We start from the raw sequence: 72,089 nt of genomic DNA, 5'->3' as shown, positions 1-72,089 counted from the left end.
TACTCATAGAATAAATAACAAATAATTCATTTTAACTGGTTCCTACTAAAAATCCCCTACAAATTTTAAATAAAAATTCTTCAAATTTGACTATTTTTTTACTTCGCTTGAATTTTTAGGATATAAATTTAATTCTCAAAATTTTGCTTGTGTGATAACTGCTCTTATAACGCGTGTACTTGTGTATTAACTGCTCTTATAACATATGTGCTTGCGTGATAACTGCTTTTACATATTATTATAATGCGTGTGGTTGTGTGATAATTACTTTTACAACACGTGCTTGTGTGATAATTGCTTTTACAACATGTGTGCTTTGTGTGGTAATTGCTCATATATAGAGCGAAGATATAGTCGTTGGAAAGCTATTTAAAAAATAACCGTTAGAATATAGCCGTTGGAATAAAGCCGTTGCAAGAAACAATGTTTATGAATAAAATATAGTATATGAGATATGGAGAGGTAGATTTGACTAGTTTGCTTGAGTATGCAGAAATATATAGGAAATTTTTTAGAGTGGATAGATAAATAAAGATATTATCAATTAAATTGGGCTAGTATGCTCGAGTTGCTTTAATATAAAGTGCTATCTTCACATATACTGTTCATGACTTCACTCACTTCAGCACAACATGTACATGTTTTAGCTCTGGACTGAACTGGCAGAAGCTAGCCCTGGTTGGACAGGGGAGAAATCAAGTTGAAGGGATCTAGCAAGAGATCGAGGACGCACGCACGGACCGCTGTCTGTGCTTGCATTACTGGGCGGCTGCTGCTGTTGCTGCTGCTGATCAGAAGCACTCACAAGTCACAACAGGTGACAGGAACCACCTGCTGCTGCTGATCACAGTATCACACGCATTCACAAGTCACTGCTGCTGATCACTTCATGAGACGTTAGATCTCAAATGAATGAATAAGATTTGATATTATAATGATGCTATAGTATTTTGCAAACAGTAATGCTGCTACGGTATTTGATGCTACAATACATTTTATATAGTAATCGGCGTCTTTTACTGGGATTTAGATCCTCAGATCACAGTATCACACGCATTCACAAGTCACAACAGGTGACAGGAACCAGCTGCTGCTGGTTTTCACACACACGGACTCCCGGCCGCAAGTTGAACTGCAGGTCAATACTGACTCCACGCTAGGCGTGGAAATGGATGGCAGGAAATTCGAATTATTCGATTCTGTATCTGTTAAAATACGAATATGGATATCCGTATCTGTATTCGTTTCTGAAATGGATACTAAAATGGATATATCCGAATTCGTTTTCAAGATTCAGATTCAAATGTGGATATCCGAATTCGAGATATATCTGATTCGTATCCGTATCTGCCAATCAGGGAACCAAATTTTGCTAAAGTTTTAGAAATTTCAGATATGAACGAAATTCCAAACCAATCAAATTGGAACAAATTTCAGTCAAATTTCAGTTAAACTTGATCAAAAATTTAAATTTCCAACATGAATTTTGAACAAATTTCTAAAATTCCGGCACAATCAAATTAGAACAAATTTCAGTCGAATTTTATCAAATTTTAGTCAATTTGTTTCAAAAATTTAAATTTCCGACCTGAATTTCGAAGATCGAGTAGATATACGAATACGGATTCGTATTTGAATTGTCCGATTCGTATTCGTATTCAAAGATATCCAAATCCGTATTCGTATTTAGATTAAAATATAATAAATCATACTATCCAAATTCGATTTCATACGTATTTGATCCGTTTCCATTCCTACTCCACGCACTGCAAGTGCATGCGTACGAGCTAGCTGATGCGCCTCAATCGGTGCCTCGATATCTCCTGAGCCATGCATATTGGACAGTACCGTGCAGCATGTGCACGTGCACATCTCGGCCGTACGTGCGTGCGCAGCTGATACCAGATGCCCCCCCGTGCGTTCATGTCAGCTTATACAGTTAGAGTGCGTACGTCTCTTCCCGCGAAAAAAAAAAGGAAGAGTAGGTACGTCTCTTATGATCGATCGGTCGACATTGTGATTGTAGTATACGGCTGTCAACGTAGCCTCTTTTGAGAAAGATAAGTTCTCCATTTTCATTTACTTGTCAATTTTAACTATTTTACATGTTTGCACATACTTTTCAATTCATTTTTTTCGAGATTGAGTTTCCAATTTTACCGGTACTTAAATATCGTCTTTCTGTCACACTATGGTGAATTCTAGAATATTCATATTAGCTATTAAGGATATTTTAATCATTATCTATTAAAAGTTGAGGCTACCTAGGTATTGTTGTTTTAAACGTTTATTTAGTAACTTTTTAATTACATTAATTCTAGACTGTCATGACATAAAATAGTAAACTTGATCATGAGTATTTTATTAGAATGTAAAGCATGAATAATGCTACTCATATTCATTAACATATCAAATAGTGCAATAAGCATAACATGACAGAATAACATATGAAACATATAGTCAATTGTAAGGTATATTAGTGGGCTCTCAGTGCGGATTATCTATTTAACAACCATCCAATGCTATACCAAGATCACTGACTAGTGTGACCATCTCAAAACAAATCCTAGATTGTGATCAACCAGCTTAATGTCTTGTCTACTAAACAATCAACCTATAAAGCACCAAATATATTGAAATCAATATAACAAAATAGAATTTAATAGGATCAATTGCTCAACATTCCAACAAGTATAACAAAACTATTAGCTAGAATTTATTCTACACTGTCACACTAATCTATGCTAGTTGGCTATCATCATCGAGCATATAAATCCATTGATAGAGCATGCAATTCCTCCTAATATTAGCACACAAGATTAACCAGAACACGATATAGAAAATTGCACACTTAAAGTAAAGGAAATTGGAATGAGCTTATTACTTTCCAACGAAGAAGGCGAAGGCAAGGCATGTGAAAGAGCTTTTCCAGAAAACAAAGACTCCCCTCTATGCCGAGGTCAAGGGGTGAATGTTTTCGGAGATACGATGCCAACGTGGTGACATCAGGGCACACTGCTATCAGCACTGGAGGAGCAGCACGACAGTAGCAACCGTACAGAAGCTCCAACACATTGGGCCAGGGAGGAAGTAGCCGAACAATAGAATGCCTAGCGCAACAAGGGTAGAACCCGAGCCACACCAAGCGTGCAATAGTAGAAGGTGTAGCGGCAGCACAGTGCAAGCACAAGGCCAATGCCGCACACAAAGTCGTAACCCAACGTGGTGCACAGAATGGCAGGCGACAAGAACCACCAGTTGGGACCACAGATGACCTGGATAGAGGAGCTACCGGATGATGCGTGTGCACCACTACCACCACCACCTGCAAATCGAGCATGAAGGTGCGACAACACAGACCAAATTCCTAGCTTTTTGCTACAAATCCATAAGGCTGCTGCATATATATCTCCTCTTCCAGCTCGGTTAAGGGAAGTGGTATATCCATTTGATGGACAAGAAGTTTACATGCAATAGCTAGTGCTAGAAGCACTCGGATGGTAGGTAATCGAGCAACATGTGAATAAGTGTCGAAATAATCCTCTCCTTCTTTTTGAGTAAAACCCTTTGCCACCAAGCGAGCCCGATACTTTTTAATAGTACCATCGGGTCTTCTCTTTCTCTTAAAAATCCATTTACATCCTACTGGCTTGCACCCAGCTGGGAGATTGGTAATTTCGCATGTTTTATTAGCTATGATAGAATCCATTTCGCTACGCATTGCTTTCCTCTAGTACTCTGCATCTGATGATACATATGCCTCTACGAGGGTTTGTGGTTCCTCATTCACTAAATAACTGACATAATCATCACTAAGTGACTCTTTAGTTCGTTGTCTCTTACCCCTTCTCAACTCCAAATCAGGAGCAGGATCATACACACTAGAAGGAATAGAGTATAGTTCTTGCAAACCCTCTGGAGTGACATCTCAATTCCTCTCATTGGAAAGATGCCTTCAAAGAATATCGCTTCTCAAGACCCCATAATGACATCAGTAGCGACTTCGTCCGTCTCAGATTTGACCACTAGAAATTTATAGGCTACGTTATTAGTAGCGTAACCTAGGAAGACACAGTTGATGGTCTTTGGTCCTAGCTTTCTTTTCTTCAGTAAAGACAGATAAACTTTTGCAAGACAGCCCCAAGTCTGAAGATGAGAAAGGTTCAGCTTATTTCCTCTAAATCCTTCATACAACGTCTCCTCGCGGTTGCGGGGAGGTACCCTGTTAAGGACATACATCCGACATGCATGAACTTTGCAACAAAAGAATTAACTAAGTTGCATATAGTTCGATTCTTTCGCTCGGCTACCCTATTTGACTAGGGTGAGTATGGGGTAGTGGTCGCATGAATGAACCCACCTTCTACACAATATTCAAAAAATAGGTTGGAGAGGTATCCTTGTCCTCTATCAGACCTTAAGCACTTGATCTTCCCGTCTAATTGGTTTCTACTTCAGCCTTATAGATTTTAAAATATTCTAGTGCTTCATCTTTTGTTCTCATTAAATAGGTGTAGCAATACCTAGTTGCATCATTTATTAGAGTGAGGAAATATCGTTTATCGCCCTTAAAAATCATGCTATTCATTTCACATATGTCAGAGTGGAAAAGGTCTAGAGGTGAGCTATCTTTCTCTTTTGCTAATTTAAAAGGTAGATGAGGTTTGCTTAGCTTGCACACATATCTCACTTCTAGAGGCATCAAATTTATAATCAAAAATCAAATTCATGTTGCTTAAATGTTTAATGGCCCTTGAATTAATGTGACATAATTGGGAATGCCACAAATCATGTTTCTTATTATAGATCTCATGAATGACAAAATAAGAATAATTGTTTATTACAGATATGTGGAACAAACCGCCAGAATCATATGTTTTCAATATGAAATTACCAAATTTTGACAAAATGACTTTGAACTTGACCACTAACTTAAGACCCTAGCGAAGCAACTGTGACACTGAGATGAGGTTCCAATTCATGGTCGGCATGAACAACATGTCCTTCAAGATGTCGTCTTGCCTGAAATCATCTTCAAGCAGACCTGTTCAATCCCACATACTGTTGTTGGTACACCGTTACCCATCAAGGCAGGGCCACTAGCTGCACCCTGAAAAGAAGAGAATGCAAAGCGATTAGCAAATATATGAGCGGTAAGACCAGAATCAATCCACCAATTATTTGATGGACTTGACATGAAGTCCTGTAGTACATACCCACTAAAGCTGGAGAGACCCAGTGCCACATGTGCTTCTGTGCACTGTGGTGGAGCAAGACCTTTGTCCTCCTTGTCTCGTCACCTATGGGCAGTGTGCCTAGGCGTGCTATAGACATAGCAAATGAAGTTCTACTTCATCTTCATCTTCTTGCCTTTGGGCTTCTTCTCGTTCTGAGGAGGTAGAGCATGATTCTTCTTTTGCTTCTGGTTTTAGGATTTTGAGGTCAAGCCTTTCACCACTAGGTGAGCCTGGACTTGTGGAGGTGGTTTTGTGTCTGGCCCTTGCATGTTCCTCAACATTGATAGCAGTAGATATCTCATAGAGTGTCATTTACTTCTTTATGTGTTAGTGAGCGGTCACAAAGTCGTGCCAGGAGGACGACAACTTGGCTAGAATTGGGTTCACCAAAAAACTCTCTGGAAGGATGCAGTTGTACTGGACTAATTCCTTGACAATGAGCTGAAGGTCCTGCAACTCCTCCATCACATACCTTCCCCCAAACATTTTAAAGTTGTGGAAGTTTTCAGTGGTGAATGACTCATTGCTATTATCCACTTCCAAGAACTTGTTCTCCAGCTCTTCCCAGAGGTCCTTGGCTAAGATAAAACCCTAGTACACATCAAACAAATGGTTTGACAGAACGTTCAGTGGACGAGATAGGCAGGCTTGATTTGCTTCTTCCTTTTGGCCCTTTTCGCATCAGGGGTGGCCTTTGTTGTCGCATCAGCATTAGCTGGCGTAGCCTCATGGAGAGCACTCTCAACGACCCAAAATTATTTTAGGTCAGACAACCACATCATAATCTTAATCTACCAACGTCTAAAGCATGCGTCATCGAACGCGTCAATTTTAATAATATATGAGTTAGTGGCAATTACTCTCTGTTTTCTAGATTGTTGTTTCAAACCTTTGTTTAGCAACTTTTCGATTACAATGATTCTAAATTTAAACATAACTAGATTGCCATGATATAAAATATCAAACTTGAACATGATCATTTTATGAAAATGTAAAGCATGAATAATGCTACTCATATTTATTAACATATCAAATAGTGCAATAAGCATAACATGGCAGAATAACACATGAAATATATCATCAAGTGTGAGGTATATTAGTGGGCTCTCAGTGCGGGTTACCAATTTAACGGCCATCCAACCATATACTAAGATCACTTACTAGTGTGACATGTCTCAAAACAAGTCCTAGATTATGACCAACAAGCTTAATGTCTTGTGTACTAAGCAATCAACCTATTAAGCACCAAATATATTAAAATCAATATAACTGAATAGAATTTAACATGATCTGTAGGATCGAGAATGACGACTAGAGGGGGGAGGGGGGTGAATAGGTGCCTCAACAATTTCTTTTGAAACATATGACCTTCTCCTATTTTGTCACCCATCGCACCTCAAAAATGGATCACAATAAAGTGCAATGCAAGATACAAAAACCACGAGGGAAACATAAGAACCCGGATGTTCCGAGTTGAATCCGGAAGTTCCAACCTATCGGAAGTTTCGGGTTGAACCGGAAGTTCCGAGTTGAATCTAGAAGTTCCGACCTATCAGAAGTTCCAGGTTGAACGAGAAGTTCCAAGTTGAACAGAACTACGATTCAAAAATTTGAAATCCAAACATGAAAATCTAATCAATGGTGGGTATCATGATTGGAATCAAACACTAAGTTCCACAATGTACCAATCCATGACTCATCCCCACACAAGGCTTAGATCTTGAGAAGAAACACCTAAATATCAAAAGGATGAACAAAGTAAAGATAGTCTCCAAATTGATAGATAAGAGGCATGTGAATTTAATACCTAATTGTGTACATTTGTGCGCGAATTTTATTCACTTGTCACGTCTCAAATCCGTAATCACGTAATTAAGCATAATCATGCTTCTTAAGCATTATATTTAATTTTGTGTAATTTTATTTTAGAGTGCTAGTGCAATTCGTTTAAAGTCAATCGGACGAGAGAAAGAAATTCGAGAGAGAAAAGAATGGAATTCACAGTTAAAAAAGACCCTTTTCTGTAACACATGGGCCCCACATGTGGCCTCACCATACATCTCTCCCTCTCTATGGGCAGCAGCCCAACCACTCCTTTAGCTCCCTCGCCCCACTCCTGTGCTCCCTCTCTCCCTCAACTGGCCAAGCCAAGGAGAGCAAGAGCTCTCCCTCCCTCTTAAGCTCCCTCTCTCATTCTCCCCAAAATCCCACCTCAAGAGAAGGAATCAATGTATGCATGTGCTACTCATGCTTTCACTAGCTCCTAAGCTATCCATCCATCCAATTCATTTTCGTTTTCCTGAAGGATTCGAGCCGGATTTGATGTCTTTTGATGTTCTTAGTTGAAGCACGAGGAGCATCGGCATTCTTCCTCTTTCCGAGTATTTCCTCCATCTCTCGATGGTCACCCACCTCCACAAGCACCGTGGGTAAGTCCCTTAGGCTTCCCCCGGCGTGAATGGGAGATTTGGTTGGTCGATTTTGAGTTGGAGCAGAGTTCTTGAGTTCTTGAGCTTTGGAGCTAAAATGATGATCTGGGTAAGATTTGAGTTAGGAATCGTGTTGCTAGGTTGGTGAGTGAGTTTTAAACTCTATGAATTATCTCAAACATGTCCCTTTTTGGTTTAGAGAGACTTACAAATCAAAGCGGCCGATATTTCCCCCTTGAAGCAGCCTCTCTGGATAAATCCGGATAATCGAATTGACTCAGATAGTCTAGGTAAACCTAGAGAAACCCCATTAAATTGTCCTTAGAAATCGTTAGGGTTTAAGGTGCAATTTAAGTCTAGAACCCTTTAGATAAGGCATATGCATGTTGATGTAGTGTAGATTTAGCATGCAAGTTGAATCGGCCAGGGAAAACACTTTAGAATTCAAATCGGCCGAAACCAGGATAGCCCCGATTAACCTAGAGTGTCCGGCCCAATCTAGAGTATCCGAACTCGACCCGGAGGGTCCTGGTAAATTCAATTAAGATTTAGCTGAGAGCCCCATTCGGAGCCTCGTCTGGAGTGTCCAGTCCGATCCGGGGTATCCGGACTCGACCCGAAGGGTCTGAGTAAATTCAATTTAGATTTAGCCAAGAGCCCTACTCGGAGCCTTGCCTGGAGTGTCCGGCCCAATCCGGAGTATCCGGACTCGACCCGAGGTTCTGAGTTATTTCAAAAATGGCTAACCGAGAGCCTTCACTCGAAGGTTCCGGAACTCGGGTACTCCGAGTTCAACCCGGAGTCTCCTGCCTCCTGTTACTTTTCCGGTGTTGTTTAGATCACAAGTTTTATTATTCCTCTGTATGTCTTACACCTTTAGCTTGTTGTTATGCATATTGTAGCATACATTGTGCATTTCATTCATGCTCATCATTGCACACCATTCTTCTCTTCAATCAACTACTACTTGCACCGTTCAAGAGATGTGCCAACTCGCCTACCGTTCTTCAGAAATGTAGTTAAAAGGTTAGCATGTGAATGGGATAAAAATAATGAGATAGTTGAATTTTGTTTAAATTCAAATTGGATTAGAAGAAGAATATCACATAAAATGATAAAATGCATATAAATGGAGCATTACAAAGAAACTCATTTTTTTCACCATATAACCTAGGGTTGAAAATAATTTTAGAAATTAGTCCATCACATAAGAAGAATATTAGTGATTTTTTCTAGATTTTTGGGAATTTATTTGAGGCACTAACAATTGTTAGAAGTTATAAAAGTAGCTTTCATGAAAATTTTTAGTTTAAAATATAAAAGGATTTTTGGGTGAATCCAATTAAAATGGGTTTCACATGGATTATGGAACACGTACAAAAAATTTTAAATTTTTTGGAGTAGCAGAAGACCACCATTTTGATGTAGAGTGGAAAAAATTTAATCAACATAGTATTTGGCACATGAGGTGTTAAATATGATATTGTTCACTATTTTTGGTAAATAAAGTACCGAATATGAATGTTAAATTTATAAATATGATGATATATTGTGTATTTCAACAAATATGATCGAATATATTATCTAATTTTAGATTTTTACCGTAAACCTTCAGATACATTAACTACAACTTAAAAATGTGGCACGCACGCTATTGTGCAACTTTGCTATCTGCTATTCACACTTGTCCCGTTTGGAACGGGAAATTAGGCTACATATATCTCTTATGAAAGCTTTACAAATTAGTTGCTACGAAATTCCTATGTTCCAAGTAGGCCCTAACCAGTGATCTAAGGTCCCATTTCCAAAACGTGAAAATCAGCAGCTACGTCAAACGTCGAGCTACCTCCTCGATCTCTCGTACGGAGTAGCTATTTAGACGTACGAGATCAATCTAGAGGCGGACGACGCGATATAACGCATTTAGTAACAAACTCTACTCTCGCGCTTCATCATCCATTGCTAGAATATAAGTTTTGTATTTTGTAGATCACTGTATCAATCAAAAATTAAAAAGAAAAAATAACTAATGATTCAATCCACTAATTAAGAAAAAAATAAACTAAATACTGATGCAGAACTACTAATTAAATATCCACTTACATTTCTATCCACTGTCGCATCACAGGGATCAAGGGCTAGGTATGCATGAATGGTGCATATAGCTATCGATGTCCCAAAGGTCCCAACCGATTTTGATTGTGTGAGCCAGCCATGACGACAACCAGTTATCCAGCCGTCTATGCATCCTCTCTCTCTCTCTCTCTCTTCGCATTGCATGACGCGTTGAGCTGAAACTGAAAGCCCGTTCCCAAGGGAGTAGAGCATGCAGGCTATTGTACTCTTCTTGCAGCTATTGATGTACTAACACGTACTTGCGTATATGACCATATGTATACGGGTGAGTACGTACATATATACGGATCGTACGTATATGTATAAAGGCCATCCTTTTTGGATGTGATGACGCTCGATCAGGTAACAGAAAGCGATCGAGGTGATCTCTTTTTCGACTGCCCAGAGGGACCAGGTCTCTCACAAGTGTACATGCACAGTTGCACACACACATGGGTAGCAAAATGAGTTTTTTGCTTGGGTCACATCAAGCTCCAACCAACAGAAAATGATTGCTGCCGGTGGATCGAGAGACCAAAAGAGAAAAAATGACACTAGGACAGGAATGGAATATAATGGATTTCATAACGCCCATTCCATCCGTCACGAAAGGGCGCTATATGCGCATGGTGTGCTGTGATGCCATTCCAAAATGAGTCTTTTTTGGAAAGGTTGCAAAGATAACATTGAAAGTCACTCGATTTTCATCTTTGGTACAACTCATTCTATTTGATGGAATTAGATGATGTGATACAAAGTAGGATATAAAGAGATCGCTGCGTGTAGCGATTCTTGCAATTTTCAGTGCGAGGCCAGGATGCATATATGCTGGCGTTGATATGTACCTAGCTATTTGCCACTAAAGGCCATCCGGGCCGGGGTTGCGTCGTCGCGCAGCACGGCCGGAGAAGGATGGAGGCAGGCATATGGATGCCTGGCGTCCGGGGGCACTGCGCTAGAGCTGCACCTGCACACGCACATCTCATGCGATGCGATGCGTATCTCCTGTGATGTGTGAGCTCGCTCACGCGGCCGGCCGGGAGCAACTAAAGACGCTGCACGCATGCAGCCATCGATCTTTGCTGGCCTGGCCCCTCTTCCTCATCAGCAGCAGCTACTGCCAGTTCAGATTCACATGGCCTGCCTGCATCATTGTATGTGCGGCCGTCCGTCTCGAGAAGACCATGTGTACGAACTAGCCTGCAGTGAGCAGGATGCATGCATGTCTAGTGTTGGAGGAACACGCACGTATAACCATCAAGGTGGGCATGCAGTTGCTTGCATGCTTCGTTAGAGCTGTTGGATAAGTATGGCCGGGTTGTTGCTGCTTCCGTCGGGGACGCGCGTTCAGGCGGCCGGCCGTTGCGCCACGCAGTCCTCGTGCGCCTCCGCGCCGTTGCCTTGCGTTGCGTCACGTCAATTAGGACTCTAACTAATAAGTGAGTACCGTATTTACTCACTAATAAGTGGGTACATGTTTACTTAATTGGTTATAGGATGCATCTAAGTAGGGTAAAAAAGGACGAATATAAGAAAAAGTTGCATTTGAGTGGTTTATGGACTTATATTCTAGAATTAGAAGAGAGATAGAGAGAGGATGAGAGAGAGAGAGAGAGAGAGAGCCGTGAGAGAGGATGAGAGAGAGGGGATGGCACATTCAGTAGTGGCTTATCAGTGTCCACGTCAGCGACTGGAAGGGTCATGAGAGTTTTGGGCCTTGTACATGTGGTATAATTAGGAAATTTGGGCATCAAACTGCATTTTGAGAATTGGAGAACATAGGTGACTGTAATGCCCAGGGTTTAGTTTTCCCTAGAGCGTGATAGTGGCCGTTCATGCGGTGCTATGCATGCACTGAACATGCCGCGATGCCGGCGATAGCCTAGTCTAGCTTGTGTTTGTGTTCGTTGCGCTATCGATGGTCCAGAGCTCATCGTAGCTTAATTATTAGCTTATTAGAATTGGACATGGACCTTTCCGACTCTTAACTCATGCCCATGTCATTCATACGTACACTTATATATTCATTCATAAATATACATATACAAGTCTTTTTACATTTCCAATTATAAGAATATTACAAAGTCCTTACTTACGTGAATTGCATTTACATGTGTTTGTCATACATACATACATACATACATACATACATACATACATACATACATACATACATACATACATACATACATACATACATACATACATGCATGCATGTAGATTACAAGAGGAGTGGTATTTCTAAAAGAAATGCCTGCTTCTCCTAAGAGAACATTTTTAGGAGGCTAAGCATGGTAAATTCCCAAGCCAAATAATTTTCAAAATTCCCTATGGATATTTATTTGTGACTATTATTTTAGCTCACAGGTAAATTATCATGGCATTTTAGGAAATTACAAAAATCCAATAAATAAGCCAAAAATCTGGAAAATCAACCTTTGACTATTCCAAGCCATGATCTTTTTCAGAAAAGCCCTTGAAATTCTAGAAATAGTAAAACCGAGCCTAGATGCCATGCCAACCACACCAAGGACCCCAATGCAAAACCATAACCTTTGCAAAGGGTCCAAAATCCAAAAGAACCACATTTACAATTCAAGAATAATTTATTCATGAATTATCTATCTCATACCTAGCCTCCATTTTTCTAAAAATTACTATAATGCCATCAACAAAATTACCAATTTACCCTCACCAACACCTAACCACCTTAGGTGTTGAAACCATATTTAGCATAAAGATGTCAAGTGCCATCACCACCAAAACTATCATGCCATGCAAGCTAGAGAAAAATGACTAATATGATAGAAACCATGTAATATAAATAGAAAAAGGGAGATCACCATGAAACCCTAATGCCATTTCGGCTAAGGGGGTCAAGTGAGCTCATCCCTCTCATTCTCTTTTTCTTGTTCTTGCTCGAGTTCATGGCTAACATGAATGCATGTTTATACCATAAAAGGGAGCAAGATGAAGATTGAGAAGGAGTCATCAAGAGCACCAAGATCAAGCATACTATCTCATCATCTAGCATCAACTTCCTATGATCAAGGTATGTTCTAGATAAGGGTAGTTGCTCTATTTCCTTTATGTTCCTAGATGAAAAAAAAAAAGAGTTGCATAGGACTTGTTTGAGCAAGATATTCTTGCTACTAGAAATATGTAGAAATTGATTGAGCATGTCAACATGAACATATTAGCTAGCACTCAGATCTAAACATGCTTAAGCAACATATAATGTGAGAGCATAAAAATATGCCAAAGGACAGAACCACCATAAGGATCAAGAACTAGCTGCATTGCAAGATTAACAAGTGTTGCAACTAGATAGTATGCTCAGTTCTTGGCTAATCATCACTACATGTTTAACTCTTAGCTAATTATAGTTTAATCATATAAATTCATGTCATTTAACCCTAACCATCAAGAACCAGCTCATCATGGCATCAACTAGCATCCATAAGCATCAAAGAGACATCACAAGCATCACAGAGCATGCATCATCAAGCATTTCAGTGTAATTAAGCCAAAATTGAGGGCTATTAGCATAGTGATTAGGGTCAACAAAGATGAAGAGATTGGCAAACCGGGTGAACCAAGCTCCAGGGAGGTCGCGATGGCCGGAGTAGCCATGGGCTTAGCCCACTGCCATCTCATGGCCACCAGAAGGATGGCACACAACTGCTAGTGGCCACTGCCACAAGGCATGATGGCAACATCTAGGCCTACAATCGGCACTACCGACAAGCCACAACAGAAGGAGAAGAAATCGAGGAAGAGGAAGCTGACCGCCGTAACCATCGGAGCACCAGCACTATGTACGGTGCCACCATGGATCACCACGGCCGGTGAGCAGGGGCAGCTAGGGTTTACCCTTAGCTCCCCAATTGGCCGAGCCCAGCAAAGAGAAGGTGCTAGCCGAGGAAGGAGAAGGCATTAGAGAAACCGAGGAGGAGGGCCAGTGCGACGGTTGGCTAGCGAGATCACCAAGGCTGTCGGATTGGACGGGCTAGGGTTAAACCTTAGCTCCCCAATCAATCAATGAAACCACCAAAGGCGTAGTGGGGAGGAATTGGCCGAGGAGGAGGAGTTCAAGTCACCGGAGGTGGACCATAGCAGTGGAAGGCAGAAGAATGACCAGCGGAGTAGCTGAGGAGGCATACGATGGAGGAGCCAAGATGGGTGAGCGTGACAGATGAAGGAGAAGGGGAAAGGAATTAAGTGTCATTGACTTTGCCAATTTGGACCAAGGGTGGTCTAGGCAGGGCCACCTGGGCCCCTTGAGTTGAGGTTGGACCAAGCTATGCCAAGCCGAGCCAGCTTGGGCTAGGCCTGGGCTGATCCCGTATGGGCTTGGGCCATTCTTTGCCCTAATATCCCATTTGACCTAGTTTTTCCCTAGAATGTTTTATTTTGGAAAATAAATTAAACATGATTAATAATTCTAGAAAATATTTTGTAACTTAAGAAAAATGTTAGAATTTTGAAAACAATTTGATTAACCAGAAGCCTCCCACAGTCCAAGGAGATCCATTATTTGTCTTTGACAGGTTTCAGGTTAATGTTTTCTTGCCATACGCTCGTATGCGTTAGGTCCTTAAGAGTCTCCATTGGTGAGCATTGTTCTGATTGAACCTTCCGATTCGATTCTTGCAGGCATTAAACTAGCCCCAGAGTATAAGAACTAAACAAATATCCAATATTCTAACAGCTTTACTATTGCAAGCATGTTCCAACCCTTGTTCATGTTGATAAAATATTTTCGATGTGATGTTTTGAATTTATTATATGATTATCACCTACATGGTCCACAATACTCTAGCAAAACCATATTAGAACACCATGTTAATCCTGACTAATGAATATGGAATAAGAGACCATGAACTTGAGCAGTACTAGTGAGGAGATGCTTGTCATGCTTGTCTTGAATGCCTCACTAGAACTTTTGTCTTGCTTGACTAAGTTAATAACACTTGTGTTGAACATCTAGTGCCATAAAATGTGCATTAACCACAAACTCGTTGAGCCGGGCTTAGCCAAGTATCACCTATTTGCGTGCCTCTAGAAAGCTAACACCCATCTCATGTAAAAGATGATTTGGTTAGATGGGTAGTGCAAAAAAGATGATCTTATCGCTTTATGTTATGTGGGATGGTAGATAAGGACTTGTGTGCCCTCCATCTACAAACGACGAGGGACTTAGTCACTATATATACCCTAGTCTTGGTTTCAACCAATCCTATCCTGGAGATACTAACCAATAGTATGGAGAAAGGTCATGTTGGATGTGATCATGTCAAGCACAACTCAGAATTGTGAGACATAGAGATCAACTTGTCGTTCTATGAGAAAAGTTATGCACATCTAGTTAGAGTTCTAAATGTGATTTTACTCCCTATTTTTGGGCTAGAGTTGGAAACTATCTTCACAGTAGGAAAGTAATCCGCCACTTGGTCATACTATATGATGTTCATCCAGTAGATAAACATGGCTAAAACTTGATATTTTCATAACCACACTATTTCAAACTATGCATCATGTTATCCCTTAGATAACATTGAGAATTTAATGATAACACTAAAAACATCCCTTGTTCATGTTGATTGGTGATTGCTATGTTGTTCTTGTTGAGTACTATTGAACTCATATTTGTAATCTCCTTGTTATTGAGGCACAAGATGTAGACCTAAACCACACATAATAGATGGTTCAAAATGAAGAATACACCAAGATGGAGGCCATAAGATATGAAGGTGATGTCTAGTACCAAGGGAGTATCTAGAGAATACAGTTTGAAGACTAAGGAATAGACTGGGGTAGAAAGGCTAGACATTTGACCCACCCAAGTGGCATGAAACTTATATCTTTTGGATTTTGTTGTAATTAAGGACAACTCCCAGGTTTGGAGAATCAAGTGTTTGGTGACTTTTGTCTACAGATCCACTATGCACTTCTGCTAGCTACTCTGATGTGTCAATCTTTGATGATTTCTGCTTACAGAAGAAATGATCATAGACAATGACGTTGCACCTTGGTAGTGGAAATGTCAGGTCACCACAGTGACAACCCAACCGTGGATATATTTTAGTCTTTAATTTACATTTGTTTTAATGTTTTTTTCCTTAGGCCATGCATGACTAGAAGACACTACTATAGAAAGGGTCAGTTCAAAAATAACAAGTAGTGATAAGATATCACTGATGATTCATAAGTTGAACTGGCAGATCTAACTGTGAGCCCTTAAGAACCGTCAGTGATATTAACTATCATTACCGGTTCAAAAGCTCACCGATAGAGCAATGATTGAGCTAATACGATCTGGCAATGATAATCCTTATCCTTGCCGTCTCGTGTTCCAAACTGGCCATTATAAGGATTATCACTGCAGGTTCATATGCACATTGATAGAGCAATACTTGAGAGAATACAAATCGGCAGTGTTAATTTTATCTTTGCTAGTTTGTATTCCAAATTGACAGTGATAACGCTTCTATAAATCCAGAGCTCATCTCCCTCAGTTCGCGCCCAATCTCACTTTGCTCTCAATCTCCAGAATATGCTCCTGAGGGTTAGTGGCGGACCAAGTGGAGCGATGGTCACCATCACCACTACGGCCGCCTCCACCCCTTGTGCCCAGCTTCCACGTTCTCTGAGCTCGTCACTGTCTCCCGAGCCTGAGCCACCTCACGATAACACTCATTTCCCTAAGCCACCTCACGACTGCCGTGTACCGAGCCTGCCATGGTTCCAATCTCTAGAAGCCGCTCTCGAGGGGTAGTGGCTATTGAAGTGGTGCAATGGTCATCATCACCACTACGGCTACCTCTACCCCTAACCTCGTCGTCCCTCGTCTCTAGAGCTCGTCACCCCATCTCCCCATCTCCCATGCCCGTCGCCCACTCCTAAGCATGTAGCCCTATCTCCCCATCTCTCGAGCATGTCTCCCCATCTCCCCAACTAAATGAGTGACAAGTTGAGTGGCAACATGAATAGCTAGATTGTGGCAATAGGTAGATCTAAATGAGTGACATAAAATACATTGGCTTCAAGATGATTATGTTTTCACCATTTATTTAGATGTACTATTGTCACTCGAATAGCACAAAATGTAAAATGGATGGTGCAAGGCGGTTGTACCAAGAGTTCTTCGATGTATGGTGCAATACTACAAGCCTAGATCCCAAGCCAAAGAGCTCCTAGTACAACATATTTGCAAAATCCATTCCTATTTGTCATTGTGGTTTCAATAAGATTGTAATTTCAAATTAGGATCAAGCTTGAGCAGAAACATTTGGCCAGTCAATAGATATAAAATATTGTACCATGAACATTTTGATATGGGGTCTATGTTTAAGTTTGACATCAGACTTAAGCAAATCCACATAGTGAAGAGTTTGTGATATAGTATTTTTGCACATGGATAGATTATTACTGTTGATTCTTGGCTTGAACCAGCGGTGATACTTACTATTATTACTGGTTCCAAAACCGACAGTGATGTCAGTTTTGGACCAGCAGTAATATCATGTTCTGTAGTAGTGAGATTTTATTAAACCAAAATTAATTATGTAGAATAATTGTTATTTCTTCATAAAGTAGCTAGTCAAGTGTAATCATATGTTGCTAGCTATGTATAGCTAGCTATATATGCAGCATCATGCATGCATATAACTTAGCTCCAAGACTTACCAATATATTTATGCAGGTCACAAGCGAATAATGGCATCGATCACCCATTTTGTTTATGAACTAAGAAATTATCACTAACCTTTTAGTTAATTCACAGTCTTGTAGAAAAGTCATTGATGGAGACAATTGGTCGTGATCGCTGACTTCAAAGAATAAAGGAGATGCTATTGTTTGCCATAACACACAATCAAATCAGGATTGTATTTGATATATATAGCAAGTGCTTGAGTCATGCCGCTGCAGATCCACAAGTACATGCACAACTCAACGCCTTGACTGTTCATCGTCAACTGTAGTTTTGGGTACCATACAGAACTGGATCACAGAGATCCTAACAACACGATCTATTTGTTGCACTAAACTACAATTACAGTGAACACAATCAACATTCTAATTCTAACACACCTTTTCAATCATAACCTGACTCTCTCAGGTTGAGGTTGTGACATATATAACTAAAGGGAGCTCTTGACAATGGCTTAATGAAAACATCAGCAATCTAATCCTTTGATGAGATGAACCTGACCTCCATAGCCTTGCACGCCACTTGTTTTCTAACAAAATGAAACTCCACTTCAATATGTTTTGTACAGGCATGGAATATTGGATTTATCGTGAGGTACGTGGCTCTGAGATTATCACACTAGAGCAATGGTGCTTTGTACTGAATAGCACCAAGCTCCTTCAAAAGAAACTGAAGCCAAATGATTTATGCAGTTGCATTCGCTATGGCCTTGTATTCAGGTTTGGTACTAGACCTTGAGATGGTAGGCTATTTGCGTGAACTCTAGGATATCATATTAGAACCTAGGAACATGGCAAATCCACTAGTTGAACGCCTATCATCAGGACACCCAGCCCAATCAGCGTCAAAGAAGGCGCTGATAATGAGTGAAGTAGATCTTTGAATCTTGAGTCCTTGACCAAGTGTTCCCTTGATGTATCGGAGTACTCGTTTCACTGCTGACCAATGGAGATCAATAGGTGAGTGAATAAACTAACATACCCGATTAATAGCAAAAGCCAAATCAGGTATGGTTATAGTTAGATATTGCAGGCTTCCAACTATGCTTCTGTATCAAAATTGATCACCCCCGTGCAGTGGTGTTCCTTAACCTTTTGTCAACTTTTCACTAGAAGTCATGGGATTGGAGATAGACATGTACTTCTCCATGTTAGCCCTCTTTAGTAGATCAAGAGCATATCTTCTCTGTGACAACAAAACTCTATTTTCTTTAGGCTTTACTTCATTACCCAGAAAGTACTCCAACTGTCCATGGTCTTTGTTGACATCAAACTTATTCTTGAGTTGTTGATTAGCCTTGTTGTTGCCACTGATGAGGAGTAGATAATAATGATATCATCTACATATTTCAAAATATAGATAGTTATTACTTTTTGACTGAACACAAACAATGAGGTATCAACCTTAGAAGCACTGAACCCAAGTTCTTGCAATTTACTTATCAGTTTGAAATGCCAAACTCGAGGAGCCTATTTCAATCCATATAAGGCTTTCTTGAGATGACAAATATAGTTGGATGGCAAGTTTGGATCTTCATAACCTGGTGGCTATTTCATATAAACCTCCTCTTTAAGTACTCCATGCAAGAATGCATTTTGGATATCAATATGGTGCATAGCCCAACCTTTGGATACTGCTAGAGAAAGTGCAACTTGAACAGTGGCAGGTTTAACAACTGGAGAGAAAGTGTTAAGATAATCCACTCCATACCTTTGTTTAAACCCTTTTGCTACCACTCGACCTTTAAACCTATCAATGGAGCCATCTGATTTTCTTTTCATCTTGAACACCCATTTGTTGTCAATGAGATTAACCCCCTTCTATGGTGGCACTAAATCCCAGATGTGATTCTTCAGTAGAGCCAAGTATTCATGATTCATTGCTTCCTTCCACTATGGAGTCTCCAATGACTGCTAAAGGTTATTGGGTTTATAGACTACAGTAGAAGCAGATAGTGTCATTGTTGAGAGAAATTCAGACTATAAGCTGACAGTTCCTGCAAAACTATGCATCTGGTCTAAGTATCCCATTGTTCCATCTGTGAATTCCCTAAGATTGATGATGTTATCATGTAGCCTTGTTTTCATTGGATGTTGTCTCATTATGTCAGGTGGATTGGAGGTGCCAGATTCGATAGGATCAGTATGAGTCGTCTGATGATCAGCTGCTTAACCTGAAAGGTGAATTAATACTCATAGGAGAATTCTGTTCTACTGGATCATTAGGAGAATTGTTGCAGGTGTGTATGAGCTCATGTTCATGATAAAGAGGCAGTCTACCAGGTGTAGGAAGAATTGTAGGATGATGTGAGTTGTTTGGAGGTTGAGTGTTTGTAATGGGATGAAGAGCAAAGAGGAACATATTTTCATCAAACACCACATCACGATCACTACATAAAAAACTAGCAAAGGAGATACCACATTAGTGATGGATGCTCAACACGCGTCACTAATGCCCTATTAGTGATGGGTCTAATAAGGATGCGTCACTAATGTCCCTTCTGATAGGGAAGGGATATAGACCCGTCACTAATGAGTGGTCATTAGTGACGGGTCGTAACATAACTCGTTACTGATGATAATAATGATAAGTCAAGTTGTGACCCGTCACTAAAGACTAGGTCATTAGTGACGGGTCGTAACATAACTCGTCGCTGATGATAATAGTGACGAGTCAAGTTGTGATCCGTCACTAAAGACTAGGTCATTAGTGAACAGGTCGTCCTAGACCAATCATTAGTGACAGGTCAAGACCTATCACTAATGATAAGGTCATTAGTGATGGATCGTCCTAGGTCAGTCATTAGTGACGGGTCAAGTTGTGAACCCAACAATGTGGGGGGGGGGGAATGGATGTAACTTTTTTTAGATAACTGTAGAGTAAAAAAGGTCAAAATCGGAGTCTGTATGCAAAAGTTATGCCCGTTTTACCGAATGCACTCCGGATCACCTATCAAATAATAACCCTCGACGAAATTTAAATAAATTAGTCATTAGTGACGGGTCATGATTATGACGCGTCACTAATAACCTTCGATAAATAAGGTTAAAAGGATAAAATATCTGATTTCTATCACAACTATGTGATAGCAGAGGTGGTAAGGTGGTTACACACGTGAGGAGGAGGTCGCGGGTTCGATTCCCATAGAACGCAAACTTGAAAACAATTTTAAAAAAGTGTGGCTTGTGAGGCATATGGGATGTGCCTGTGTTGGGATGGCTCGGGTGAAAAATATTTTTTGACTTTTTTCATGTCTAAAAAATACGAAAAATGTTCATCGATCATTAGTGACGGATCAAATTACAACCCGTCACTAATGTTCAGTCAATAGTGACAGGTCATGGTTACGACCCATCACTAATGACTGAACAATAGTGACGGATCACGGTTATGACCCGTCACTAATGACCTCATTAGTGACAGGTCATCACCCATCAGTAATGACCTATCATTAGTGATACGATAAGAGTGACGGGTACGGGACCCGTCACTAATACCGATTATCACCCGTCACTAATAACTTTTTTTAACATAGTAGATAGATATATATTCAAACTGTAGTCCTATCAAAACACTTATAACCCTTGTGAGAAGAGATACAACCCAAAATCACACACTATTTGGTCCTAAAGTTGAGCTTTCTGGAATTATAAGCACGCAAGTTAGGCCAACAAGCACAACCAAAAGCATGAAGGAGGGAATAATCTGGTTGGATGTCAAGAAGCCTTTTTCTTAATGGTATAGCTGGGCATCCTATTAATTAGATAATAGGCTATGTGAAAAGCCTCGTCCTAAAATCTAAGAGGCATATGTGCTTGAGCCAAAAGTGAGAGACCTATTTGTACAATGTGTCGGTGTTTTCGCTCAACGACCCCATTTTATTGGTGAGTGTGTAGGCAGGAAACATGGTCAGTGACTCTTGTTTGATTGAAGTAATTGTCCAGTCTAGTGTACTCATCCCCCAATCAGACTGAACCACATGAATTTTAGAATTCAAGAGAGTTTCTACATGTTTCTGAAACTGAAGAAAAGTGGCATAAACTTCATTCTTTTATTTCAAGAAAAAAGATCCACACATATTTGCTATAGTCATCCACAAAAGAAACATAATACTTTGAATTATGCCTGATGGGAGAGCAGGTCCCCAAATACCAGTGTGGATTATTTGCAAAGGAGCAGTAGTTACAAGCAACGAAGGACTGAAAGGTAACTGATGTGCCTTTCCTTGTTGACATGCATCATAGATCAGAGGAGGGCTATTTGAATATATAGCTACATTATTCTTTTGCAAGATTTGATGAATAACAGGAGATGCAAGATGCCATAGTCTTCGATGCCACAATTCTTTTGTCACTTTGGTTGAGAGAAGAGCTTGTCTAGATAGTGTGTTTGGAAGCACATAAAGACCCTCCTTACACCTTCCTTAAAGAAAAGTGGCATTCGTGACCAGATCTTTGAAAAAAGAAGTTATGAGAGTGGAATTCAACAAAGGCTTTATTGTCAATAGCAAATTCTCGGAGAGAAATGAGATGTCTATTGATGTTAGGGACAAAGAGGACAATTTGGTCCAGTTATGAAATTTGCGACTTGCACTTGATCTCCTCTAGTGTAGTTCTCCCTAGACATCAGTCTCTCAAGATCATTGGTGATTTGATCCGTTTCACCAGTGCCAACATACCAATTTGGATCGACTGAATAACCGTTTGGCACAACAGCAGTAACATTGGCATCATCATCTTGATAATCGTGATCAAAACGATGCCAGCAGCATCACACATCAGGACCAAGCTTCTCACACACCTCACAAGTTATGATACTGCCTTGACTAGATTGACCGCTAGATGACTGGCGCCCGCGTTCGCATGATGACCAACCACCACGCCCATGGCCACAGTCGCTCCTACCGTTGCCGTGCCCTTGAGTCCTGCTTGCACTATTGATGGAGGAAACTTGACCAATGTTATTGTTCTACTCAATTCTCAGCTCATAGCTGAGCATATGTGCATAAACATCACTAATGGTGACCGGCTTAGCGCTGGTGGTGATACTTGTCACCAAGGGATCAAACTCAGGACCGAGTCCCCACAACATGTAGGAGATGATCTCTTCATCTTCAAGACGCTTGCCAATTGACGAGAGGGTGTTAGTGAGATTCTTCACTTTGCAAAAGTACTCAACAACACTGAGATCCTTCTTTTGGATTGTGGCCAACTACATCCGAATTTTCATAATGCGTGCCCACGAGCTCGATGTAAACATAATTTCAAGATGGCACCATACCTCCCTAGATGTTGACATGAGCACGACGCTTGAAAGGACTTCCTCGGTGAGGGATGATAGGAGCGCGCTCAGCACGAATTGATCCTACTGATACTAGAGGTTGCACTCTGGATTGACTGCAACTTGAGGTCCACTGTCGCCATTGATGGTGATGGTGGCGTTTGGATGGGCAACAGTACCATCAACATAGCTGAGAGGTCATTGACACCTCAGATAGGGCAACACTTGGGCTAACCAGAGCAGTTAATTGTCTTGCAATAGCTTGACATTGATCATATTGTTAAAGGCTAGTGTGGGAAGGAGACTGGCGGTTTGTGTAGGAACAGAAATGGATGCAAAATTGTTTTGGTGGGAGGTAGCAAAAGCAGAAGAATCTTCAGGGCCGGCCATGGCGAGCACTCAGTGTGGTTAGATCACGGCTTTGGGTACCATGAACGAATAAAGGAGACACTATTGTTTTCCCGAACACACAATCCAATCGGGATCAAGTGCTTGAGTAGATGCCGCTGCAGATCCGCAACAACAGGCACGACTTAACGCCTTGACTGTTCACCGTCAGCTGCAGTTTCGGGCGCCCTATAGAATTGGGTTGCAGAGATCCAATCTATTCGTTGCACTAAACTACAATTGCAGTAAACACAATCAACACTCTGAGGCCCTGTTTGTTTCCACTACAGATTGTGGAAAATAGCTTTTATAAGTTGAAGTGGAAACAAACAAGCAGCATTTGGGGCCCAAAATCTATATTCCGCTTGCTAGATTCTTACAATCCCACAATTCGATGGAGAGCAGCTTTTACAGATTGTGGAATCAGAGCAAACCAACATGGGCATGAATTTTTAATGTATTTACCCACCAGTGGCATTACAATCTCAATAGTGAATAGTATTTTTCTTGTCTCTCTCGCCGACTCGTCTCTTTCTCCCCGCCGGAGAGACATCCGCGCTGACATGCCTTCGGAATCATTAGCTGAGCTATTGCCGGAATCGCCACTGGTGAGGTCCTTTTGCCGCGAACCCTATGAGCTCCACGCTCTGTTCTTCACAGACACCGGCACACTCTAGCCCACCGTCGACCAGACCGAGCCAAGCAAGAACGGGCGGCCATCGCTGCCTCGACGAAGATCGGACGTGTCGTGCCTTGACGAAGATCGGACGTGTCATGCCTACACCATCTCCCTCACCCCTAAAACCTATCCCCTTGGTCAATCGTAGAAATCCATCACCATAGAACCACCGCCACCGTCACACCATTTCCGTTGAAGCACCTCACCATTGCCAGGACTCCTCGAACCCCTCCACCTCAACTGGAAGCTTGGTGAGCACCCTTGTATCCCACATATGCTCGACTTGTGCCCTTTTTCCTTTTCCGCCGCTGACCAACCACCGCACTGGGCACCATGGCCACTACCGCCGCCCTCAAGTCGTCGAGCCGCACCGGACATCCGTGCCCCGGCGCAAGCACATGGGAGGACCACTAGGGCCCCTTGCAGCCACCTAGGCTACCGCCTGACGCCACTCTCCACCAGCGAGGTTGTGCGGGCCACGACTAAGCTCTCCCTTGCTCCTGGTCACTAACTGGTGGGCCCGTAGGTGACATGGCGATCTAGCTTTTATTGGCATTTCAGATTTTTGATATGCACAAATAGCAACCCAACCTACTAAAATTTAGACTGTCAAACAGCCTTTAGCTTTTGAACCCTCAACTTTCCACAATCCAAAATCTAAAAACTGTTTTTTAAATCCACAGCTGAAACAAACAATCCTAATTCTAACCTGACTAACTTAATCCAGCAGCAATTGTTGACCTTGAAAAGGCTAGTCTTCAGGATTATAAAAACTAACCTGAACACAAGCACAGATTACGTACAAAGAACCATAAGAGAATCTGATCTCTCTTAGAAATTATAAAAGGCCATCGATCCGTGAGTGCGACCGCCAGATGTCAAAGGAAGCTTGGCAGGGCCCTAGTTGTTTATACTATTCTATCTTCAGTTCTCTAGTGCTTAGGGTGAGGTGTCATCTCACTTTTGTGCTTTGTTCCGCTATGATCTAAGCTTAGGAGTATATATACAAAAGCCATGATTAGCTAGTTAACGGCAAAAAGGGAGCTGTGCCATTGGCTTTTGCAGTTGTTTATTGGAAGGTTTTCCTTGAGAATCTCATGCATAGTGTCATGATTTAGCTGTTCACTAATATAGTATATATATGCAGATGGGGGTTTGGTTGCTAAGAGTGGTGGTGCCAGTGTAGGGGAAAGCTAACTGCGTCAAAGAATAATGTCCAATACGAGCAACCTTTTTGGCCATACATTCCATTTCCACTTGGCTTAAAATAGTAATGTAACCACATACGGTTATACTAACAATATTGCAACGCGGAAATACATGCACGACGACTGAATTGTCCTTCTCCCTCATTTTCCCCCTCACATTACATTTGCAATGCTTACACGTTATTCTGTTTGTCAGAGTTCAAATGGATCTAACGAAACATTTATGTACAACCTCCTCATAGATAGAGAATATACTTACGAGGAGCTCTAACCAGTTCAAGTTGCTCTAAATCCAGTGTTACCTGGACACTCATATCTATTTTTTTTTTTTGCAAAATCATAAACCTGAATCCTAGTCGTATTTTGACACTCATATTGAATTCTGATTTGTATTTCATATATCCAAATTTTATTTACCGAATCGAATATCCAAAATCGAGTTGAATTCTGACACCTTAGTTGGACAGCTCTCAGTGGGGTTCAGTTGTTAACACCGAGGGAAGAGTTAGCATACTGGACACTTTAATTTCCATGATTGCATAAAAGCAAACTATATAAATACCGCAGAGATTCGAGAAAAAACATAAATGCAATATATATTAGTTGCTTGTCAAAGCATTATTACTACCCCACCATACGTAGGGGTCATCTATTACATAAGATGATCTTATATCAGTTAGGCCTGCTAGCCATTATGTGTCATCACTTTAGAAGGTAAGAGTTGATGTTTTGGTCCTACTAGTATATAGGCTTTGATCGATCTGAAAAAGTAGGAAATTAAGCCCCAACCCCTGCATCATTTAGATGGCACGAATGATAGAAATGACAATGCTAGCAAACAGGTATCATTGCGGTAAACTATGATTTTAGTTCCGACACATGTTTGGTTTCAGCTAAATTTTTATTCCCATGGTTTGTAGCACACTTTATAAGAAAGTTGGAGCATTGATGCATATAGGGCACACCACATCAAAGCCTACATATAGAACCTAATGTTATTTCAAGTAGTTATTCAAGAGACTAATCCTTGCAGCTTAAATTCTCTCTTTTATCTCTTCATTCATCCACTCATTTCACCACAACCACTCCTCATGCAGAGCCTCTCTTCCTTTCTCCCTCTTTCTTCCCGTCCTGCCTCCTCATCCGTTCGGTCCTCCTCATCCGTAGGCCGCGCCACCCCTCCTACTCCTCATTCGTCTGGTCCTCCTCATCCGCAGGCGGGCGGGGAGCGCCGGACGGAGGAGCGTCGGAGGGGAGCAACGGACGGAGGAGCTGCTCTGGTGCCCGGCGTGGAGGAAAGATAATGAACTATTAATGGGATATATACATGTTGAAAGCACTACTAAAAAAATTTTATCACTGCCGGTTTTTAAACCGACAGTGATTAAGCAATAGTAAAAAAAAATTAAGCAGTCAGGTAATAATTTAAGTGAGTTTATATTACTAATATCCATAATTAGAGCTAATCTATAATTAACACTAGTAGAAAAATAATTTATACAGACGGTTCGGAAACTCTATACGAGATACTTTTTTGAACCGTCTGTACAAATAAATGGCTTGTTATTGGAACCGTCTGTACTAAGTTTTCTGGAGCTTAAAAAATCTAAAATATATTTTTCTTACACACACTAGCCTCCTATATTATTATGTAGGCGCGGTCGTTAATTACATGATTTTTTTCACGCGAAATACCACGAGTACGTTTTCTAGGAGTTGAAAATGCAACCTCTAACCTCGCACGAATATTCCTTACCATCTCACTAGTTGTTCATTGCTGACCATTGTATAAAAATAATCTATATAAGATATACGCTCAAAACGAGTGGGACACTATTAATACAAACGGTTCTAAATTTAGAACCGTCTGTATTGTTTCTTTTTGCATAAATGGTTCTAATTCAGAACCGTCTATACTATTACTGTCAATAGTGCATACGGTTCTAAATTAGAACTGTTTGGACAAAAAAAGAATAGTACAGATAGTTACAAACTAGAACCATCTATCATTATAGCACAGACGGTTGTAGTATATAACCGTCTGTACTATAGCGTTCCGTTTTGCTAAAACTGCTCGTTATCATTTTCTCAGACGGTCCTAATTTGGAGTCATTGTAGTGATCGGTGACGTCCTGAGAGGGAGGGGTGAATTAGGACACTTAAAACTATTTCGGCTCCCAAAAACAACACAAGATAAACATATATCAATTTATATCTAAATGTGCTCTATATTTATCTAGTGTGTCTACTCTACTGATTAAAGCGCTTGCAACCTATCTAAGAAGGTAAATTGTAAGTAAGTAAATGTGGAAACGTAAATAAGGTAGAGAGAAAAAACTCAGCACAATGATTTTTTCCCGTGGTATTGATGGTACGAATGTCACCCCTAGTCCACATTGGAGCTCCACAAAGGATATGCTCCTGATCGGCACCCGGTCACGGCCTTTGAGCCACGGAGTCACAAAGACAAGGGCTCCACCTGGATGAGCTACCAGGGCAAGGTCTCACCACTAGCCTCTCTTCCAGTTCCTCACAGCCGTGATCACTTCAGAGCTTGAGCCACAAAGGCAAGGGTCTCCGTGTCCCTACACAATCGCCTTGCCGCCACTCCACATCAAGTCGAAGGGTCAACAAGCTTGCCCGTGAGTCACCAAGACTCCAAGGTGCCGGTATACCAAGAGGTACACTGTTGGATCACTCTTTGATCCACTATCTAGGCAGCAATCACCTAGCATCTCACTCTCTAGGCCTATAAGCACTAATTACTTACTAATCTTGTGCTTAATCGCCTTGGATGATCACTTTAACCACTTTGGTGGCTTGGATGTCTTCTCAGGTGTACATGAATTTCTTTGGATTCCAGCCCACTCAAATGACTAAGTGGAGGGTTATTTATAGCCTCAAATTCGCGCACTAGTCGTTAACCCAATGGTTCTAAAAAGCTGTTAACACAGGATGATCCGGTGAGAACAGTGGTACTAACATCGGATCATCTTGTGAGTTCACTCTCACAAACTAGCCGTTGGAACCCCACTCAATCGTCTGTGAACACCGGATACTAAGGTGTATACTCCACATTCATCACCGGACTTTCCGGTGACTATACCTTAGCCATCCGAGCCAACATCTTCTCTATGTAAATTGCTCCAGTATATTCTTGGGTGCACATCACTTCATCACCAGACCATCCGGTGCGTTATCTTTAGCCGGCTGAGCCAATGAAACCCTCTCTGAAAAATATGCTCCGGTGTACAAATCTTCAGAGCACCGAACCTTCCAGTGAGGTCACTGCATTCTCCCCTTTGTCAACAATGTTCCAGTGCATTCCTCCGGTGTGTTCAACTCAATCACTGGACTATCCGATGGGGTCTTCTTCTTCATCGTCTTTGCACTGTTCATTGTCCGGTGCACTTCTCTTCATCACCGGACCTTCTGGCGTGTTGACCTTCGATCTTTGATAGCTGCAACCTTCTCTGGTCAAAATGCTCTGGTGTGTATCCTCCTATGAGCATCGGATCATCTGATGAGGTCAAATACCTCTGGACATAATGCTCTGGTGTGTTCGACCATGTGAACACCGGACCATCCGGTGAAGTCATTTCTCCTTGGACCTTTTCCAATTCAACCAAACTTTGTCCCGGCTTCGGTGGCTTCTTCATGTATTGCATCCATGAGACTTACTAACATATATTCTAAACAAACATCTTAGTCCCAATGACTATATTATCATTAATCACCAAAATCACAATCATGGCCTAATAGGGTCATTTTCGCTACAATCTTACCATTTTTGGTGATTGATGATAACACAATCAAAGCAAGTGGCAAATAATAAATGATTACAGATGTAAAGATCATAAATGAGCATAAAGTCTTACCATATTGATTTGATGCATGTTCTTACCACTTAGTCCCCTTTGTTGTGGCTCCCCCTTTCTCCATTGCCATTTTCTCCCTTGATTTGACCTAAGCAAGTGTTTCTCCCCTTTTGTTAACCTTCATGTATCTTACACTCGCTACAATCTCCCCACATTGTTCATCTTACATTCCTTGCTTTTGTCGTCAAACTTTTCTCCTTTTATCAACAATATTCCAAAAAAGACTATATGCGCATGTTGAACTTAAAGGTAAAAACATTAGAGCTGGGAGAGAGCTTCACAAATCATGATTCAATTAAAAATGATATCAATTGTAATAATATCAATTGTAGGAATCTCACTACAAAAGGATGATACCAATTGAAAGGGATAAAAGTACATGGATCATAATTCATGAAACTCACATAATATAGTCTAAACTCCCCTACACATGATGAGAAGGAAACATATGCACAACTAGACAATATGTCAAGATAGGAAGTTTAAGCTATATTATGCATGGAGGTAGCTTAAAAGAACAAAGATTTGACAATGATATCAATCGAAGCGTTTAGGCATTGCATACCTACAAGGATATGTTCATTGCTCCATGAAACTACAAAAGATGCAAATTGAAACACATGTTAGTCTCAAAATCACAACCTATAGGATATACTCCCCCTAAATTTGTGCATACAAGTGTTGAATACTTGTGAGATATATGCACTTGTTATTGATAACAATGAGGACTTGTCTTATAGATTGGATCATGGCACATAAAAGATATCAAATGTAAAACTAGTGCCATAAAAAAAACCTATCACTAATAAACCATGTTGGTTGCTCATGGATAAGAGAGAAATACAAGCAACCTACCATATGAGACTTACACTAGACATTACAATAAATTAAAATAAACACATGCAATCCTAGGCAAGGCAAATGAGTTAGAAGCAAAACAAAATGCATGAACAAGAATCTAGCTACACTTACCTCTTTTACCGTTGGATGGGGATTTGGATATGTGATGATCAAAATCTTCATCAATGCGCCCATCTTGTACGCTTGGCTTCTTTACTTGAATCTTCACTTCATCTGGTAAGCCAAGCCTCCAAATCCCCATAGCCGCCTTGGGCTTTATGTATTCTTTGGAACCCAAACTGATTGGGGCCCCTTCATATTTGTTATAACTTCCTTGGGCAGCCAAATGGGTTGGTTCCACCTCCGATCCTTCTTCCCAACCATATGTGCAACCACCTTGCCATTTTCCTTCTTCTTGAGCTTGTAGTGGTTGCTCTTTATCTTGTTCTTGTAGTTAGGCTTGGTGTAGAGGTTGGAGGTCTTATTGGAGAGGTTTGCCATTTTCTTCTTCTCCTTGGTCTCCTTCTTTACTTTCTTGCATTGGAAGTACTTGTGGCCTTTTTTATGGCATTTGAAGCACGTCACAGTTGACCCCTCCGTAAGCTTCTTCACCATGAAAGCACAGTTATCTTGAGGAGGTTGGATATGTCCGTTGCCCTTCAATCTCGCCAAGTCCTCCTTGACCTTCAACACTTCTTGCTTGACCTCATCATTCTCTTGTGCAATATGTTAATTAGATTATTGTACAACAACATTCTCAACACAAATCTCATTACAAAGGGATGAGCTAGATAAAACATATAAATCATCACAAGAAATAAAAGCATCTACCTTAGGATTGTAATTAAAAAGAGAGATAGATTGCTTCAAAGGGACCTTAGTTTGAGATTCAATGCACTCAAATTTAGCTTTAAGCTCTTCATGCTCTTTATTTAGAAAATTGAATTTGCACAATAATTGTTCATAATTAGAAATAAAGGTAGCATGAATGTTATTAAGTGCATTAAATTTCTTAAGCTCTTTTGATTGTTTCTTAAAGGCCCTTTGTTGCTCATTTATCAAATAAAGTAGTTCATCATAGGAAGAAGAATTCTTATCGGATTCATCATCACTTACATCACTATTCATACCTATGACCGTAAGGTACTTGTGAGATGGCTTACGAGACGACTTGTGAGATGATGACTTTGAGTAAGAGCTTTTCTTAGAGGAGTGGATGGTGATGCTTTCATCACTTGAGCTTAAATCTTCATCATCACTCACCTATCTTCCTATGCTTGCGAATGCTTTGGCTCTTTCCCTTGTCTCCCTCTTGTTATTGGTCTTTTTCTTCTCCTTCTTAATATGATCAATTGTTTTGATCAAGTCCTTCATGGAGATTGGGTGATCAATCTTGGTATTGATCTTCTTGATGTTCTTCTCGACTTGTTGCATGAGCTTGGCCATCTTGGGATCAATCTCTTCATCATTTGATGTGCTTTGATCATCTTCTTTATTGCTCTCTTCATCCTAATCTCCATCATGTTCGCTTGAGCTTGACTCTTGCTCTTGTCTCCTCATTCTTGCCTTCATGTGTTGACATTAAGCTTGCTTACTTGTGAGAGCAAGGTTCTTGGTGTCGGATGAGGTAGGAGCTTTCACCTCCATGTTCATGGTCATCTCATGGGCGGTGATTTGCCAAGCTCTTGACTTGGAGTCATCCTCTTGATACCGTTATTGTCATAGATGATGGAGACTATCAACTTGTACTTTGGAAGAAGAGCTTGAAATATTCTTCTCACCACTTGATCATCTTCAATTGGCGTCAAAGCTAACACATTGATCTCATTGACAAGAATATTCAAATGTGAGTACATATCATTAGCACTTTCATGGGATAATTACTTGATACCATTAAGCTTAGTAACAAGCACATGATATTTCTCATTGCGCATATCCTTTATGCCTTCATGTATTTCAATTAGACTATTTCAAATATCATGTGCATTGGTGAGAGAATAAACACGATTGAATGCATCAACATATATAGATAACAAAATGATACTCTTTGCCAATGCATCTAATTGCCTCTCCTTGTTGGTAATGCTGAGGTTTCATCGCTTCCTCAGTGACTCTCCAAACATCTAATTCTCTAGCTTGCAAATAACAAGATATTAGAATTTTTCAATACGAAAAATTTGTACCATCTAAAAGTGGAGCACTATGGGAATCCATCACAACCCCGAACATCACAACTCTAGGATTTTAAGCCTATCAAGAGCATGAGGCTCTGATACCAATTGTAGGTATCGGTGATGTCTTTAGAGGGGGGCGGGGTGAATTAGGACACTTAAAACTATTTCGGCTCCAAAAAATAACACAAGATAAACCTATATCAATTTATATCTAAATGTACTCTAGATTTATCTAGTGTGTCTACTCTACCGATCAAAGCGCTTGCAACCTATCTAACAACGTAAATTGCAAGTAAGTAAATGCGGAAACGTAAATAAGGTAGAGTAAGTAAACTCGGCACAAGGATTTTTTCCTGTGGTATCGATGGCATGAATACCACCCCTAGTCCACGTTGGAGCTCCATAAAGGATATGCTCCCGGTCGGCACCCGGTCACGGCCTTTGAGCCATCGAGTCACAAAGACAAGGCTTCCACCCGGATGGACCACCAAGGCAAGGTCTCACCACTAGCCTCTCTTCCGGTTCCTCACCGACGTGATCACTTCGGACCTTGAGCCACAAAGGCAATGGTCTCCGCATCCCCGCACAATCGCTTTGCCGCCACTCCATACCAAGTCAGAGGGTCAACAAGCTTGCCGGCGAGTCACCAAGACTCCAAGGTGCCGGCGTACCAAGAGGTACACTGTTGGATCACTCCTTGATCCACTCTCTATACAACAATCACCTAACAACTCACTCTTTAGGCCTATAAGCACTAATTACTCACTAATCTTGTGCTTAATCACCTTAGATGATCACTTTAAGCACTTTGGTGACTTGGATGTCTTCTAAGGTGTACATGAACTTTTCTGGACTCTAGCCTACTCAAATGACTGAGTGGAGGGGTATTTATAGCCTCAAACTCACGCACTAGCCGTTAACCCAATGGCTCTAAAAAGCTGTTAATACCGGATGATCCGGTGAGAACAGTGGTACTAACACTGGATCATCCTGTGAGTACATTCTCACAAACTAGCCTCTGTGAACACCGGATACTACGGTGTATACTCCACCTTCATCACCGGACTTTCCGGTGAGTGTACCTTAGCCATCCGATCCAACATCTTCTCTGTGTAAATTGCTCCGTTATATTCTCCAGCGCACATCACTTTAGCACTGGACCATCCGGTGCGTTATCTTCGGTTAGCCGAGCCAATGCACCTATCTCTGGAAAATATGCTCCAGTGTACAAATATTCAGAGCACCGGCCCTTCCGGTGAGGTCACTGCATTCTCCTCTTTGTCAACAATGTTCTGGTGTATTCCTCCGATGTGTTCAACTCAATCACCGGACTATCCGATGTGGTTTTCTTCTTCTTCATCTTTGCACTATTCATTGTCCGGTGTATTGTTCGGTGCACTTCTCTTCATCACCGGACCTTCCGGCGTGTTGACCTTCGATCTTCAATAGTTGCAACCTTCTCTGGTGGAAATGCTCCAATGTGTATCCTCCTCTGAGCATCGGATCATCCGATAAGGTCAAATGTCTCTGGACACAATGCTCTGGTGTGTTCAACTATGTGAACATTGGACCATCCGGTGAAATCATTTCTCCTGAGACTTTTTCCAATTTGACCAAACTTTATCCCGACTTCAGTGGCTTCTTTATGTATTGCATCCATGAGACTTACTAACATATATTTTAGACAAACATGTTAGTCCCAATGACTATGTTGTCATTAATCAGCAAAATCACAATCATAGCCTAATAGGGTCATTTTTGCTACAGTTGTATGTGGTACCCTTTGTACAGGTGGCTCTATAGATCCATCTGTATAGATGCGTCCTACTAAATGGATTCTGTAGTAATGTAAGTCGCTATTTCCATCACTATACACAAAAAAACAAAAGGCATGCACGGCCGCACGCAAAAAATCCTAAATGGTGACGTCTACCGGTCATTGGCCACGATGACAAAGAATTATTAGTCGTCGTCCTCATCATCACCGTCGCCTTCACCGCCGTCATCGCCAGCCTCCTTCTCCGCCCCTTCCTCCTCCTCATCCGAGCTCGATCAGGGCTTCTTTGGCTCGTTGAGGAAGAAGTCCTACATGTCGTCCTTGGAGGGGGACCCCACCGAGTCGCTGGAGTCTGTGGTCTTTGCCTTGCCCGATGACCTTGCTGGCGGGGCCTCCACCTCGTCGTTGGACGATGACGCTAGTGTGGGAAGAGTGGCCACAGAAGGTTGTGGTGGAGGCAACGGTGGAGTGGCTGGAGGGGGAGAAGCATCACGCAGATCCATCGTGCGACGACAGTGCTCGAAGTGGTGGCAGTGGAGAGGAGAGGGTGAGAGCGATCGAGTGAGCTAGAGCGAGCGAGAGTGATCAATTGAGCGAGAGTGTGGTTTTAAAGGCGCTCGGAAGAAGCCGAGGAGGCAGGCACAAGAAGTTGTATGGATTTTTTACTATCACTGCTGGTTCATAAATACAACTGGCAGTAATAGTCTTATCACTACCAATTATTAAAGACACATCTTTTGATGAACTAATAACACTTTTGATTCTTGTTACGAATAGACAATGATGTATCACTGTCAATTCTAGCAAACAACCGGCTATGATAATTTAAATATCACTATCAATTCGTAACAAGAACCGATAGTGATAATCACTATCACTGCTGGTTATTGATAGCTTGGCTTTTTATGTGTGTTTGGAGTTGTACCGATTATTACTGAATTGGCAATGAAAAGGGGATAAGGATGACCCTTTCAGTGGTAGTGAAGGGTCTATTTAGTTGCCTGTATGGCCCTAGCCTAACTTGTATTAGTAGGCCAGGCTATGTGCATACAATGTCACTCTGTTTGGTTGGCTGTATGTGCTCAGTCTGACTGGAAAGATATTGTATTTGGTTACCCGTATGAGTACATGTTTCCTGAGATTAAAATAAAAAAATGTTTACATGATGTTTATTTTGCATCAATACACTATATAATACTTAATTTATCCTATTAAACCTTAATCTAATTTAAAATATACTAATATAACTTAATATTCACAAATTCTAAACTAATAACATCATAAGCTAAGCATATATCTTGCATCCCGCGAGCCTAGCTCTGAAAAATAGCTAATTTCTATGTTTCCACTTAATCAGACTAAGAAGTCCTTTTTCATCCTAAGTAGGCTCAGAAATACATACAGACACCCAAACAATCACTCCCTGCATTTCACAGACTAGGCTGAATCATATACAGGCAACCAAACACACTCAAAATATATTGATTTAAGGGCAACCAAGATCAAAGGTAATCGCCATCATATTCTGCTCGATCGTATGGTTTAAAATGTTTTGGTGCTTGCCACTTCTGCGTGTACAAAAAGTTGAATCTTTCCGACAATTTGGTTAACAATCCTTTCAGATTATGACACTTTCATCGTCAGAAGCTGCGGTCATATTACAAAGGCGCAACAACTAGTCAATTATGTGACTTTGCCATCATATATTTCGAATATATAGTGATGGAAGCAGCTGGAGCTAGCTAGCTAATCACGTCTAGTGAGAGCGTGAATTCCCTTGCATGATCATCGATCTCTAGACATGCTAGTAGCTTATATAGCAAAAGATGTGTCTAATGCATGGCAGCACACCTAGGAAAAAAAGAACAAGATGGTCAGGAAGATCGAATAATGCCATTAGATACCACTGGCTTTTATGCTAACTTTTAAAGGAACACATCGATTGCGTTGCATGAAAATCACCCTGAATGCCTGCATTAGAGCAACTATAGCATAAGCTACGTACATGTCTAATTACACTCTCCACATATAGGTATTCTTTTCCCGGTGGACCTGCATGCATGGACATATATATTTTGGTATGTTCATGATCACCACCCAAAAATAACTGTCTAGTGATTAAAATACTGTGCATAAAGATGATATATATTTGTGTGCAATATGCATATGTACGTGTATTACGTCCTTATATATGAGTTTTTGGCATGTGCACTTTTGGATAAAACATAAGCCAGTAAGCCACAATATGTATGTATGTGCAGATCTGTGTTCCTATATCATTTACTCATTGTTTAAGTACAAGCTTATTTTATCACTGATCAAGCATGCACTAGCTAACCAATATGATATAGGCAGACTAAACGCAGCAATTCTTGACCTAAGAAAAGGCTACAAACACAGCATCTTAAGTAATGTGGCATATGTACTTAAATTAGTTAAAGCAAAGAATAAACTAAGTAAGGATTGGAACTCTATCCGCACATGTGTCAACGCAAAGTTTGGCATGTCGCACACACGAAAGCGTCTGTCGACGTGTACATGTGCCACTTTTTATTCCGTTAGGACTCGTATACGACAATTTAATGGCAGGATTATTATACTACCTAATGATATAAATTATCTCTAACGAAATGATATAATTTTTATAAAGCAAAGAATATTATTTTTATAGAGGTTGTTTTCAGGGAATCTATTGGCTATATTTTTTTATGTTGCTGCAGCATGAGGCAAAGAAGCAGATGTGGGGCATGCCTCTCATTGGAGGTCATTGCCATGGAGCTATTGGGAAATCATGAGTGGCAATTTAATAATAGATTTCGTCATGTTTGATGTACTAATTTATGTAATGTTTATTTTTCTTTGAACTTATACTACCACAGAATTATTGAAAGTATGTAACATATGGTTTTTTAGAAGCTATCACAAATAAAATATCCTCAGACAGCTGCTAAGATAGCCACATCTGTAACAATTCAGATGTCTAGGTATGAAGGAACTCACAGACGGTTTTTATAAATCTGCCTGTTTCTATCATATAGATATAGATGGCTTTTAGAAAAAATTCATCTAAGATATTATCACATATGGTTTCTTATAAGATCTATATATGTCTAGTCAATACATACAGATAGATTTTTATAAACATCCATCTGTATTTAAAGACCCGTAAAAAATTTCAAATTTCACCACTCGTCTCCCCTAGCTCTTTTGGCTTCTAACACATACATACCACTCATCTCCCCCAGACTCTTTTAGTTTTCCACACACACAACCCCTCGTCTCCCCTCAATATAAAGCGACGAGGAGTGTTCTTTATTCCTCACTCACCATATCCAAGTGTTCCACAGTATTGAGAAGTATGGAGTGTTCTGCGTCCTCACTCATCATCAACATCGGAGGAGAGAGATCTTGGCGGGGGCCGAATCCTTTTCACTGCATCAAAGTAAATATCATATGGTTCTCTTCACGGTTTAGTTAGAGTTTTCACTGCATCAAAGTAAATATCATATGGTTCTCTTCACGGTTTAGTTAGAGTTTGTTAGGTTTTTATTGTTTTGATCTGTGCAACTGATGTCACAACTTTGTTTTCATTGTAGATCTGCAATGGTGTAGTTCACGGCAATTAGGAGGTGCCAGGATGGGATTGTCCCTATAGCGGCTTTAACGATATGGATGCTTGGCGTCAATTTTGGTCCGGTGGACTTCGTCTTTTTCACTACTGTGAAGGTCCTCTCTGTCAACCCTGTGTACGCCGTCAACTGCATTCTACCAATTAGAAATTTCTCTATTGTTGCTCATCAAAACGGAGACATTTTCATCAATTACAAGGCAGGCTTGAATGCCTAATTTTTGCTGAACCATAACTGGCGGTTTGGCAGCAACGCAGTCTGGTTCTAGCTGATGCATGAGATCGTCAATGTGCAGCCAAATCCGGATGACTATAAGCTGCTAATTGTAGATGATTATTAGGTTGCCATTATGCTGAAATACAGGAGGCTAGGATGATGTCTATTATCTCATCTTTTTTAAAGACGGTGTCGACTAACCCAAGTTTATCGATCACTTTTTATCTTTTCGGTAAACGACGTCGGCATGATGTCAATCATTTCATCATTTTGAAATACGACATCGATCGACCAATAATGATGTATAACTATCTAGGTTTATATGTTCTGAACAATGTGTGATTTGTATCTGTGTAATATTCTTAACCTTTGTGATATATGTGTAAATAACTGTGTTTTGTGATCTAAACAATGTGTGATCGATGTTATAAATAATATATGATCGATGTTCTGAACAATATGTCAACTGAAAAATTCATATGTGTGTAAGTGTATTGTAGACGGTTCTAAAACCGTATGTAACAAATTTGATATCACAAACACTTATACAGAGATAAAATCTATATTGTCTATGATAAAATTTAAAATTCGTCTATATATACCCGTTTTGTAGTGTCAGATTGTTGCTGAATTTGTAACACGGACCAAGTTGGGTGCATTAACAAAATACAGAGGCTGGAATCTACTTTGCATTATCTAAATAAATGCATGTTATACTGATACAAGCAAAGTATCAAAATATATTCTATCAATCGTTGCGTACTCAACGGTGTGGCTTGTCGATAATTTTTTGTTCATAGTCGTCATGGTTTGGTTCGTGCTAACTATATCATAGATTTGTCAACTTGTCTGGATTTCTCAACGTGATTCTGAAATTTTATCCCGTGACTCTACATACAATCTACACTACCTAATGCCTGATTTTTTTCCCCACGAACCCTCGAAAAAAAATTATCATATATTCTGTACCAAATCTGTCTCTGAGATCAATATGACGTCGTCCTTTTTGTTGATTCGTAATAATACTATTAGGCTCCGTTTGGTTTTTTAATTGAATTGGTTTTTTGAATTAGAGAACAAATTCTATTTCCTGAGGAATTGTTTCCAATTCTGCTGTTTGGTTGCAAGCTGAATTCGCCTGATGGAAATCTGATGCAATTCAATTCCTGAACATGTTTGGATCTATCATTTTCAAAATTGTCTATGTATGATCTTTTATAAACTATTTTTATACAAACATATTACCCACCTGGTAAATGTTAATTACAGTCGAGATCTCCTCTCTCTCTCTCTCTACGAATTTACAAGCAACACTTAAATATTATTATCTACAGGCATTTCATGAAACTACTGCTGCAAAACTGGAAACAAGCTACAAAATTTGTTGGGTGGAAAAACACTAAATTGGGTAGGGCCAGAAGCTAAACTGAAAACTAGAAACACACTGTCACATGCTTAGAATATTGCGAGATTATTGTCTATTATGCAAAAAAGCTCTTCTTGAGTTATCTCGCACGGATGACCTCACTCATTGCACAGCATAACTACTTTTTTTCATTCCAAGTCAGGTCAGCTTGCTAACTACTAAACTCAATCTGAAGCATACAAGATGACATCACGCAAACATTAGAATGTCCAAGTACATGACTAGAGGTCCACACCTATAAAAACACAACATAGATACATTAAAAAGTCCAAATACATAACGACCCGTCCAAACATAACAGACACTACATGTCCCAATAAAAATGGCTAATCCTAAGCAACTAACCATACTTAGTTTCATATTTGCATGAGTAATCAATCCTTCCTCATGTCCATGGGTAGGACCATAAGAGATTTAAATTTACGCTCATCACTAGTAAGAACAGTGTGGGCTTTCAGAATGTCTTTACGGGCCAAATCGGGTATGTCTTGGAGGGCTTCAAATATTTCTTCAGGTGAAGTTACTGTAGGTTGAGTTACCATAGGCTCAACTGCCTTCATAGAAGCCTAAAAGTAAGTAGTAATCTCTCCAAGAAAGTTGCAAAGTGCGCCATGTGTTCGGTGCCTCTTTGCCTTGCTACTTTCATAGTCGGATCTGCGGTGGAGGCAGGGGTGGAGGACGAGAGGCGGCGACAGCGTTTAAAGTGCATATAGGCCCCTAAGTAGGTTTTGGTGATAATGATAAACAATTAAAGAACTAAAATAGAGTTATGAAGTATAGATAGGTGTGATTCCATCAAGTGAAAATTCGATGCATGGTGACCCCTAAAAGGAAAAAAGAAAAGCGGCACATGGATCCTATAGTTTTAAATTTTTTTATCGTTTTGAAATTGAGTTTAGGATGCCATACTATTAAGGGGGATACGAATGCATAGAAACAATGCTCAAGAGAATTAACAAACCCATGAGAGACATCGAACACAAGTCTTGCACCCTTGTTAGCCCTAATTCTTTTGAACTGAGAAAATGCGAAGGGTCCGCATATCTGTGTGGAGGGTCTACACTTTAGCTGCTTTGGGTTAACTGCAAAGGGTCCGCATATCTGTGTGGAGGGTCTACACTTTAGCTGCTTTGGGTTAACTGCGAAGGGTCTGCACTTTGACGGAGGGTTCGCACTTTCCAGGAGTAACGGCTAGTTTTTGAGTGTGAAGTACTTATACCCCACACATTTTCAATCCAATTGTAACCAGGCATTCATTTTCGACCTAACCTAAGACAAGAAACTCTAGTTCATCCAAAGCTCCCCTCTCCAATCCCCTTTGTGATTCTTGGTGAAATCTTTGGTAGGATTGAGTGAGAGAAAGGAGCAATGCTAGTGAGATACAAATCCATTATTTGAGTACTCGTTTTCTTCGTCAAGTCAGTGATTCCGTGTTTGTTACTCTTGGTGGTTCGTCCACCTAGACGACTAGGCATCACCCGTCGAGCTTCCAATCTTGTGGTGAGCCCCGGAAAGTTTGTATTACCCCTGCAATTAAGTAAGTAATCATAGCTTGATCTTTGTGGTTGCTTGGGTTAGGAAAGGGTTGAAAGAGACTCGGCTCTTTGTGAGCTCCTCAACGGAGACATAGGCACTTCTTACTGGAGTGGGCGAACTTCGGTGAACAAATCATTGTGTCTCATTTGTCAATTTATTGTGATTTGTTCTAGTCCCTAGTTTCCATTAATTTTTTTGGTTTCAATCATATCTATCTCTTTGTAAGTTTGAGCTGCATGTACTTGGATATACAGGTTGAAAAATAACCTCTGGTGCTTGGTAATTTGTGGATTTTATACTCATTGTCTTTTCATAGGCATCAATTTAAGTTTTCTCCAGAAATTCCGGAGTATCTGCAGAAATCTGCGGAACCTCTGCATATCTGCGGAGGTTCCGAACAAATCTGCGGAGAGTCCGCAATTTTTTAATCTTCTACGTTTAGATTGTTAAATTTTCAGATTTTCCCTATTCACCCCCCTCTATGTGACATTTTAGGCGCCCGATCTGCGGAGGCGACGGCGGCAAGTGGACCACCGTCAATGGTGAGGGCGACGACTGCTGGGGCGGCGACAACGGCGATGGCGGGGCCAACGGTGGCGCCGGCGTCGGTGGGAGCGTGAGAGCCCAGCTGAGTCAGGTGAGGGAGAAATCAGCCGATTCACACCTTTGGGCCGCGGAATCGGATCCAGTTACATGCGATTTTCATGGAATTGGAGGGTCAATTCAATTCCGAAGGGCCATAACAACCAAACATCATAATTGAATTGGGCTAAATTCCAATTCTGGAATTCTGGGCTCAATTCCAATTCTGGAATTCCGGGTCCAATTCCAATTCTGAAATTCTGGACCCAATTCCAGGAACCAAACGGGACATTATACAAAGTCGTTATGGAATTATTGAACAAATTAAGTTGGGGTTGGATCATAACGGTGCAAGTGGGTCGGTTGCGACCTATATATTGTTCTCTAGCAGTACTAATTATTATTAGTAGGGGTGCATAGGGATGGATATAACTCATTATGTACTGTATCTTATATTTTTTTTAAGTCAGAGTCGAATATAAATAGTATCAGATCATTAGTTTTTCATCATATATCTTATCAAACATTATTTTCTCAGAGTCAAAGTCGGAGCGGATAGTGGTGTAAACTTTCGGTTAGTCGGATAGATAAAAATTTTTCATTTCATTTGCATCCCCACACAATACATTAAGCAATATAGGGGTGCAATCAAAATGAGCACACAGAAAGTGATCGCTGAGATTAGAAATAAGAGCATTCAGTATTGTCTGTCTACGGATATGTAACAATATATCTATATATTATTATATTTTAAGTAAAATTATAGTATATTTTCTTGTAACATCTAAAATTTGGATATTTCGAATGAATATTAGTCATCTTGTATCTTATCTTTTTTCCTCGGATCCAGAGTCAGACACGGATAGTATCGGATATCCATTGTTACATTTCATATTTACTTTACAAGCCTTGTGACGGATAAAAAATATTCCTCCTATTTTTACGCCTACTTATTAGCTACTGCTAGTTGCGTATATGGACCCCAACAAAGAACAAGTTGGTTGAGCGTGGTGTCACAATATCAGACACTGGCCTCAGTAACTTAAGTATGGATCACAAAAACAATGGCCTTGATTGTCTGGTAGGTAGTGAACGAGTTAAATTTAACACAGGAGATCATCGGGACGGCGATAAACTAGTCAAGTCCTGACCAACATCGCTACCAGAAACTCGATTTTCCTTGACGGTGTTGACATACATACATACATAGAGAGAGAGAGAGAGGGAGGTTCAGTTGAGTTGGTAAAACTTCTCAATCGATAAGGGCACGAGATTTGTCAGTAACTGGCCGGGAAACTACTCCATCTCTCGATCTGGAGAACAGCATCATCTCCTCATGATCACTACGATTTGGTGTCTTCAACATAGATCAACGGTGAGTCGACTGGTGACTTCAATCAGTTTGAATGCATGTATGTAAACCTGTAGGCTTGCGTTTGGTTTCAAAATACACTGTAGGCTGCAGGTACAAACATGTTTCTGAACGATTTGGCCTGTCTCGGGCCCTCTCATCCCAGGTTCATGAATGCTTGTATTTTTTAAAAGACAGGAGGAAAAGGAAAGAGTGCACCCAGTGAATTCAGCCCCGTTTATTCAGAATTATATTCAGGAGGCATATGGATAAAAAAATGCTATTATATGATATGGCAATGGTCAAATTAAGTGGTTGTCCTTGAAATTGTGGTGACTAGCTTGGCTTTTTTTTTTCTTTTCCGTTTTTCCTGTTCGCTGTCTGTTTGGTACACATTTGCTCGTCTGACTTGTTCAGAAGTCGGGGCGTAATAAAGCCCTGTTTTCAGAAGAAAAAAAGAACAATGATCAAATAAATTAAGCACACGCCTTATAGGGGAATGAGTTCTGCAAAAATGGTAGGATTTTGGTGTAATTTGTTTAGAAAATATATTTTGTATGGATTTAAGGTTAAATTCCACACGGATTAGGTTTTTTAAGAACCACATATGAAATAATAACTTAGGCCCACAGCAAATCTGCAATGAAGTAGCATCCTCTCTTTTCTCCACCCATGCGGCCCACAAATTCCTACGCTCTAATATGGGCCTCTAAGTCTTTTGCATTATCAGACTAACTTGCTGCCTCTTTGGCCCACGCTATAAATGTGACACCAAAACATTACAGGCACAATATTAAATAGACCAACAAATTTATCTTTTTTTAAGAATACATTCAGAATGCACACAAGTGACGCATAACCCCACTCACAACCGACACACATCTAAGGGTTCAGAAAAGCATATTATTAGAATATAAGGTCATTACTTATTTATATGTGTATTTGCTAATTATATTTAGAGTTTTATCCATTATTAGTAGCAAGTCATTGTTGTCACTCGACACCAATAATTATATGATAGATTCACACTACCACACCTACACCATACACACACGTACACATGCGCGCACGTCTCTTACATACGATAGAGAGAGATTGGAGACGTTTAGACACACGGTGCGTGAGAAACGCGCACGTGTGTACACAACCTACTCAGGATTAATCTTGAGGATAAATGCACTTAGGAATAAATTCCAGACGGAGGTGAACAACTGCGTCGAGTGTTGAACGTAGGGTTTATTTGGCAAAGCAATCTTGTGGTTGAGGATTCCCTGCATGCATCAGATTTCGCACGGGTGGTGTTGGAAAGATGAACTAGTCGATCTGCCAGCAAAGAACACAGGAGCCAGCCCTGCGCACGCTAATTCGAATCCCTCGGGCAAAATAAGAACAACGAATTCGGCCGCACATGTGTGCGCAAACACAGAGAGATAACAGTGGAAGCTAATGCATCACTGGAAAGATACGATCCACATCCCATGGTTAGTTATAACTGATAACTGAAAATAAATTTGCCGTCCGTGTAATAAACTCTGCAAGTTCACTATATTTCTAACACTATAGCTTCAGCATATCTCAAATCTCAAAATAGAACAACATTACAGAACGACTTTTAGGTTCATTTTGGAATGCGATCTTTTCTTTTCTCCTTGTCTCTATGCAACTGATACGAAACTGTAAAATTCCTTCGTTCCAAACCAAGGCCTACAGATAGTATGGCCAACTGTTCTTTTTCGGCCCAACTGACAATCTTGGCTGGTGTTATATGAGTTACATAAAGAAACAGGCATTGGTTTGTGGTTACAGTTTACATCGTCAGAGTTTAGGTAAAAGGTTCGGCCACCAGCAAAAAAAGTTGATGATGCTTGCTTTTATCAGCTTGCAGTGTTCATATGTACTAGCATATATAGTATGCAGTTTGATTAACTCTCCAAGTTGTCAACTAAAATGAAGCTTTCATCGGATTACTATTGTAACGAAGACAATCTCGTTCCCTTGTGAAATCGATACGTTTATTCTCGCAGAAGGACAAAGAAACCGACCTGGTTCCAGTAAAAAATATCCCAACTCACAACAGAGGTCTCTAAAACTTTTGAAGCCAAAACTTGCAAACAGTATTTTCCTTTCTGGAGGAATGCAAACAGTGTGCTTTGAACACAAATTTACTAATCATCGTGTCACTCTGATACACACAATTTGTTATTGGATTATTCATTTCTGGGCTACACATCCCAAATATCTATATATCTGAGAGACAATGAGAGGTATGAGTAATGATGAATCTTTCCTTACATGCTGTGTCTTCCTGTGTTCCATCTATTTTGTGTAGAATCGTTAGTTATTTAACAGTAAAGACCGGCGATACTGATTTGAAAATTGAAATAGGGTGGAAACTCCTGACTTCGAGAAAACATCAGATAAATTCACAATATGCCATCAAACAAATGCATAATCCTTAAAATGTTATACGTTGTGAGGATAACATGTACATCTATCGACACAATAATAGCATATAAGGGGCATGACAAATTATTGGCAAATCGTAGAATCTCCTGAAAACATCCCATTAATAAGCATTCAAAGATGCAATTAAATGGTACACGGCCATAGATTTGATGTCATGGGCGGGTGATCAGCCACTAATTTTCTGCTCATCACCACAGGCAGCCATTAATCAATTCCTGAGCTCAAACCTAATTAAGCATCCCTGCGGAGTACACCTACTCAAAGTAAAAACGTCCTGAGCCCCATCTTCGGCGGCTGCCGCGCTTTGCAGGGCGCAAAAACACAAAACCAAACGTACGTAACAGCACCACAACAGTCAGCAGCAGAGACCCTGCCGCTCTCGAGAGAGCTGCTCCAAAACAGAGCCCTCCTCCGGCGACGCTGGTCGACGTGACCGAAGTCTGTCCGGCCGGCCGGCTAGAACTGGTTGCCGGCGAATGTCTGGCCGAAGACCCAGCCGGCTGGGACGGCGTTAGCGCAAGTGACGGTGCGGGCGTCGCTGGCGGTGACCTGGAACGACAGCGCCTGGCCGTCGAGCAAGGCGCCGTTTTGCCAGTATGCGCCCCAGTTGTGGCTCATAGCCTGCCACCCCGCCCGCGACCCCTTCACCGTCACCGCAGTCACATCACCGGCGCCACCGACGTTCGTGACCAGCACCAGGTTGAAGTAGGAGTGGCCGGTGATGGTGAACCGGATGCCACCCTGCTTGGCACACGCCACTCTGCACAACACAACATCGTCTCAGCGTGCCACACACGGGCCGGCAAGTCAGGGTACGAGACCTGGTTGTTGTTAGTGTCACGTACCTCCTGTACTGGACGGCCACGACGCCGGCGCGGGCCTGGGCGATCTGGGTGAACACGGGCTCGGCGAGGTCGAAGTGCGGCTGCGGCGGGTTGCACCACCCGCCGTTGTTGTTGGGGAGCGCGTAGTTGGGCGGGCAGAAGTTGGTCGCCGTCACCACGGCGGAGCCCGACAGGCAGCTCCCGCTGCCAGTGCACCGGATCTCGAAGCACGCGCCGCAGCTAAGCCCGTTGTCGTACAACGCCGTGCTCAGCGCCGCCGTGTTCGTCCCGTACCCCGCGCTGTACAAGTTTCCGTACCCGCACGCTCCTCCTGCACATTGCAAAGATCGATTAACATGTAATGCAGTGTAATAAACAGCTGAAACTGTGCAAATGTGTATGTGCTCACCCATTGTGTCGGAGGCGTCGCTGCCACCGTAGAACGTGGCACGGCCGCTGTTCCAGCCGGAGTCGGCACCAGCAAGCTGGAGCACGGCGGCGACGGCAAGAACCAGCAAGCCTAGGAACTCCATGTATAGTATATCTCTCTAAGAAGGAGCAATAAGAGGGTTAGCAGAGGCCACAAATTAATATAGATCTAGCTAGGGATGCACAAGTACTTGCAGTACTAGATGAGCACCACTAGGCTTACTATTGCTACCTCAACTTGCTGCAGCGCGAGTGCACAGGATGGTAGGAGGAAGCTGGGGTGCACATATATAGGCACATATGGCCTGTTTGGTTAACTTGGTACGTGCAGGCCTGGCGCGTTTGGTTACCTGCGCGCGGACTGGACAGGCTCCACACGTGCAAAATCGCTGTGCCGGCCAGGCTCCATGGAAACAGATTTTGAATGCGTTTCCGACGGACCTGGCTAGCTCGGTGCAGCTAGTGTACATGTGTATTTTTTATTTAACTCTCAATTTTATTTAGACTACAAGAGTAGTCCAAAAATTCTAAATATTTTCATGAGCAAATTAGAGCTCATTAGTAAACTATTTTAATTAGTTTGATCCAAAAAACTTAATACAATATTTAATTAAAATTAGCAATTCTTATCATGTGATATACTAATTTATAAAAATATTTTCAACCCTATGTTATTTGGTGAAAAATGAGTTCCTTTATAATGCAACATGTACTTATGCAGGCAACCAAACACAATCTTTTCTTAGCCAAACTGAGTATATGCAGCCAACCAAACAAAACCTATTGTATCTCCTCAGTCTGGCTAAACTCAACCTGGCTGAGCAATGTGGGCAGCCAAACGGGCCCACATTGCATCGGAAGTCGAGGAAGTGCTACGCGTATGAGGAATCTTTCTTTTTTTCTTATGGAAATTTTATCAGGGATGTTGCTGCCTGTTGAATAGTTTAAAATCAATGAATGGAAAAGCCCACTTGTCAGTGTCACTACAGAACATGTAAAAAGATTCGCTGCAATGTTTTGGCGGGGAATAAGTGAGAGTTATGCTGGTAACATGGGCAAATTGCCCAGTTGGGGCCTGGGGGCGCCTGTACTGCATCCCTAACAAACTGTAAGTAGACCCTGACTTCTCATCTACCAAGAAGAGGCGATCAGATAGGTTAATCGGCAATCAGGCTAAACCTAATTGGATAAAAAAGGTCCTTTTACTTTGTCGATTGGCGTGAATTCCATGTTCGCTTTGACTTTGAACTCGCTTGAATTTGAAGCCATTGTTTCATGTGGTAGTTTTGATTGTCACGAGGTCATTAGACATTTTATTAGTAAATAATAATGTCAGCTACCGTTAAAATCGTATGTCTGCAAGGCAAACAGATAGTAACAGATTCACATCTAACACTGGAAATATGGGAAAGTAAGCCTTTTGCATTGCCCTATTGGACTATACCGGTGACAGTTTAGGGAGCTATACATTACTCCCTCCGTTCAGAAATAATAAGCGTATTTCTTTTTGAAAAAGTCAAACTTTGTGTACTTTGCATTTAATCAAATTATAAGAATATATACTATATAAAAATTATACAACTAGATTCACAATTTAAAATAATTTCACACTATATAGGTTTTGTAACTATAAATTATATATTTTGTGAGAAAATCTTAGTCAAAATTCAATTTTGAAGGCTAAGCCCAAAAGGAATACGCCTACTATTTCTGAACGGAGAGAATACTGTTCTAGTGTCAACTCTATTGATTAAGAGGCCCACAATTACGAGCATGTCATAGAGATATCATATACCATATGTAAAAATCTAATCTAAAAAGAAAAAAAGGCAAAAACAGGGATAGTTATGGAACAACAGGTTGAAAAATTACTTTTGACGTACTATCTAGGATGAAAGTATAGAGCACCCTTGATGAAGTATATGAGCTACGAAAATTGAGATGTTTAATTCACAGGAAGAAACTTGGTATTTTTCTCACCTACTTGATTTAGTTTACTGGTACAAAAGAAAAAAGTTGAAGCATCTTCTTGCAGTGAAACTAGTAGTAGTAGTTGTTGGAAGCAAGCAGCCTACAAAACTCAATCTTTTTTCCCTGTCTAATAATGTGTTCCTTTGATGGCAATTTACCCCCATCCTCAAAAGGGCAAAACTAATTAAATAATCAATATTAATCCAAAATAATAAGTAGAAAGTACACGGAACTCACAGGAGGAACTTGTTATTCTAGGGTGTCGAACCAGTGTTCAAGATTCAAGAAGGCACTTGTTTAGTGGTTCCAAAAAACAACACTTGTTTAGCGATACGGCACGGCCTCCGAGATGAGGATCAGATGCTCTGGCACATGGCCACAGGTTCCGCCCCATTTGACTCTAGATTAGATTTAAGGCCTCGGTTTGAAATGTTCATCTTTAAATTTCATCTAGTAAACTCTTGTTAACATATCCCATGGAAACTGCTGTCTAGACTTCTAGAACCAAAAGGGATTGTGCACTGTGTAAAGGTTCTCTCTATTGTCTATTTTGTGCAACTTGGGTAGATGGAATTTGTGAGTTTAGATTATTACACTCAGATATGCCACCTTAACACAATTCCCTTCCATTATTGACAACTAAAAGCCGATAGTGCTCTTAATTAGCACCAGTGGATATTAACGATTCAAGCTGATGCTATCATGCTACACAAGAAACATGACTATTAAAGTCTTTCAGATTTGGCTTTTCTCCTGCTACAGCGATCGCTACAAGGAGTCACAGATCAGCAAGATGAGGGTTGCCTGAGCAACGCAAGATATCTAGCTAGTAAAAGTAAAACTAACCGGATTAGGCAAGATCATGTGCCGCACCCGCAAATACGGAAGAAAGCTAGAAAGCACTACTGATTGATTTATTGTCCTGTTCAACTGTTTATGAATGTAAAATGCATCATCTTTTTCAACAAGGGATGTAAAAGATATCTGGAGTTCAATGAGCTACTCAAGCTTGAAGATATTCAATTTTTTGTCGTCTACAATACATGGCAGTTAAAATCAAAACATGGTTAACTATATCTTTTGTCCAAATAACAGGCTTGTTTAATGTATATATCAACCAAAAGAGCTGAATGAATCATATATTCAGATGAATAAGTAATGAGCAATTTGTTGAACTCAGGAAAAGCATCCAACCTGGATCACCTCTGGTTTGAAGTTGAAACTTGCCTCAATTAACATATACAATGTGAAAATCATTAGATAATACCAGCTCCAGCTGACAAGCCTCATCAATTATGCTGGATATGTACCAGATCCGTTCATATGATGATGCGGTACTGCCACTAGAGTTGCACCAATTTCAAGCAGTCACTCCAAAAATAAAGGCTTCTGCTCCGTTCCAACCATCTGAAATAGTTGAAGGCCATCCAGATATATCCAAGTTTCAATGATGGAAGGGTCTGATATAAGTCCACACCACCTTTTTGCCGATGTTATAGATCAGCTGCACCAGTCACATATGATGTGCCCTGAACACTGAACCTTCACTGAGCTTCACGAGTTCCATTTTAGATTCCACCAGTGTACATTCACCAAAGTTAAAGGGTGGTAGCAGTTGCAACTGTTATGAGGGCTGAGAATTGAAGTGTGAGCGCTGTACTCACCACCAACTTCATGAGCTAGGTTCCGAGTATATAGCTCATAGCTTTTTGGGGGTTCAGAGACCCTCTACGTAGAAAATGTGCAAAAGTACTTTCAGATATACCACGTACCAAGAATGTACTACACTGCATATTCAGAGTTCAGTCTTGGTGCTAAGTTCTTCCAGTGTGTCATTTCCTTAAGTGCAACAATGCAGATTCTAGCAAAACTAAGGTGCGAAATCCTTGAAGGCCTGGCATGATCACAGGCTTGACACATGACGATTTATGTCAAACCAGACCTGAAATATATATGAAATGAGGTGACATGATAAGTACATATTTGTTAAAGATATGCTAGTATATTAGGAGAATGTTCTACTTTTGTCAATTGAAATCAAAAGTATTTCCAAAATAAATTTTAAGATGCTTCTCTGACATACTTTGGGGATAATAAAATTTTCAACAAAACTACCACACACTTTCTCCAAATTCCAAATCGATGACAGTTAATTGAATATTTGAACTAAGAAATGCTAATTCGACAAAATTACATTTAAAAGTGGCTCTAAGTACATACTTTGTAAAAAAACCATTCCAAACAGATATCTCTAAACGTTCAGCTCATTTGCCTAGTAAGCACCTCGTATGTAATGTTGAGACTTTTTAAAACAATGACTAAAAAGGTTCTTTTTGGCCAAATACAGAAAAAAAAGTAGTGTATATATTAAATAGAAAAAACCTCGTATGCACATGTTGAGACTTTAAGAAACAATACGGCTAAAAAGGTCATTTTCAGTCAAATACTGAAAAAAGGTATTGATTCTATGGCTCTACGTGCACTAAAAAATGAATTGCACAAACCATTAAGGCTTAAGTGTGAGTACCTCCCTAAAGGGCTCAGTACTCCCCTCTCTTAAGGCAAAGCCAGGGGGGGTGTCTTCTCCCCATGGTTGAGTTTTTTTTATTAAGGCTTAAGTGGTATAGGTAGTAGTGGTGTAGTTTGTGGTTGTAAATCAAGACCTTAGAGTTTGTTTGTGTAAGCAGGTATAAGAGTATGAGGACCAATCGCTTCGGATTGGCAGGGAAAATAGTTCATCTCCCTCCCAGTCAGAGTGGATTGTGCCTAATCACCACCCTTCCAAACAAGCCATTAACATGCATTACAATTTAGCTTTTAACCTTACTATATGAAATTATGAGCATCAAGCCATTAACATGCATTACAATTTAGCTTTTAACCTTACTATATGAAATTATGAGCATAAACATCTCCCAGTTTTTTTAAATGTCCAGGATGATGTTAGTTTTACGTGAGTATTACATATTTGTAATTCGAAAAAGAAAATATCAGAAGGCCACAAAAATATCCTCACTTGCGGAATTAAGAGTTCATAAATACTCCAACAAGAACATGTCTTTCAATTCTTGCTGAAATCAGGCTTCACATTAAAAAATTAAGCTTCTCAAATTATGAATCACTGAAGCCGATGGTGTTACCCACACAAGAATATTTACAGTTTCCAAATCATCTAGATTTTGTTGGGTTTCTTTTAGCCCAAAAAAAGAATCAAATTTCAGAAACATATCATATGGAACACGATACTAGTGGAACAAAGCATTTTCACTTCTGATATTAAAAATTTGCTAATTTTGAAGCTAGAAAACAAACTAGGGCAAAGGTATTCATATATAGATTTGATAGATGTGTTAGGAATAGCAACTTGTATTCAATGAAATCCTTTAGGGGCAATATATAGAGAGTACATGAGAGAGTACAGGATAAGGACTCTAGTAATCTATACGCAAGGGATAAGGACTCTATATTCGGAAAGGCTAGATCAGGACAAGAGGAACAGCGTGGAAGTTGCAACACACAACCCTAACCCTAATTTTGTCTTTGATACCATGTTAGGAATAACAATTTGTATTCAATAGTAGCCCCTTGAGGGCAATATAGAGAGAGTACAGGATAAGGACTCTAATAACCTATACGTAAGGGATAAGAACTCTATATTTCTAACAAGATGGTCTTCCCTATTCAGGACAATTTGAGTGAAGAAAATGAAATTAGTTGGTCAAATGAATCTAAAAAGGATACAGAATATCATAATTTGAATTATGAGTAAAAGAACCTTCAAGAGATTACTAGAGCTAGAAGAAGTTCCTCACCAGAAGTGTATTGTAGATTATGCAGGCCTACAAATTCAGGCTGCACATTCAAAAGATTATGAAGGTCATCACAGTCTTCAATGCAAAGCATGCAGCCATTATCCTAGATAAATGCTCGTAAGCAGATCCCAGAGTCTTCCGTTAGCATGATATGGTTTGCTCCAATTTCAGGATGCCCTGCAGTAGTAAGCAGCTATTCATCAATTAGAGCACCTCCACTTAAAGGGCCAAGTGAAGAAACACGTGGATGCCAGTTTTCAAAATTCTTATCCATTCATAAGAATGTGACTTCGGCTAGCATAAACACTGCTGAAACTGCATCTAACAGTAAAGAAAAACAAATGGGAGCAATTGATGTGCACATTTAGCATCATGCTGCTATGAAAACAGGTGATGGCTGTTGCTACATACATGTTCCCTTCACTTTTACTTCACCCGACGTCCTGTGACAAATCATAATTCTTTTCTAGCCACATAACAAAGTGAAATAATGCTACCAACAGTCAATGTTATCTCAGAGATGCACAACTTTTACAGTACTTTTTGAACCCTCTGTTCATTTCGCTGGATTATGAACAAATGAAAATGCAACAGTTGCTTTTGACATATATTTTGAGATGCACCTGACAACAAATTAAGTTACTGGACTAACTTAGAAAACATCTGCATGAGTGTGACACTTTGGGCCAGTCTACTAGCTAGCTAGAGAAAAGAGAATATAGTATGCTGTGTGGCATGATGGCATCTAGGAAGCAAAGGATGAATGAAAGTACCGAATAGAAGAAAATGACCATTAAGAGGCATGGTCCTATCATCTGCTGAAAGAAATCGACAGCGTTGGCACTTACAGACTATTTACACAACATAGATATTCAGTTCAATAATCTGGGTTAATTGGGTAGTAATTAATAAGGACAATGATCCATGTAAGTTATCAACATGCAAGGTACTACAGCTTACTATTTCATTGATTTACAAACTCAATTATATGGAGAGGAGCAGCAAATTTCAAGGAGGGGCATGAAAAGGGAAAGGAATAGACAAACAAACCTCATAAATAACGTCTCCTTGATTGTCCCTGAACCATTTGTAACACAGTCATCCCTACGAAATCAATTACTTTACTGCAAGTTCCACCTATGGCTCCAGAGAAGAACTTGTCACCTGTGAACTTCCAACACGAACAGTGGCTTCAAACTTTTCTTTTCATTTCTTCCGATATTATACAGTGACCAATCTTAATTCCTTTCTTATACATCTCGTTTGCTAAAGCAGTAGCTTGTTCAGCATCTCCTAACCTTGCTATACCAGCAATTAATATGTTATAACTAACAACATTTGGTTCCAGGCCTTCCTTCTCCATGTCAATCAACAATCCTTTTGCAGTTTCAATCTGAGAAAGCTTACAATATCCATCCATCAATGTGTTATATGTAACAACATCGGGCAACAAACCTTTCTCTCTCATGTCATAGAGGTACTTGAGACCTTTCTCCATGTCCCCCAATTTGCAGAATCCACTTATGAGAACATTATACACAAACAATCTGTTAGCAAAACCTTCCTTCTCAGTTTGGTGAAAACGGTCAACTGCTTCCTCGAGCCTTCCTTCTTTGCACAATCCATCCACCATTCCCTCGTACCTCCACCTTCTCCATCCCGTACAGCGCCACCGCCTGTTTCACGTTGCCAACCGCGCACAGCCCGGCTAGTAGGCAGCTGAACGCGGGCACGCTCGGAAACAGCCCGTAGCGCAGCATGGCAACGAGGAATCCGACCCTGAGCTCCGGCTCCCCAGCGGCGCAGGCCCCGTCGATGAAGATGGAGTAGGTCCGCTTGTCGGGACTTGTCGGGACGCACCCGTGCGAGGCGCAGGACGTCGAGCGCTTCATCGAGGCGTCCGGCGCGACAGTACCCATTGGCGAGGGTGTTGCAGGAGACAACGCTGGGGAGGCGCGGCGCCAGGCCGCGCATTGTGTCGAACAGCCTGCGAGGGGCAGCGAGGCGGCCGAGCGTGCAGAGGCAGTGGAGCAGCACGTTGAAGGTGGCAGCGTCGGGGTGCGGCGCGCCCCGCTGGAGCGCCGCGGAGGCGCCTCAGGGACCGTACCGCGCGCGCGAGGCGAGGTCGCGGTGGCCGGGTGGGTGACTGCGTCGTCGGCGCAGGGATCGTCTGGCTGTTGAAGGGACGCAGAGGCGGCGGCGGTGGAGACGGAAATGCGGTGGAGCGAGGCAGCGGTAGAGGGTGAAGGGGGAGGGAGGCGGCTATTTGGACGGCGCCATGAGAAGCGCATCGGTCTGCCATCGAGGCCGGCGGCGGGCGAGGCGAGCCGGCTGGCGGCCTCCCGCTTGTACTGATTAATATGTCGACCCACTAGATTTGACTCTTGGGCCTTAATGGTGCTACAACTACGAGGCCATGGGCCATTTCTTTTTCACACCTCCTAAACGTCTCAGCACCTTCTTTGCCGGCGGATTTTCTCCAATAAGATTCTCTATCTTCAAGCTTATAGGGAGTTTAATGGGTGTTAGATTGATCCGACAGAGGAGGTGGATGTAGGAGTGAGGTAATGGAGACGTCACCGCCCGTGGGCGATGGAAGGCCGTCGGATGGACAGATGCTGGAGCAAGGGAGCTCCAAAAGGAAGAGATTAGCGCGACAGTGACCATAGGCGTAGATCCGACGATAGGGTGCTACTGAAGACAATAAGGTACTGACGAAGAAGGCAGAAGGAGGGGCAAGGTGAAGGAGCACGAGGTCCGTCAGGAGGGGCGAGGCACATCCTATTTCTGTCTGTCATGAGGTACTGAAAAAAATTGAAAAACAGGCTGTGAAAATATAACATTGCCCTTTCCTTTTCTGTTCACTCATTGAATCCATTCAAAATTTTAAATGAGCTTGTTAGAAGGGTTAGAGACTGATCAAATACGAACAGAACATTGGCAATTCTTATACAGATTTCTGAGGCAAATACAAATTCGAGTGCTATTCTACACGGAGGATAATTCAGGTAGAAATTTGTAGCCATCGGGAAATTCGAACGAACTCGGACATCCATAATAGCAGACTTTTGTTCTGACGTGCAGCATAATGAATCCTTGTAATATAATAGATTATTAAGGTAAATTTATAAGATAGATATTTATATTGAAGAAAAAATTATCAATTTCATATCCGCGTCCGTACTTTATTTTATTCATGTCTGAAACGCCTATAAAGAGAAAGCCACTGCTCCGAAAAGTAATTATGACCATATCCACATCGTGTCACTGTTCAATTGCAAGATGTATTGTTATTCATATTCATACACTATATAAATGCTTAACTGGATGATTAATGACAAGGGTCTTGCTGAATTTGTTTGACCTCTCTATATATAATCGATCCTTTTTTATTTCAAGTATGCTCCTTTAATAAAATAATGCTAGGACCTTTGGCCCTGATCTAAGAGGGGTGTACCGTGTGCACAGGGTATGAGCCCGGTCAAGTATGGTGCTCAACTGTACCCTCTACCAACCGAGCAAGTTCGATGCTAGGGTTCACAAAACTATTTAAAGTTTAAAAACCACTTGGCAGCAATTTTTCAAATTCATGAATATCACGAAAATCGTTAAAAATTTAGTGAGAATTCGCTCAAATTCAGTCGGTCAAATTTATACATCGGACCAAAAACTGATCGAATGGACGATTTGGTAACTGCTCGATTTGAACCGAAAACCGATTGAATTGTACCGAAAACCGACCGTATTTCTCGTATTTCGTTTGTGATAAAAAGCCACTTGAATTCGATCGAAAACCGTTTAGTTTTATCGCAAACAGCTCAAGTTTAAGAAAAATTAAAAAAATAGTTCAATCTTGTAAAATCAATAACTAATTTATCTGAGCTTTAAATCAAGTGAGACAAATTTTATAGGTTTTATTGTAACATGATATTACATGACAAAAGTATTTATACTCATAAAAAAGTTGTATATTTTATGCGAGAAAATATATTTGCTAAACTTAGTTAAATACGTAGTTAATTATTTGCTAATCCAAAAATCATGAAACTAATTTTTTTAGTCTTCTTACATGATCCTATGTCTTTTAAAAATACATGAACTTATGAAATAGTTATTGCAACATGCATGATTGTGTAAATGTGTTGCAAATATATTAATTCATAACTAACCCATCACATCTCCAAAATTAGTGAAACCCCTTTTAGTAGTTTATTTATACTATTCTTTATGTAGAAAAAATAATGGTAGATATGAAAAAAATAATTACAGTGTTGTTTCTTAACATGTTCACTTTATGTTTGTGAAATTTGTAAAAATCATGGAGAAATTAATAAAACTCTAAATGAAATGAAATCAATTTTAAAGATCCTCTTAAGATATGTCTTACATGAAAAATATGTGTTTATATGTTAAGCTTTTCTTTAGTGTGATGAGCCAAATTATCATATTCATATGGCCCATTTCAGCATTATTTTAAACTTCCCCTTCATAAAATATGATGCAAACGACATTATTTTTGTAAAAAATCACATTAGGTCACATTTTATGATTTTTTTATTATTGTGAATTTTTAAATTCAAATTTGAAAAAAATATTTTCTAAATACAGTGCAGACTAAATTGACTGATATTCACGAATACCAAGCGGTTTTCAACGATTTTTCAAACCCTGATCAATCCCCTTTTCATGAATGTCCCTAATTGAACTTTATATTATATGTTCAGTTGCCCTGCCGCAACTGCTTGATGATATCACTGGTGATGAGCTCTATTTTGACACCATTGTTGTAGGTACCTATCCCCGAAAGCCCCGTGTAGTAGAGCCCGTTCGCTGCGGACAACCTTAGATCATGAGCCCCTCTACTGCACAACTTTTGATCGTGAGCCCCTCTACTTCATAGCTCTTGATCCCTATTCTCTGAACAACCTTGTCTCCCTAGATAGAATGGCGACAAAAGTTGAGAACAACCTTGTCCCCTTCTACATGGGTCTATTTGGTTTTCTGCATCCCAGCCTATATGCACGAGAAACTTGCATTCGCTCATGTATTTTCATACTAAAATCTGTATGATGGATCCAACCTGCACTAAAGATGGCTAAGCGGGCCGAGCCAAATGGGCCGGCACAAGGGACGACTATTTTGGCTCGACCCAGGCACGGCACGGCTAACGGGTCGGGCCGGCACAGCACGATGACTTGGGTCGTGTTTGGGCCGGAGCCACGGAACGACGCACCGGCACGGCACAACCCGTTTAACTGTTCATATTTTTGTAGTATTTTATATAATTTGTTTAGATCTAATACCTTATAGAATATGTGGTGCAATGGTAGTGTGTTTGACTCCCAAGTAGAAGGTCGGGTGTTTGATTCCGAGCGAAAGCAAGTTTTTATGATTTTTTTTCTAATTTTCCATGGGCTGACGTGCTGACGGGCAAAAAAAATCATCGGGCCTATCGTGCCACGGGCCAGCACGGCATGGCCCCGTCTTAAATGGGTTGCCATGGCTGGAGTCGCGACATGTGGGCCACCACGGTACGACCCGTTTAGCTAACGAGCTTAAACGGATTGTGCCTCAATGGGCCCATGCCGTGCCAGGCCGGGCCACCCATTTGGCCATCTCTGTCCTGCACGAGTCATCTTAGCTATACGATACGTCCAAATCAAGCTCTACTCTCATCCAGACTGGATGGATGCAAACTGTATGAGCTAGAGTTTTAGAAGGGCACACTCGTGAGTCATAGGTCACAAGGTCATTGCATCCGCTTATATAGATAACTAAACACCTTCACAAGTTCACTTCATCCGCTCATACAAACAACCAAACACTCTTCTCCGAAGTTATACACCTCCCCTATCTACTTCCACTCAGCCAGACTATACAATGCAGCCTCTCTTGTGCAACCAAACACACCACATAATGGATGTTCAACAGGATCTCTTCAGCACAACTCAGACAATTTCACCAGACCTTGAGCCACATCTTTATAGCACTCCGGTAGCCGGTGACGAAGACGATGGCGTCGAAAGGATACCACTTGCCGCCGGTGAACTCGACGGCATTCCCATGCACGCTCATCGTGACCGATAGAACCTGCACATCACACCGCACAATGGATGTTCAGCAAGATCTCTTCAGCACAACTCAGACAATTGCACCGGAACATTTTTCCGCGCCATCGAAAAGTAGTAATAAAAGCTTCACTGATCACCCTGAATCTCGTCGTTCTTGATCTTCTTGAAGGTGCCAACATCTATGACCGGCAGGACGGAGCTTTGCTGCTTCCTGGCGAAGAGCCAAATGGGCGGCCTCAGGAGCCCGTGCTTGGACGTGTCCCCGAACAAGAGCAACACCAGTTTGCCTACCATCTAGATCGGTGGGTACTTTTTTTCGAATGGGAAGGATTTTATATTAAAAGTAAGCACAGTCCATCCCCTTTTTGGGAGAAGGACCCTGAAGAAACAGAAAAAAAAAACAACCTATTACAACCAGGTCCTTACAACCTTCTCCTACATCTCTGGTGACCTGCATCGTTAAAAAATGGCGAAGCCAGAGCCGAGTCCCACCATCAGGATCAGGGCTAGCCCTGAGGGAGGTCGAGCGGGGTGGCCGCCCTAGACCCCAAAACCAAGGGGCCCCTCCACATGTATTTGTGTATAATATATATATATCTAACAGTTCATACGATAACATATAGAATTAGGTGTCGCAATTTCAACCTTTTCTCCTTTAGACAACAGGGACTCCTCCCATCATAAATACAATACATACCATTTTGAAAAAGGTTTGATCAGATTTCTAAAACCTTGATTTCAAGTTTTCAAAAAGTTAGTGTGTGAGGGTGAAAGGGTTAAATGGCCCAAGAGAAAGGTAAATTGAGCAAATAAAACTTCTACCGAAATCTAGAATAAATAGCAACCTTAGTCTAGATGAAAGGAAATATGATTACACAAACAAGCTAGGAGAGGGTAACAAAATAAGCAAGCAAAGACACTAATAAAATACGGAATTAAAAGCTTGCAAGAATATAAATGCTCAAATTAAATTATAGAATAGTAAAGAGATGGACAAGACAACACCAGATTTTTTTTCTGAGGTATCAAGGAGTTAGCACTCCCCTTTAGTCCTCGTTGGAGTATCCACCAAGGATATCGCTCCCCTTGAGTCACCAGGACTCAAGTGCTCTCTTATGATTGCTACTTCTCCATCTCCGAATTAGCGGGCATCAAACCAAGTACATAGCTCTTTCCGAGGTTCCCACAAGAACTTTAAGAGCTCATCGAGACACCTCCAATCACCAAAGACCGGCTGGGTGTTGTCAAACACCAAGAGTAACAAGCCAATAGCTTTACTTGATCAAAATCAAGCCTAGACTATAGCTAGATATACACTTGCTACTCTCCAAACACCAATGCTCTCTCTTGCTTCTTGCTGACACACACAATATATGAACTCCTCTGGGTCGCTAAAGAACCAAATGAAAGAAAATGGAGGCATATTTATAGGCTAGAGGTCCTAATTTTAGCCGTTACCTAACCACTCAATTTTTTTGTTAACACCGGATGATACGGTGAGTACCTTCTTACTCACACCGGATAATACGGTGAGTACAAACTTCCATTGCCGCTATGCCAGCTGTCATTAGCTGTTACTACTAAGAAATCGTCTGTGTGCCATCATTCGATGAACACCGACCTAACACTGGACCATCATGTGCATACAAATTATCCGTTGCAACCATCTCTGTAAAATATGCTTCGATGATGATTTCAGTGCCATCACCGAACTATCCGGTGCGTTAAACTTCTTCTACCCTTAAAATCTTCTCTGGTAGAAAAGCTCCGGTGAACACACTTTTCCATCACTGGAATATCAGTGAGTGAAACTCCTTCAAACCAACCAAAACAAACATCTATAAAAATATTGCTCCGGTGATCCTTTCTTGCGTTCACCGGACCATCCGGTGATTGAACTTTCTCCTGCCACCAGAAACTGTTCTCTGCAAGAATTGATCCGGTGTACAAACCATGATCAACGGACCATCCAGTGAACTGAGCTTCAAACTTCTTCACTTCGAATCACCTCTAGAATAAATAGTCCGGTGCTGTCATCATTGCATCACCAGATAATCTGGTGAGTTGAACTTTATTTTTTTCTGGCAATTCCCCTTTTGCTGAAATTAGTCTGGTGCTCTTATCACATTAACACAGGACTATTCGGTGTAACACTTCTAACAATTTTGGCCACGTGTCACTCAGAAAATCATCCGGTGATTCCATCACTTTGTTCATTGGAGCATCTAGACTGTTTTCTGTCTTGAGATAACCATATGCTCTGGTGAGATTACTTCACATAGACCAGATCATCAAGTGAGGTAATTTTCTCTAAGCTCGTCCAATTCAAACTTTCTTGAGCTCTAACTTCTCGACATCTTAACCACGGGCTTCTATGAGCTACCTAGTGCTAGAATTTCATAAGTGTGCATGAAACCAAGTCTATACTCATTAGGTCAAGCTACTACTCTTAGCTCTTCTTTATAGTACAGTTAAAAGACTAAAGAAAAATGACCTATGGTACTCTAAGTGTCATTCATCTCCTTTACAACACTTAGAACTAGAAAATTGTTAATCTATATGCACAAGTTCTTTGATCATTCGCATAATCGCCTTAGGGACAAAAAATATCCAATTATCATTATGAACTAAATTTTTAATTCCTTTTAAAACAAATTGTTAGTCATAATTATACAATTGTCATTAATCACTGAAACACTTACCACTTACATAGGGACCTAGATGCTACAATCTCCCCCTTTTGGTGATTGATGACAACACATATGAGAAGCTATAGATATGAATTGAAGTACACCCTATCATACTAGGCAATTGATAGCATATCATAATAAAACAAGAGAAAGCCTAGCACTAGAACAACATATCAGCTTGAAGAAATAGAATTAAGCACGCAAAAAATTGAAGACTGATATGTTGGAACAGGAATGAGAACATACGAGCATTATTCTCTCTATCCAACTGAAGTGCTAAGAACATGGCCTCCTGCTGCTGCCGGAGAGACTACAAAAACATCATCTGCTGCTCCTACTTGTGAATCATGTCTGCCTAAAGCTTCACCTACATCTCAGCCTGTGCTGCAAGCTACTGCTGAATCTGTTGTTGTTGAACCATCTGCTACTACTGCATATGCTGAAGAATCAACACAAGCTCTGAAGTCTGTGTAGCAGGGAATACTAGAGGAGTTGTCTCATGCGCTGAAGAAGTAAGAACTGAGGTTTGAGGAGCAACCTGAGAAGAACCTCCTACCTCGGTATCGTGTGACCTAGTGACTAGAGAAATGTACTCAATGTCGTCTGAGTCTGAATTGTTGTTCACGTCAAAGATATACTGAGGTAGCTCTGCCTTGGCCTCTACTAGGGCCTGGTCCTTAGCTGCTGCTTTCTCTCGCTCATCAATAGGGATCAACTCCTGAGCGTGAACCATGACCCGCTGACCACAACGTCTGTCAGTGAGAGCAGAAGAAGCATACTCCTTGTAGCGAGTAACAGACTCCTCATAGGTCTCGAGAAACTCGAGATACCTGATGGCGTGAGCAAGCAAATGAGAGATGAAGTGCGCGTATGACTGCTGTCTGGCCAAGGATATCCCCTCTGCTATGCATCCTCAATCTCACACAGGATCAGATCCACGATATCAAAACATCGGTGAGTGAGGATAGAAAGAATCAACTACTGCTGCAAGCTGGTGATAGCCTCTCCGTAGCCGATCCTTAGCAGCAAATTGCGTCTCAAGGCCATGTGGATGGCCTTCGCTACAGGTGTCAGAACGTATGGTAGTCGCGACGAACCTAGAGTGAAGGGCTGTCTGAAGAGCGGCATGATCTCCTCATCGGTGGGGAAGATGCTACCAACCATAGGACGGAGAGAGAGTTTGGCGTTCAGATGAACGACCTCGTGCAGATACCTGGAACTTGCCTGAACCCCCAGAGCCTCAAGCAAACTATTTTGGTATAATCTGAAAGTCTCTCCCTAGAACAGAACTGAATGAAGTTCCGCTTTGGTTAAATCCATATTGTGGCGTAAAACACTATGACTCAGTCTTCTACATATCTATCCACGTCAGTGAGCAGAGTTGGAAGTCCAGGAAAGGCGTCAAAGTGTTGCAGCACATTCAGTCCCCCTGCAGCCGACTACATATAGCGCCAATTGAGCATATTGTGCTAGCTCAAACTGACCTTCTTCCTAATATAAGAGTGGAAGAAACTCTTTTGTAGAACTGTCTAGAACCTGGGATCAACCCCCTCATCCCTAACCTCAGGAAACCACTCCTCAATGGGCACAAAACGCAGCTTCTTAATCCTCGATGACTTGTAAGAAGTCACATCGATGAGCCTAAGCTTTGCCTCTGCCTATGGCTACTCTGTCTGCTGCTGCTCTGCCTCCTCCTCCTTATCTAGCTCTGGCTCCTGACGAGCCCTCTTCTGACTGCATGACTAGTTGGAAGGCGTTAAGTCCAACTTCCTGGCAGAACGGGTGCAGGTGGACCAACGCGGAGTAGGGGAGTCATCTTGGATCGCGAAACCTCGCTGAGTGTCTGCTGCCTCAGCTGCTACCAAGGCTCTATCCCACTCCTTCTGAGCCTTTGACTTCTTCTTTGGCTGCTTAACGGCTCTGCCCTTGCCCTTGTTAGCGCGCTCACGACCCATATGATAGATAAATAGATGATAACAAGATGAGCAATTGCATTGGGTATATGAAATTTACATGAAATTTGACTCCAAATTGAATCCTAAGCAAGAATTTTTGGAGAAATTTGATGAACATTCTATGGATTCAAGTTTTCGATCGGGCGATGATCAATTTCAAAGGATATGACTTTAGCTTGAATGAATTGATCAAAAGGCATATTAATTTGGGGCAAATTTTTTAAGATCAAAAGGCATATGAATGGATTGAGCACATTTGGCACAATTTAGATCAACATGCCCTAATACATGATCAATGTAAAGGATATGGTTCTAATTGCAGCAACTGATCAAGAAATTGCTTGGATTTGGCTTGAATTTTAATGAAATTAGAGGAAATTTGAATGAATTCAACTGGAATTTGAAACATATGAGCAATTAAGCACCTATAAGGATGAACATGCTCTCAAGTCGCATGGAATTGAACTAATTGAAGTAGATTTGCATAGAAATGTTATGAGATATGAGGCAAATTGTGTACAAATTTGATCTAGGGTTTGCAAGATTGATGATTTGGCCAAAATTTAGGCTCACCACGCTGAATCTGAGAGAGAGGACGGAGGCGACGGCGGCGACGCTCTGGGTATGAGACAGCGTTGGGCGGCTGTAGCGGAGTAGCAACGACGACGGTGGAGTAGAGGCGACGATGGTGAGTGGTGGTGGTGCGACGGCACAGGAGGAGCTAGTCGGTGGCGCTGGACGGTGGGGGCACGACTACGACTCAGCGAGACAACGATAGCGGGTGTAGGGATCGATGACGTTCTAAGATGGGGGTAAATTAGGATGACTTAGAACTATTTCGGCTCTAAAAATAACACAAGATAAACCTATATCAATTTCTATCTGAATGTGCTCTAGGTTTATATAGTGTGTCTACTTTACCGATCAAAGTGCTTGCAACCTGTCTAAGAAGGTAAATTGTAAGTAAGTAAATACAGAAACGTAAATAAGGTAGAGAGAACAAACTTGGCATAATGATTTTTTCCCGTGGTATTGATAGCATGAATTCTATCCCTAATCCACGTTGGAGCTCCACAAAGGATATGCTCCCGGTCGGCACCTAGTCATGGCTCTTGAGCCACCAAGTCATAAACACAAGGCTTCCACTCGGATGAGCCACCAAGCCACCAAGGCAAGGTCTCACTACTAGCCTCTCTTCCAGTTCCTTGCCGCCGTGATCACTTCGGAGGTTGAGCCACCAAGGCAAGGGTCTCTGCGTCCTCGTACACGCTTCTCGTCACCGCTCCACACTAAGTCAGAGTGTCAACAAGTTTGCCGATGAGTCACCAAGACTATAAGATACCGGTGTACCAAGAGGTACAAGTTTGGATCACTCCTTGATCTACTTTCTAGGCAGCAATCACCTAGCAACACACTCTTTAGGCCTATAAGCACTAATCACTCTCTAATTTTGTGCTTAATTACCTTGGATGATCACTTTAAGCACTTTGGTGGCTTGGATGTGTATATGAACTTCTCTAGACTCCAGCAGCACGTCACACCTTCAAATGACTGAGTGAAGGGGTGTTTATAGCCTCAAACCCGCGCACTAGCCGTTAGTACTATTGTTCTCACCAGATCATCCAGTGAGTACACTCTCAAAAACTAGCCATTAGAACCCCACTCAAGCCACTGTGAACACCGGACACTCCGGTATATACTCCATCTTCATCACCGGACTTTCCGGTGAGTATACCTTAGCCATCCGAGCCAACTTTTTCATTGTGTAGATTGCTTTGGTGTATCCTCCGGTGCTCATCACTTCATCACCGGACTACCCAGTGAGCAATCCTCAGCCATTCGAGCCAAATGCAACCCTCTCTGGAGAATATGCTCTGGTGTACACATGACTTGATCACCGGACCATCTGATAGCTTAAGCTTCGCCTGCCTCTTTATACTGTTCACTGTCCGGTGTATTTGTCTGTTGTACTCTTGCTTCATCACTGTATTATTCAGTGGGGTCTTCTACTTCTTCTTCCTCTTTGCACTATTTATTCTCCGGTGTGTGCACTTTCATAGCACCGAACCATTCGGTGAGGCAAAACTTTTTCTGTTTGTATGCACTGTTAATTGTCCAGTGTGTGCAACACATTCAACACCGGACCATCTGGTGAGAACAAAACTCCTAGAATTTCTCCAATTCAACCAAATTTTGTCCCTGCTTCAATGGCTTCTTCATGTATTACATCCATGAGACCTACTAATATATATTCTTGACAAACATGTTAGTCTCATTGACTATGTTGTCATTAATCACTAAAATCACACACATAGCCTAATAGGGCCATTTTCCTTACAACGGGTAGGAGCGGCGAAGATCGAAAGCAGATAGAGGAGAGGAAGCCGGCCGAAACCTTATATGACAGGTGGGCCCTATAGAAATTGCAAACACCAAAAGGTCCGGTGTAGCGCATATTGATCACCGGACAAAATTTTCAGAGCGTATCTCAAAATGGAGTCGAGACCACTTTCAAACACTGAATGTTCTGGTGATGTTCCACTGAACATTGGATCTTCTTGGTGAAGAAATCCAATTCTGAACATCGGATACTCCAGTGATGCTCCACTAAACACCAACACTATCACCAGACAAATTTCAAAACTTCTAATTTTTGTTGTCACTGATTGAACACCGGAAGGTCTAGTCCTGAACCATTTGCAACCACCGGACCGTTTCTAAATGGAAAACAAACATACACGGGATTATCCGTTGGTTCTGACTTGCACATCAATATATGCACCGGAATTTTTCAGGGATAACTGAGTTGACTCAAAGAGCACCGAATGAGCTGTTGAGGTTAGAGAAGGAAGCAGCGGATCATCCAGCGATAGGAAAATGTTTCTATTGAACTAAAATCTCTCACTGAGTCCAAACTTCAAATCAACACACAATAAAAATAAATGTTTGGTCTAGCTTGAGTGAAGCCTCACTCTCTCAAACACTCAATTGCAAATATTTGCCAAAAGGCTATATCATACATAATTTTGCAATAGGCAATAAGAACCAAAGAAAGAGGGAGAAAAACTCCAAGGAAATGTTTGAGCCATATTGCCTATGAAATTAAAGATTAAGACTTTAAATTTGCTAAAATATGACTAAATATGCATTAAGTACTTACATCTTTATAATCACACTTATAGAGGTATATATTCACATCAAGAGCGAACAACAATCTCAAAGAGTGCTATCCTCCTTTATGATCTTTCTACTGCCAATGCACATACAATGTATAACAAATGCATAAATTTAAACATGAGTGCAAGGTATATGGCATACAAATGCATAGCATAAACTAAATCTATCTTGTCGTATTACTTTCCTTCTCGAGCTTCTTCATGATGAACCCATCAACATGCCTTGAGAGAAACTAGGGGACCACCATCTCAAGTAAAACCCATGATCACCACTATCTTAAGAAGGTTAGACAAGCACATATCATGAATGCATCTATATGACAAGGCATCATATGACATTAGAAGCATCTAACACATTCAACTCACTTTGCAATCTACAAAAGGTTGCTTCATCTAGTGGTTTTGTGAAGATATCTGCCAATTGATCTTCCAACCGAACATCACTAAGAGAGATATCATTATTAGACACATGGTCTCTAAGGAAGTGATGGAAATATTAATGTGCTTTGTGTGAGAGTGTTGAATGGGATTGTTTGTAATTTTTACGGCACTCTCGTTGTCACAAAGGAGTGGAACCTTCTCTAGATGAACACCAAAGTCTAACAAGGTTTGCTTCATATCAAGGATTTGAGCACAACATGCTCTGGTGACAATGTATTCCACTTTCACGGTAGACAAGGCTACCGAGTTTTGCTTTTTAGACGATCAAGAAACTAGGGATCACCCTAGCAAGTGACACCCACTCGAAGTACTTTTACGATTCACATAGCATCTAGCGAAGTCCGAATTCGAGTAACCCAAGAGTAGAAAACTAACACCTTTCAGGTACCACAAGCCTATGCTAGGTGTATGCTTTAGGTAAGGATTCTTTTAACCGTGTTAAGATGCGATTCCTTAGGATTATCTTGAAAGTGAGCGCACATGCATACACTAAATATAATATCAGGTCTAGATGCGGTAAGGTAAAGAAGTGACCAATCATAGAACGATAAAGCTTTTGGTCAACCGGTTTACCCGTTTCATCCAAGTTGAAATGTCCATTTGTAGGTATTGGAGTCTTGATTGGCTTGGAATCATCCATCTTGAATTTCTTGAGGATGTCTCTCGTGTACTTCTCTTGATGGATGAACATCCCTTCCTTCAATTGCTTGATTTGAAATCCAAGAAAGTAGTTGAGCTTGCCAATCATCGACATCTCAAAGTCACTAGACATCATGTCACCAAATTCCTTGCAAAACTTTTTGTTAGTTGAATCAAATATAATATCATGAACATAAATTTAACACAAGAAAAGCTCATTGTCGATGATCTTTGTGAATAATGTTGTGTCTACCCTCCCGATCTTGAATCTTTGGTTGATGAGGAAGTCACATAAGCATTCGTACCAAGCTCTTGGAACTTGCTTGAGTCCATAAAGTGACTTGTGCAACCTATAGACGTGATTAGGATATCTAGATAAGATCTTCGAAATGGGGGGGAGGTGTTGTTCAACATAAACAAGTTCATTGATGAAGCCATTTAAAAATATACTCATCACATCCATTAGATAAAACTTAATGTTATTATGTGAAGCAAATGCAAGAAGGATACGAATGTCCTCAAGCCATGCCACAGAAGCGAATGTGTCGCCAAAATCGAAACCTTCAACTTGTGCAAATCCTTGCGCAACGAGTCTTACCTTGTTGCGTACCACCATACCATGTTCATCTTGCTTGTTGCGGAAGACCCACTTGATTTCAGTTACATTCTTGTCTTGAGGCATTTCTTCAAGAATACATACTTTATTACAGGTGAAGTTATTGAGTTCTTCTTGCATAGCCATCGCCCAATCCAGATCCTTAAGAGCCTCATCTACATATGTAGGTTCTAAACAAGAGACAAACGAGAGTGAGTTCGTACACTCCTAGATGAACTTCCAATGATCAAGTCAATGGGGTGATCCTTGGAAATATGCATATGCTTCACTTATGTTTCTTGAGGTGTATCTTGTAGTGGTGCAACATCTTAAGCTTGAGCTTGAGCTTCCTCTTGAGAGGTATGGACATCATGTGATGAAAGTGATTGATCATCCTTGTCCTCGTCTTCATCAATTTGAGATGCCATGGAGCTGTATGGAATGGTAGTAGAAGTTACATATTCATTATCCTCCTTAGACTTGATATCCCTAATTATCATATTCTTTATTCCATCTCTCAAGAGTTCATCACCTACATCATCACAAGAAACACCTTCTCCTTGAAAGCCATTAGATTCATCAAACTCCACATCACATGTTTTTTCAATAAGATCGGTGGCATTGTTGAATACTTGATATGCTTTGGAGTTAGATGTATAACCAACCAGAAAACCAATATCGTAACATTTTTTAAACTTTCATGAGCATTCTCTTTAATAAAAAATAAAGTACTTACACCCGAACACCCGAAAGTATGAGATATTGAGTTTTTTCCCAATGAGAAGTGAAGGTGATATGCCCCAGAGGCAATCATAAAGATGATTATATTACACGTCTATGTTAATGTACTTTTGAATAATATGTTATTCTAAGAATGACTACCTTTTATATTGATTGGCAAGAATGTGACTTATTCTTGAAACTATTTGTTTATATCATGATGTTATTCTTAGTCGATCCCTGATCGCATATCCTTGTGATGATACATAAGACCAGCACATGAATTGATTGATGATCACGTTTCATGAATCATAGATATAGAGATACCATATCAATAATATGGATATTTATGTTAGAGAACATGATGTTGGATAGATCCACCTTGAGATACTGTTGGGATTGTTATTTATGATGTGCCATCAGTTGTTATCTCAAATGGTGTACCTGCAGGATCCTTAGACCTAAGATCGTCATTAATTCCCAGAATGTGTAGTGACATACTTTGAGGCTGTCAAACGCTATTCTGTAACTGGGTAGTCATAAAGGTAGTTTTCACGCTTGTCATGAAATATGTTGTGGAGTGTGAGCGATCAAGATGGAATTTGTCCCTCTTGATAACGGGAGAGATATCTCTGGGCCCCTCGAGGTAGTTGGATCGAGAAAGTGCATGACCATGCCAATATGATTAAAGAGTTAGTCATGATGAATCCATTACTTGATCGAGTGAATGATTGAGCTATCACAAGAATGGCACGTATCTCGCCTTGAGCTTGATTGATATCATGAGGCGAAGGGATCGGTGTATATGTATATCAAGGTTCAACTGATATGATCTTTTGTGTATACTCGGGAGTCAATATGTCCTACTAGGGACCGCCATTGATTTTGGTTTGGAAAGTGTTACCGAGTTATAGCCGTTTGTACATGAATCTAACAACTCACACACTTAATGGGTTGGAACAAAACATGCGAATTGGATTCGTGTATGGATTTTGATTGGATTGTGATCCATGAGAAGTTAGAGTCCTAAAGTTCTTCCAACGTGGGAGTCCATTAGCGAGCTCTATGAGGAGAGGCGTGGGTAGGGCGTGCTAAGGTTGAGACACTCTGAAACCCTAGCAGCAGCCTTCTACACGATCTCCCAAAACCCTAGCCACGCGTGCGGTGCTAGCACATCGGCGCTCGGTGTTTTTGCCCAGTACGTGTGGTTACCGTAGAGGCGCTGCTGCTATTGTGACGCTGATCTTCTCGGCAAGTTGATCTCAACGTGTTCGGGACTGGTCGCTCGCTATGACGAACTGGTCGACGTACCTGCTCGTCTGATCGCAGAGCACAACATGAACACTCGGATCTGGTCGGACAGCAGGACACGACTACTCAAAACTGGTCAAGGACACAATAGACCTGATCGGGAGCTGGTCGAGGAACTGGTCAAGGAGCACGACCACCTGCTCGGAGTTGGTTGGGGAGCGTGACCACCTACGCGGGGCCAATCGTGGATCTGATCGAGAAGCTGCTCGAGGAGTTTGACATGTACGATGTTGGATTGGTCTACTCTAACTCTTCTTTCGCTGTACTACGCGTCGAGCGGTAACGATCTATGATCTCCTACTAGCATGGTTTTCTGGGTGAATGCGGTAGAAATTTTTGTTTTAGGCTAGCGTAGCTTGCTCGTTACCCAACAAGAAGCTCATATGGCGTCTTCTCGAATAGTCGGTGGAGGTACACTCGATTGGATACATGACATGCCGTATTAATTGCTTTCACCCAAAACTTCTCTGGCGTACCATACTGATCCAACATTGTTCTTGCAAGAGTGATCAAGGTCTTGTTCTTCCACCCCACCACGCCATTTTTTTGAGAGGTGTAGGTTGATAAGAACTCATGCTTGATGCCTCTATCATTACAAAATTCTTCAATGTATGTATTCTTAAACTCCATGCCATTGTCACTCCGGATCTTCACAAGTGTGACATCAAATACATTTTTAGCCCTCTTTGCGAACTTCTTGAAGATCCCAACGGTCTTGCTCTTGTCATCTAGAAAGAAAGTCCAAGTATATCTTGTAGAATCAACAACAATAACAAGGCAATAGAGATTACCACTAAGACTTTTGTAGGTAGTTGGTCCAAAGAGGTCCATATGTAGTAGCTCTAAGGGTCTTGATGTAGAGATCATGGACTTATATGGATATGAGCTTGCAACTTGCTTCCCCGCTTGGTAAGCACTACACAACTTGTCCTTCTCGAATACAACATCCTTCAACCTAACTACCATTCCATTCTTGAATGCCTTCTTGAGTTGGCTTATTTCAATGTGTGCAAATCGACGATACTAAAGTCGACCTATAGATGTCTTGGTGAAGAAGCATGTAGTCAAGCTAGCTTTATTAGAGGAGAAATTCACAAGATATATATGTCCATGTCTAAAGCCTTTAAAGATTAGATCATTATACTTTTTGCTAGCTATGATAATGCCAGCATCACTAAATAAGCATATGAAGCCTAAATCACATAGTTGAGCTACAGAAAGCAAATTAAAACTAAGAGACTCAACTAAAAGAACATTACAGATAGAAAGATCATTAGAGATTGCTATCTTACCCAAACCTACCATATTTGCGTTAGAGTTATCACCAAAGGTGACTTTGTCATGATCTCTCACATCATCTTCTAGTGAGGTGAACATCTTTATATTACCGGTCATATGTTGTGTGCATCCACTATCAAGCACCAAATGCTTGTCACCGGCTTTATAGTTCACCTACACATATGAAATGAAGTTTTTTGTTTACGTACCCAACCAAGTTTGGTACCTTTGAAGTGAGACACAAGAGCCTTAGGCACCCAAATTTTCCTAGGAAGTTTGCCTTTAGCTTGAGTTCTAATAAATTTAGCCATAACTTTTCCACTCTTAAGCTTATGCAATAGAAAATGATGATCATTAAAGGTATATTTGTATTTAGAACACAAAGTAGGGATGGGTTTAGTAGGAATTGGATACTCCATTGTGTGGTGACCGGTGACTTGACAATGTTGGCAATATAAAACAACTTTCTTGATGAAGCAATTCTTGATCTCCGGTGTCTTGATGACCTTTTTCACTGGGTTGGGTAAGCATCCAAGACCTCTCTTATTGTAGTATAATGTATTCTTCATGAGAATTTCTTTGTACTTGTACCCCCCTTAGTCAACCGGGCCACATATGACTTGAGACTTGCAATCTCATTCTCAAGCTCTTGCTTCCTTGCATGGTTAGTCTTAGAAGATGATATATTATCACATGAAGAGTAGTATGGTATATCAAGAAGATCATCACAAGAGGTAGATGCATTGAACTTAACAACATCAATAGTAGGCAATTCATTCATGCTAGAATCAATGACATTATAGGCTAACTCAAGTTCTTGATATTTACATTTCAAATCAATATGCTCAAGTTTTAGGTTCTTGTTACTAGCCTTAAGAGACTTGCTAGATGTAACTACTTTATCATGTTTCTTAAGCACATCATTATATATAGCAAGCAACTCATCATGACTAAAACTAAGCATAGAATTAGCATTTTCGAGAGACTTGATTTTAGCCTTTTGTTTCTTAATGATAGTAGCATAGTTATTTATGAGTTTAAATAGATCATTAGGAGAAAGACCATCGTCATCACTACTATCATTTTTCTCACTACTCACCTTGTTGTTACCTTCTGCGATGAGACACATATGTGTTGGAGGTAGAGGTGGATCATCATTGGTGATGGCGAGACCCGCGAAGTTGTTGTCTTCATCATCGCTTGAATCATCACTTGAGCTTTCACCGGAGACCCATTCACCAACAATGTAAGCC

General features: G+C 40.9%; 1 protein-coding gene and 1 non-coding gene across 5 annotated transcripts; both read right to left on the bottom strand.

Moving 5' to 3' along the window:
- Positions 1-22,477: 22,477 nt before the first annotated feature.
- On the bottom strand, positions 22,478-22,616 carry LOC133910350 (small nucleolar RNA Z247). The gene has a single exon (XR_009908520.1). It is a non-coding gene; the product is annotated as a small nucleolar RNA Z247 (small nucleolar RNA).
- A 22,381-nt stretch (positions 22,617-44,997) lies between these two features.
- On the bottom strand, positions 44,998-54,372 carry LOC133899423 (expansin-A11-like). 4 transcript variants are annotated; one of them, XM_062340417.1, is made up of 6 exons: positions 53,011-54,372; positions 51,961-52,153; positions 49,343-50,090; positions 46,158-46,296; positions 45,770-46,079; positions 44,998-45,684 (listed from the first exon to the last, which is right to left on the bottom strand). In XM_062340417.1, exons 3-6 carry the CDS (start codon positions 49,436-49,438, stop codon positions 45,381-45,383), a joined length of 849 nt encoding a protein of 282 aa, XP_062196401.1. In that variant the 5' UTR covers positions 49,439-50,090; positions 51,961-52,153; positions 53,011-54,372; the 3' UTR covers positions 44,998-45,380. The 4 variants fall into 4 exon arrangements, with proteins under 4 accessions (XP_062196401.1, XP_062196396.1, XP_062196416.1 ...); XM_062340412.1 differs by having other exon boundaries at positions 51,961-52,137; XM_062340432.1 differs by lacking the exons at positions 49,343-50,090; positions 51,961-52,153; positions 53,011-54,372 and adding an exon at positions 46,401-46,592.
- Between the last annotated feature and the right edge of the window lie 17,717 nt (positions 54,373-72,089).

The sequence above is a fragment of the Phragmites australis genome, chromosome 2 (genome assembly GCF_958298935.1).
Source record: "Phragmites australis chromosome 2, lpPhrAust1.1, whole genome shotgun sequence".
Classification (NCBI taxonomy): Eukaryota; Viridiplantae; Streptophyta; class Magnoliopsida; order Poales; family Poaceae; genus Phragmites; species Phragmites australis.
The sequence above is the reverse complement of the archived record's forward strand: the minus strand, read 5'-3'. Positions and strand labels throughout refer to the sequence as shown.

What these genes read in the sequence shown, in the direction of transcription:
- LOC133899423 (XM_062340417.1), bottom strand. Translation starts at nt 49,438, where the DNA reads ATGAGGCTTGTCAGCTGGAGCTGGTATTATCTAATGATTTTCACATTG. An exon ending in CGACGCCTCCGACACAATGG is followed by an intron (nt 46,080 to 46,157) that starts GTGAGCACATAC and finishes TGCAATGTGCAG; the next exon opens with GAGGAGCGTGCGGGTACGGA. An exon ending in GTGGCCGTCCAGTACAGGAG is followed by an intron (nt 45,685 to 45,769) that starts GTACGTGACACT and finishes TGTGTTGTGCAG; the next exon opens with AGTGGCGTGTGCCAAGCAGG.